We start from the raw sequence: 72,089 nt of genomic DNA on the forward strand, positions 1-72,089 counted from the left end.
AATAAGTCTGTGAATTACCCAGCTGTGCCTGTTTGCAGAGTACCTGGTCTGCGTTCGCCCTTGGCTGTTCACCCTGGCTGCTGTCCTCATTATTTTCTACCGGCTGTACGCATCTCGGGGTCCCTGCCTCTGTCCTCGGGGAGGTTAAGACAGATTTCCTTTGTTCCAGTCGTTCTGGCAGTTTTTTTTGTTCTGGCTCTGTTTTATGCCAGTGTTTTGTGTTCTATCTGATAACCCTGTGAGGACCATTTACGTTTTTCATTAAAGACTGTTTATTTCATCCACCCCTGGTCTTCCATCATTTCCATCTAACATGTACAGACATTGTCACAGTGGATAAATACATCCGGGTCTATCCCAATCGGAAACCCTGGATGACCAGGGAGGTCCAGCGGCTGCTGAAGGAGAGAAACAACGCCTTCAGGTCTGGCGACAGGGCTCTTTACAGCACAGCCTGAGCCAATTTGAAGAGAGGCATCAGAAGAGCCAAGGCGGACTATAGGAAGAGGATTGATGACCATCTGGATAGTAACAACAGCAGGCAGGTGTGGCAGGCAGTTCAGTATCTCACCAACTTCAGGTCCGGCCATGGAGCTGCTGAGGGTGACGCCTCGCTGGCAGAGGAGCTGAACCTCTTCTTTGCCCGCTTTGAGGTGGAATTAAACAATACAGCCACACAGCACCCGATGGCCCACAACAACTTCAAATCCACCCTCTCTGTGGAGGAGTATGAGGTGAAGCGCACGTTGAGAGCCATCAACCCCAGAAAAGCGGCGGGTCCTGACGGTATCCCCGGACGTGTTCTGAAGGACTGTGCAGACCAGTTGGCTGGGATCTTCACTACAATCTTTAACAAATCCTTATCCCTGTCTGTTGTACCACCCTGCTTGAAATCCTCCATTATAGTCCCTCTGCCCAAAAGATCATCCATTACCAGCTTCAATGATTACCGGCCAGTAGCACTTACCCCTGTGGTAATGAAGTGCTTCGAAAAGTTGGTGAGGAGACACATTTTATCATTTTTACCCTCCAACTTTGATCCACATCAGTATGCCTATAGGGCAAATAGGTGCACAGAGGATGCAGTAGCTGTAGCTCTTCACACTGTGTTGACACACCTGGAGCAGCGGGGGAACTACGCTCGGCTCCTCTTTGTGGACTACAGCTCTGCGTTCAACACCATCCTCCCCCACAGATTAGTGGGTAAACTGTTGGACCTGGGTCTGCCTAACTCCATATGTCTTTGGATTAAGGACTTGGATGCACACAGAGGGTCAGAGCAGGCCCCCACATCTCTACAGCTCTTAGTCTCAGCACTGGCTCCCCTCAGGGCTGTGTGTTGAGCACCCTGCTCTATACCCTCTATACATATGACTGCACACCTTTCCATTCCAGCAACATCTTCGTCAAATTTGCTGACGACACTACAGCAGTGGGGCTGATCTCAGGGGGTGATGAGTCAGCCTACCGGGATGATGTGAAGCGGCTGTCAGTGTGGTGCAGAGACAACAACCTGCTCCTGAACACGTCAAAGACAAAGGAGTTAGTTATTGATTTTAGGAGGAAAAAAACGGACATACATCCCATATTCATTGGCGGGGACAGTGTTGAGAGGGTAACAGACTTTCGTTTCCTGGGAGTTCATATTGAAAAGGACTTAACATGGGGCATGAACACCACAGAATTAGTGAAGAAAGCACAGCAGAGACTCTACTTTCTGAGGGTTCTTAGGAAGAACAACATCATTCAGAGTCGGCTGGTATCCTTCTACCGCTCCACCATAGAGAGCATTCTCACTTACTGCCTCTGTGTGTGGTTTTCCAGCTGCACTGTGGCATGCAAAAAACAGCTTCAAAGGGTCACCAGGACTGCTGAGAAAATCATTGGGTGCCGCCTCCCAACCTTGGAGGATCTACACAGTTCTCGTTGCCTCAAGAGAGCTTACAGCATTATAAAGGATACATCTCACCCAGGTCACTCTCTTTTCAGTCTGCTTCCTTCAGGCAGGCGGTATAGATCCATCAGAACAAGGACAAACCGACTCAAAAACAGTTTTTTTCCAATTGCTGTACAAGCTCTAAATGCCACCTAGCATAATTGCATTTTTTTTTTTTTCTTCCTTGTAATAAGAGCTTTGTATTATTTCTGATGTGCAATATATTCTTTATTCAACATAAAGAATACATATTATTTATTACTTATTTACGTTTATTAATTGTATGTGGGTGCACTTGAATAACTAAATTTCGTTGTACAGCTGTACAGTGACAATAAAGATTTCTATTCTATTCTATTCTATTCTATTCTATTCTATTCTATTCTATCAATGCAAGCAAGTGTCATTTGGTGATTACTTGTCTTTCGAATACTTGGGTATTGTGTTAAAAGGTGCTCCTCGCATTCTACTTATAGTTATTTACAGGCCTCCAAAATGCTCTCCAGCCTTCGTGGAGGACTTTACAGAACTGTTATCAGCAATTTCCTCAGTGTTTGACTGTTTTGCTATTACTGGGGACTTTAACATCCACATAGAAAATGCAGAATCCATTATGGCAAAAGAAATCCTAACAGTTTTGAATACTTTTGATCTGACTCAGCATGTACATGGACCCACACACAATCATGGACACTAGATTTAATTATTAGTAAGGGTCTAAAAATTTCATTCATTGTCATTAAGGATGTAGCACTATCTTATCATTTCTGTATTTTCTTTGATATATTGATCTCTCTGACTGTTGAAGCTAGATCTATCTCGGTCAAAAAGCGATGCTTAAATGAGAATACTAGTGCACTGTTTATGAAGGCTATATCTTTAACACCAAGCATATCTGCAGACTCTGTTGATTTTCTCCTTGATTCTTTTAACTCAAAAGTACAGAATGTTATTGATAACATTGCTACTGTGAAAGTCAGGAAGAAGAGTGGCAGACAAAAAGCACAGTGGAGGAACTCAACAGCAGTGCAAAATATGAAAAGACAATGCAGAAAAGCTGAGCGCATGTGGTGAAAGACAAAACTTGAAATCCACTATAACATCTATAAAGATATCCTTCATGCTTTCAATGTGGAACTAAGCAAAGCTAGACAGACCTTCTTCTCAAATATTATAAACAGAAACTTAAACAACACCCGCACTCTTTTTGCTACTGTAGAGAGAGAGACTAACAAACCCCCCAAGTCAGATTCCCAGTGAAATGCTCTCAGACAGCAAATGCTGTGAGTTTGCTTCCTTCTTCTCTGAGAAAATTAATAATATCAGAAAGGCGATCAGCACATCCTTGAGCTGCACTGGGGTCAAACAGATCAGATCACAACATCAGAAAGTAGCTATTATTTCTGTTTCTGAAGCAATTGATGGTAAGATTTTGGAAGAAACAGTACAGCACCTTAAAACATCAACCTGCACCCTTGACATACTTCCCACATCTTTTTTCAAAAGCGTTTTTAACTGTTTAGAAGTAGATCTCCTTGAAGTGGTAAATGCCTCACTTCTCTCTGGGACTTTTCCAAAATCCCTGAAAACTGCAGTTGTTAAGCCCCTCCAGAAAAAGAGCAATCTGGATAACACCATATTAAACAACTACAGACCAATCTCAAATCTTCCTTTCATAGGCAAGATCATTGAAGATCATTGTTTCAGTAGCCATGTAAAGACAATAACTAAATCAGCATATTATCATCTCAAAAATATTGCAAGAATTAGATGCTTTGTCTCCAGTCAAGACTTAGAGAAACTTGTTCATGCTTTCATCACCAGCAGGGTGGATTATTGTAATGGGCTCCTCACTGGTCTTCCCAAAAAGACCATAAGACCGCTGCAGCTCGTACAAAACGCTGCTGCCAGGATTCTGAGCAGAACCAGAAAACAGGAACACATCACACCAGTCCTCAGGTCCTTGCACTGGCTTCCAGTTGCATTTAGAATTGATTTGAAAGTACTGTTACTTGTTTATAAATCACTCAATGGCCTAGGACCGCAATACATTGCAGATATGCTCATAGAATATAAATCTAACAGATCACTCAGATCATCAGGATCAAGTCACTTAGAAATACCAAGGGTTCACTCAAAGCAAGGAGAGTCTGCTTTTAGCTGTTACGCCAGCTAAAACCAGCTTCCAGAAGAGATCAGGTGTGCTTCAACAGTAGCCACATTCAAATCCAGACTCAAAACATATTTTTTTTATCTATGCATTTGCTGATTGAGCACTGTGCTATGTCCGAACTGTTTGCATTTTATTTTATACGTATTATCTTTTTATTCTTTTAATTCCTTTTCCTGTTTTTATTTCATTTGTAATGTATTTTATATCTTTTATGTATCATCTTGTTATTTCTGACTTTTAATACATTTTAAATATTGCTGTCTGGTTGAAAGAGCTGGGAGAATTAGGAAGAAAGCATTTGTGAATAGGTTAAAATTTGGTAAATTTGGATAAGGGGACAAACCATGGGGAAATTTGAGCTGTGGTGCATGGTTAAGATATCTCTGGATTACAGTCAGGACACTTTCCAAAGGGGGAAATTTCCAAAGGGGAAATTTTAACTGCGTTGCATAGATAAGATATCTCCGGAAGGGGGATTGGGGCAGTGTGGCGCAGTTTGAGGTGTCTTGGCAAAAGGGAAGATTGAAACTTTGTTTATCAGTTTGAAGTGCCTTAACAGGTAGCTAGACAGCAGTCCTGTCGTGTGAGGAAGATCCATTTAGATCGCTCTAATGGATAGATCCATTTAGATCAGGGGCGGAGCCAGGGGGTGGCCAGGGGTGGCCGTGGCCACCCTTGGCCTAAGCGTGGCCACCCCTTTGGCCACCCCGCTCACAACCGCTGTTTCTGTATCCTTTTTTTGTTGACAAGAATTGCGTTTATTTAAATGCAGAACCGTCTCTTTAAGACCAAAAAAAAAAAAAAAAAACGGGAGATTATTCAGACGCGCACTTCAGCTTCGCCTCAGCGCCAGGCGCAAGTCAAACACGCGCGGAAATGATACAGGTGCCGAATGAGCTTCAGCAGAACAAGTGAACGGCGCACATTGTATATAGCTTACGTTAATGTTTCTCAACTGGTGGGTTGCAAGACGCGCACTTTTCAATCACGCGCAAATATGGCGCGCTGTAGGTATATTAGGCTACTCACTATAAATAAAGCGCAAAAGAAACTACGAGCATGCAATGTAGTTCTGTCGTCTATAAGCTAAGTCATGAAATAACCAAAAAGGCAATTAAAGCTGCATTAGAACTGTGCATGCATGTATGTAGGCCTATTTGAGATATATGCGTCACATGTCTCTGGACTAAAATATTCTGCTATGCCAGATCACAATATAAGGCACAAACTGATATGTAAGTTTTTAATGCATAAATAAATGTGAGAACTGTGCATTTGTTTTAGAAGATGATAATTTTGCAATCATTTATAAAGTACAAACAAAAGTTATCACTTTTAAATGCATAAAATAATTAATTTTACATTCTGGCATTTATGTGCTGTAGACTTCCGCATCAGCAAATAGGAATTCAAAAGAGAACACATTTTTTGTCTTTGTACTGAGTTTAATTTAGGTATGATAGAACTGTTGCAATTATTTATTTTGACAATATGGAAAGTTTGAAATTTAGTGTTTACTTTTTGGTTAATTTTTGAAACAGAATAATCTTTGAAGTACAGTATGTAGTTATCTGCATGTCTCATCCATGGATATGCAACAATGGAGAACAAGTTATTAGGGGTTTTGAGAACCAGAACAAGCTGACTGAACAAGTTGAAATATACCTATAGCTTGAGCCACTTTATTAATATGCCTGCAAGTGAGGAACGCAAAAAAAAGAAAAGAAAAATTCTTAATTAATTAAGTGCAAATTAACTGTACTCAGTTGTGTTGTAGGCACAATTCAGTACTTTATAGTCAGACTCATTTTTATGTTGAAATTATGAAGATTTCTGTGCCACCCCAGACTGGTTGCCGGCCCCTGCCTGGCCACCCCTATGAAAAAATCCTGATTTAGCCACTGATTTAGATCCACTCTGACGAACAACAACAACAACAACAAAAAACTCCCTAAGACTTCCTAGCTCTTCCATCCAGATAGCAAATTTCTCTGTTTTTACTGTTATTTCTATTCCTTATGTTCTATTTTTATTCTTCTTTATGTAAAGCACTTTGAATTATCATTTTGTATGAAATGTGCTATACAAATAAAATTGCCTTGCCTTTCCTTGCCTTTGGTGGCACGGCTGCTTTTCTGTCAGGGTATGAATCTAGGAGCAAAGCAGATATGCTATCTCAGAGCCGTTGAAATTCTGCAGCAGAGTGACGACATCTCAGATCATTATCTAGTCTTGTGTATACTACATTGTCAAAGCGGCTAAACTGCCTCCCTGCCATAAATATGGTAGAACCATCACTTCTACCACTAAAGATCTCTTTATAAATAATCTTCCTGATCAGTTTCATCGCCTTAGCATACCAGACAGCTTAGAAGACCTTGATGTTGCAACAGAAACTATTGCCTCTGTCTTTTCCAGCACATTAGACTCAGTTGCTCCTTTGCGTTTAAAAAAGATGAAGAGAGAGAATGATTGAGTACAGAAAGGCCATAAAAACTGCTAGATCTGCCTGTTTTTCAAAACTTTTAGAAGAAAATAAACACAACCCTAGGTATTTATTTGATACAGTGGCTAAATTAACAAGAAATAAAGCTTCAACTTCTGATGTTTCCAAAGAGCACATCAGTAATGACTTTATGAACTTCTTTACTTGCAAGATTGATAATATTAGAGAAAAAATTATAACCATGCAACCGTCTACTACAGTATTGTGTCAGACAGTGCATTGTAGTGTCCCTGAAGAAAAATTTTATTCATTTACTGCTTAAGGAGAGGAAGAATTGTCTAAACTTGTTAAATCATCAAAATCAACAACATGTATGTTAGACGCTATACCATCTAAGCTATTGAAAGAGATGCTTCCAGAGGTCATAGATCCTCTTCTTAATATCGTTAATTCATCTTTATCACTAGGATACGTACCAAAAACTTACCAAAAACGTACCAAAAGCTGGCTGTTATTAAACCTCTTATTAAAAAAACACAACTTGATTCTAGAGAATTAGTCAATTACAGGCCGATTTCAAATCTCACTTTTCTTTCAAAAATACTAGAAAAGGCAGTTTCATCACAACTATGTTCCTTTTTAGAAATAAATAGTATCTGTGAGGATTTCCAGTCAGGATTTAGACCGTACCATAGTACTGAGACTGCTCTCATTAGAGTTACTAATGATTTGCTCTTATCATCAGATTGTGGTTGTATCTCTCTATTAGTGTTACAGGTTTTTAGTGCTGTATTTGACACTATTGATCACAATAAATAGAAATAGACTCGAAAATCTAAATAGACTCGAAAACTATGTTGGCATTAGTGGAATTACATTGGCATGGTTCAAATCATACTTATCTGACCGTTATCAGTTTGTAGTAGTAAACAAAGAAATGTCATATCAATCACAGGTTAAATATGGAGTACCGCAAGGCTTAGTACTAGGACCGTTTCTTTTCACTCTGTACATGCTACCCTTGGGAGATATCATTAGGAAGCATGGCGTTAGTTTTCATTGTTACGCTGATGATACTCAGCTCTATATTTCTTCGCGCCCTGACGAAACTTACCAATTCGCTAAATTAACAGAATGTATAGCTGATATAAAAAACTGGATGACCAGTAATTTCCTACTACTAAATTCAGAAAAAACAGAGATTCTAATTTTTGGACCAAAAACTTCTTCACGCAATAATCTAGAATACTGTCTAACACTTGATGGCTGCTCTGTTAAGTCTTTGTTGTCAGCTAGGAACCTGGGTGTGCTCTTTGATACCAGTCTTTCATTTGAAGGCCATGTTACTAGCATCTTTAAAACTGCATTCTTCCATCTTAAAAATATATCTAAACTACGACATATGCTCTCAATGAAAAATGCAGAACAGTTAGTTCATGCGTTCATGACCTCGAGGCTTGATTACTGTAACGCTATACTGGGTGGTTGTTCATCCCGCTTGATAAATAAACTACAGCTCGTACAAAATGCAGCAGCTAGAGTTCTTACTAGAACTAGGAAGTATGACCATATTAGCCCAGTTCTGTCATCACTGCATTGGCTTCCTGTTAAACATCGTATAGATTTTAAAATCTTGCTAATTACTTACAAAGCACTAAATGGTTTAGCTCCCCAGTACCTAAGCGAGCTCTTAATGCATTATAGTCCTTCACGTTTATTGCGATCTCAGAATTCAGGCCAGCTGATAATACCTAGAATATCAAAATCAACTGCAGGTGGTAGATCCTTCTCCTATTTGGCACCTAAACTTCCTAGCATAGTTCGGGATGCAGACACACTCTGTCAGTTTAAATCTAGACTAAAAACGCATCTCTTTAACCTGGCATACACATAACACATTATCAATTTATATTTTCAAATCCGTTAAAGGAACCGGGAACACTTCCTATAACACCAGATGTACTTGTTACATCAGAAAAAAGAATGGTATCTACGCTAATATTAGTCTTTCTGTTTATCCCGAGGTTTACCATAGTCAACCGGATCCGGGCCGTATCCAGCTGAGACCAAGGACCGGCGCCATGACACGACCACAACGCAGCCCTGAAGTATCAGCAGAGATCGAGTCGACTAGATCATCCATTGTGAAGACATCATCAACACGACAGCCAGTGCCACAGTTCCTCAACAAACCGTCCATACCGGTGTGATGAATACGATCCTCAACTAGAAGGAACTGAAATAAATACTTTGATTGTTGCGATCTTATCAGACTTATGATAGCAACCTGAATCGTAACAAAGCTAGAACTGGCCCCCCGACTAAGCCTGGTTTCTCCCAAGGTTTTTTTCTCCATTTTAACACCTATTTGCCACTTGTTTGCCACCTGATGGAGTTTGGGTTCCTTGCCGCTGTTGCCTTTGGCTTGCTTAGTTGGGGACACTTGACATTTGACTTGACATTTGATATTCAACAGTATTCTTGACATTTATTCAACAGTGCTTCTGATCTGCCTGCATTAACACTATTCTTTAAGAGCTGCTGTGCAGCCAAAATTTATGTACCAGTTATCAATGTAAAGCTGCTTTGACACAATCTGCATTGTAAAAAAGCGCTTTATAAATAAAGATGTCTTGACTTGATTTGACTTGAGAGCAATGTCCCCTCAGATGAGTGGATGCTCCACCCCTAGATGATTCTCGAAATCTGGGAGATCTTCGGGAGGGCAGAGGTCGACCTCTTCGCCTCAGAAGACAACTCTCATTGCCCAATCGTCTTTTCGAAGGACACTCCTTCTTTATGCTTTTCCCCGATCACTCTGATCCCTCAGGTCATCAGACAAATCAGGGAAGACAAACACTCCTCCTGGTGGCCCCACTCTGGAGGAGCCAATTTTGGTCCTCTGAGCTGTTCAGGCTTTCAACGAAAGCCCCATGGCCAATCCCCCTGAGACAGGACCTCCTCTCTCAGGCGAACAGGTCAATCTGGCACTCCCGCCCAGAGATCTGGGCTCTGCACCTGTGGTCCCTCGATGGGAACCTGTAAATCTCCCAGGGGACGTGCTGAATACCATTAAATACCCCGTCTACTAGACGCCTCTACACCCAGAAATGGTCAGCCTTCGTCGACTGGTGTGCAGCTCGAAACAAAGACCCTGTTGAGTGTGACATATCTCCGATATTGTAATTTCTCCAGGAGCGTCTGGATAAGGGCCTCACCCCTTCCACGCTCAAGGTGTACGTAGCAGCCATAGCAGCGTTCCACGCACCTGTTGCTGGCCAGTGAGTGGGTTGAAACAGAGTCGTTGTGCATTTCTTAAGAGGTTCTAGGCAGTTGAATCCCCCCGTCCTCTCACTGTTCCAACTTGGGACCTTTCCACGGTCCTCAGAGCTCTCAAAAGGGCCCCCTTTGAGCCGCTGCAGTCAGCTGACCTTCGGCCCCTGTAGCTTAAAACCACTCTGCTACTTGCACTACCACTCCACTAGAGGTATGGCCTCCTTGTGGACCTGGTCTAGTGGTGTCTCTATCAAGGACATCTGTGAGGCGGCCGGCTGGTCCTTGTAGTCCACTTTTGTCAGATTTTATAACCTGGACATACCGGCGTTACACGCTCGGGTCCTCTCAGTATGATCCGACGGCCTCTGATGAGCCCCGTCATCATACCATGTATTGGAGGGAGCTAGATCGATTGACCTGAAATCCTATGGCAAAATGCCTGCTTATATAGCCAGACGCCCCGCCCATTTTGGCAGGCTTTGGCACGCTGCATTGCCATAGGCGCCGCGCCGTCATTGGTTCAAAAGGTTTCCCAGTTTGAATCAATGGCCGTGCAGTTACACTGCATTATTGAAAAAAGCTTCAATACTGAGGAAAAAATAAGTTTTTCCCCACACGCAGTACTCGTTCCGTAATCTCAGGGAACCGTACGATTCCTGTTGGGTGCAAACGTTTTTCTGCATGTTTTTCATTTCTCACATTACTATGTGAAACACTTGACTTTATTGAAATCTTGTTGATGACTTCAATTGATATGGGCCCACTTATAGGTGAATCATCATAAACCCTATCAAAATAAGAGCAGGGATGCAAACAGGTAAAGGGGAAAAAGTTAAGAACATTGCGTGGGGCAGGGCATGCTTTTTTTTTTTTTTTTAAGATATTTGCTTTACATGCTCATTTGTAGTTACTTTAAGTTTTTTTTTTTTTTTTTTTTTTTTACTTAAAGGAACTTAAATATTTTTAAGTTTTAAGTTTTTTTAAAATATTTTTATTACCTTTTATGTCCAAAACTGTAATTTTTCACGAAAAAAACAACAACATATTGTTGCAACATTTTACCAAAATCAAAATTGAATACATTTTGTCAAAATCTCATGTTATTTAAGACAATACTGGCTGATTAGACGGCAATACTGAGCTGAACTTCAAACTGTTTGCCCTCTCTCTCTTCACTGTTCCCACATCTCAGACCTCAAATACATAAAATATTACCCTTTATAGACATGGCTTTTAAAGTAAAGAGTAAAGGAAGCACTGTACAGTATTTATTGAAACAAATCCCTCCATAAAGACACTTTCTCATTGGATCTATGCAAATCGCATAGGTGACCTATTTTGATCTCAAAAAGGTGAGCTGTCACTGAAAGGTGAGGAGTTTGCATCTATGTAAAAGGCACAACATCCAGCGTGGCAGGTCATGTCAGTCAAGCTCACATCAGCTAACTCCCAGGTGACTCACGTCTACCTATAGGAATATGACGCCTATCACAGCATCTACAAACCCGATTCCAAAAAAGTTGGGACACTGTACAAATTGTGAATAAAAAAGGAATGCAATAATTTACAAATCTCATAAACTTATATTTTATTCACAATAGAATATAGATAACATATCAAATGTTGAAAGTGAGACATTTTGAAATGTCATGCCAAATATTGGCTCATTTTGGATTTCATGAGAGCTACACATTCCAAAAAAGTTGGGACAGGTAGCAATAAGAGGCCGGAAAAGTTAAATGTACATATAAGAAACAGCTGGAGGACCAATTTGCAACTTATTAGGTCAACTGGCAACATGATTGGGTATAAAAAGAGCCTCTCAGAGTGGCAGTGTCTCTCAGAAGTCAAGATGGGCAGAGGATCACCAATTCCCCCTTATGCTGCGGCGAAAAATAGTGGAGCAGTAGTTTTCCTTTTTGGAAATCTGGGACGCCATGTCATCCGGACTAAAGAGGACACGGACAACCCAAGTTGTTATCAGCGCTCAGTTCAGAATCCTGCATCTCTGATGGTATGGGGTTGCATGAGTGCGTGTAGCATGGGCAGCTTACACATCTGGAAAGGCACCATCAATGCTGAAAGGTATATCCAAGTTCTAGAACAACATATGCTCCCATCCAGATGTCGTCTCTTTCAGGGAAGACCTTGCATTTTCCAACATGACAATGCCAGACCACATACTGCATCAACTACAACATCATGGCTGCATAGAAGAAGGATCCGGCTACTGAAATGGCCAGCCTGCAGTCCAGATCTTTCACCCATAGAAAACATTTGGCACATCATGTAGAGGAAGATGCGACAAAGAAGACCTAAGACAGTTGAACAACTAGAAGCCTGTATTAGACAAGAATGGGACAACATTCCTATTCCTAAACTTGAGCAACTTGTCTCCTCAGTCCCCAGACGTTTGTAGACTGTTAAAAAAAGAAGAGGGGATGCCACACAGTGGTAAACATGGCCTTGTCCCAACTTTTTTGAGATGTGTTGATGCCATGAAATTTAAAATCAACTTATTTTTCCCTTAAAATGATACATTTTCTCAGTTTAAACATTTGATATGTCATCTATGTTGTATTCTGAATAAAATATTGAAATTTGAAACTTCCACATCATTGCATTCTGTTTTTATTCACAATTTGTACTGTGTCCCAAGTTTTTTGGAACCGGGTTTGTATATATAAGCTCCTCAGTATTATCAGCAGCTATTGCATTTCTCAGGAGCAAATTACCCTCCTCCATCCCCAGCTCCTCCTCTCTTCAGTCAGGATTGGCCTTATGATTCCCCTGAATAAGACTAATTCTTGATATGTGTACATGTTAAATTATGATATTTAATGATATCTGCATATGTTGGTCCTGTTCTGTTACCCTAAGGGGGTTCATTGCTGCTCTCCCTGCTCTTATCCATGCTAGGCTGCATGGATGCGCAGGGAGTTCTTGCCCAGAACAGAACTATACTGCCAATACAAACTCTATGCATTATCAATTATATTTGATGATAGTGGTCATGACAGAAATTGAATTTTTTTTATTAACACTGGTCTCCTCTATTATGTTACATGCATAAACAAAAATATTTTAATGAATGTGAAAACCTTGTGTGGTTGTCCCTCATGCTTCAGTTAGTAAAACATTTACAGTATATTGCATACACTATACCAGTGGTATTCAAATGGCACACTGTTTGGTTCCATCTGGACCGTGGGATATAACAGCACCATTTGAATGTTCCTGTGGTTTAAATTGAGCAGAACAAAGCAAAACAACAGAGTGGTTCACACCACAAGTGCACAGGGTTGTTTATGCGGTAATGATCTTTCAGTGCTCTGTTGTTTAGCACTGCTTCTCTCTGCCACTAAAGACATACCTCACCACATTAAGAGCTGCAGATGTTTATTATATCAACCTAGACATTTAAACATTTTTGTAAAGATATATCTGGTAATCCCAGATTACATGCTGCAATACAAAATATTGTATCAAGTAAATATCATATGAAATAAATATCAAATGAAATAAAGTCTTTGTTAATACTAACACTTGTACATACTGTCACAATAGATTATATGATTATTTGCACTCCTTTTGAAACTGCACAGATAAAAAAAAATCTGGTCAGAGGTTGTAAATAACCAGTAGGGATCCTAGATTTTAATATTTCTCTATCCCCCTCAGAAATTCTGTTGGGAAATCTTTCTCATATTGACGCTACAAAAGAAACCAAAACATTCATCTTTACTTCAGCCATTTTAGCTAAAAAAAGTAATACTTTTAAACTGTAAGGACAGAACAAAAATATCCATCACTCACTGGCTTCATTTACTAATACACACTTTAACACTTGAGAAATTATCTGCTTCACTCAGAAACAAAATGATCACTTAAAAAAAAAAAAAACAGTCATCTTCTAAATAGATGAATCTGGTATAAAATGTAACTATATAAAATTATACAGATAAGAAGGATGTTCAGTGATATTTAGGTGCTAAATATTATATGACACATGTGTAGGTGTTTATGTTCATATCTACATGTAGTTCTGTTTGTCTCTCTCTAGTGTCTTGTATACTTCAATCTACCCGCAGTAATGTATGTTATGGTCATGTACATAGGTGTCTATCATATGCAAACAGATCAGCTTTAATATCTGTCTGTCTGTTTGTATGTATTGCATTTTTCAGCCGTTCTGCAATACAAAAAAAAAGAGCTGCAGATGCTGTGGTTATTTTATCAACAGTAGCAGAAGCACGGCATATTCAGATATTAAAGTTCCTTGCACTTAGACAAATTATGTGAACTCAATAAAATGAGAGTAAATACTGAAATGAAGTGTTATTTTATGTGTTTTTGCACATTCTGTAGTGTTTAAAGTTGGGATTTAAAGGGTTTCTGTAGTCTCAGTTTTGTGGGTCACCACTGTGCTGAAGAGCCTGTGCTTCAGTCCTGGAGAAGACCAAGAAGCATTGATAATATGCTGCATGTTGCTATATTTAACAGGAGGTGACTGTAGTTGCTGTTGCAGTGAAAATCTCTTAGCTAATTCAATTGCGCATGCATGTGTGCTGTTGTTATCTAGCGGTAATATGTGAGAGATTTGAGTTTACTTAATGTTTTAATGATTTTCTTTAGTTCAGTCATTTTTAGTTTTAGTGGACTCAACTGAAATAAATTCACAGTAATAATATGCTCACATTATAAATAATACATTATAAATGGCCAATTTAAGGCAGTCGGTTTCTGCAAACGAAATGAGTTAACTCGAGTTTTAATGTAGTGCATGGTATCTTTACTGTGTCATACTGTAAAGTAGATTAGAGTTAATAACTGTACAATTAACAGTAAATTACTGGCAACGCCAATATATGTGACCTGTGCTGGCAAAATGAGTCGCAATGAGTTATTGTTATTTTAATCTCTATTACAATACCTTCAAAATGATGTATGATTTGTTGGAATCTGACGAATGAACCTGTTTCAAGTCGATTTCTTTGGTTCAGACTCGTGTTATCAAAAAAGTGTGAGTGGTGGAGTGAACAGAGAAATTGGCAATTTTCATGGACAAAGGAAAAGTAAAGGTAAAACTCTAAGAAAACATACAAATAAAGATACTTTTATGTTTTAATTTCTATTTGAGTGATCTGGATCACTAGACTAGATTTTTGTGAAAACCTCAAATTTGACCAAAGCTGACATTTTTGAGTTGTTTTGTCTGTAGCTCATAATTAGCCCGTGCACATTCCAACTCATTTTGACAGCACAGGTCACATATTTAGTTTAAATTATAGTCTCTCATCCCCAGGGGCATCGCTGAGTTTTCTGGGCCCCTGTAAAGTTTATTGCTTTGCCCCACCCCCCGGTTGAAATCATGTTCCAGGCCCCCCAGTGCTTCTGGGCCTTCAACAAACACAATGGGTGCTTCTCAATATCCCTCCTCGTCTCCTCGCTCCTCCGTCCTCCATCCTATGACCTGGAAACCGATCGAGCTCAGCCATCTTGAAGAACATCTCAATTCTCTAATTGCACCGCAAGGAAGGCGAGGAACGAGGAGTGAGGAGGCTTCCTGAGGAGTCATGAGCGAGGATACACAGGTGCATCCTTTGCGGAAGTCTTTCTCGTCGAGAAACCTGACGCATGTATAAATTCTCCTCCCCCTTCTTATCTGTCACAATAATTTAAATGTATGCTTTACTTTTTTTTTGCTTTACTGTTTCTGGAAGCAGGAATGCTAAATGATAAGTCTGTTCTAATATGATTATACAACATTTATTAGATTAACTGCAATCTAGTTAATTGACTTACTGGTCACAATAGTTCAGTTTGGTTTGAAGCATCACTGTCAGATATATATATATATATATATATATATATATATATATATAATATATATTTATATTATATATATAGGGCTGTCAATCGATTAAAAATTTTAATCTAATTAATTACATGCTCTGTGATTAATTAATCTAAATTAATCGCATACATAATTTTTGCTGTGAAAGTATTAAATATTTCAATTCAAATGAATCAATGCAGGGTTTTTCCTGGGTCAAAAATGGTCTTCGGTGGTGACAGACATGGTCATCCACACAAACAGTAAAAAGTGCCCTACCCACGTGATCTGCGAGCCAATACTGACAATAAAGTACCCGTCACTCTCACTGTAATTGTTTCTTGCCCTCTTTGCAAAAAAATAAACAAAAAAAATTATATTTTTTTTATTAATTATATATTAACTAATAATATAATTTTCTACCATATACAATTGAATGCACCTAGCTAACAACAACTTGCTTTGTTCTGGTTTCACCTCACTCCAGTCTAAACTAACTGATTTTATAGGTAGGCCTAATTTACTACACATTGTCATTTAAATAACCTGAAAATATTGTGGATTATTAAGGCTAATTTTACTAACCACTCTTGCTAAAGGGGGTAAGCACACTTATGTTCTCATTTCAGAGTTGTTCGAGTAAAGGATTCATTATAGACCGTGTGGACAGATCAGTTGTTGTCATGATTCATTCAAATGAATCTGTTCAAATGAGTCATTAGGTCGCGAATCGGACATTAGCGGACGTTGACGCGTAGCGTGCGAATCGCGACTGTTATTAGGACATCGCAAAAGATTTGTCAACACAGAAAACACTTCACCACTGGATAGGATTTTCTTTTTGTTTACTGAAAGTGTGGTTTATGTCAGCTGCATGTGCAGGGTGCCTGTCAGAGAAGATGGGGTGACGTATTGACACCCAGCGGTTATTCAGGAAAAACATTCTCCGAATGCGCCTCATGAAACATGGATTCAGTCTTACGAACTTTTAGCATTGTGTCAGTTGATTTAGATTATTATGTGTGAGGTAGAGAGAGTGCAAAGACGGTGCTTACTTTGAGAGAGCTCGCGTGCACGAGGGAGGAACTCTCTGCTCGTTCTGTTCGTCAGCGCAGCAGTCGTCTCCCTCCTTCATTTTACAGTCGAATGGTGGCTAGAACGGCTCCAGGTTCAAAGGTCAATACGGAATGGATTAATCTGCGTTATTTTTTAACGCGTTATTTTTTTCTCAGATTAATTAATCGAAATGAACGAAATGAACGAAATGAATTTCCTATATATATAGAAAACCTTCATCAGAAGGAGGGCACAACATCTTCAGATGTCTGTTTACTTCCTACAGTTCAGGATGAAAAAATCTGTATGAAACAACAGAAACATATTAAAGATCACAGATCACAGAAGCTGCATTTACACTTTAGGGTTTAATGCACAGATACAAACTTTTGACACCTTTTTTTCTATGTTGATTTTTAGAACAAACAAACATAAAACATGAAATGATTCTCAGAACAAACAAAACAAATGCAACAGAAGGATTTACAAGATATACACATGAGCAAGTTTAAACTATAAAAGATTTATACTTTCTCCTGGTACTCTACTTCACACATTGGTTCACAATCTGAAAAGTCGTTGCTGAACTGATTTCTGCCTCTGCAGCTTCTCTCATAGTCAAGATCAGGTGTCTACAACCTTTTGTTCATCTGAGAGCTACTTTTTAAAAATGAAAGTGGCCGAGATGGCAATATACTCATGTTATACAATTCTTAAAGTATCATAACTCTCATATTAACAACTATCCAAACTGTTTTACACCTGAAAGAGATTTTGTAGGCCTATACACATCACCCTTTAATGAAGAAAGAACAGAATTAGAGAATACAGTTCTTTATGGAAAATGGTACTTTGCATAGTATACTGTAAAACACATAACTATAGATGATTTTATAGTGCATCATAATGAAACTCTATGAAAATTTTATTTCATGATTATATTTACCAAAATGATCGCAGTTATCACTACCATGTCCCAAAAACCAGATAAAGCTGATATGACAGGTTTTTCTTAGCAGCAACATGATTGACCTAATTCTAGACAATCCCAACTGTTGTAAGTTTTTAATTGAAAGTTGCTCTAAAGTCAATTTTGAGTATCATTTTTTTTTTTTTTTTTGAATGTTAAAAAGCACATGTATTTACCCATTTTAATTTGAGCAAACAAGAACAGGAATAAACCTGAGAAAAACAAAAAATGCATTCCTGTTTGAACCTGCATTCAGATGTTCTTGTAAAAGAATGAATTATACAAAAATGAGCTTTGTGTCAAGCCACAACCCTCTTAAATGTAATGCATTGCTATAATGTATATGATTTATAGATTAGATTTAAAAAAAAAAATATAGTGATTTAAACTTGTTTTTATTGTCACATGCTCTGGTTGCAACAGACTTGAGGCAAGATCTGTTCACAGCAGTCTAGTTTATTAACAATTCAGATCACAACAAAACACTCAGGAGCAGAAAAAGTGCAGGAGAATAACAACCAACATAGACAAGAACTGAGAAATGACAACTCATACTGAGGGCTATAAATACAGAGAAACCAAACTGCTAAACCACGGCTGCCAACTCAGGCATTCAGCGTGAGACTCATGCAATTGACTGTTCTCACGCTCTCACACCACACAATCTGTACATTTTCTCAATCTCAAAGCAAGAGGACACTGACACCGAAAGACAAGACAGAGCAGGTTACTTTTGATGTAAAAGTCTCAGCTTTCAAACTCGGTCAATTTTATTACGAAATTCAAAACCATAAACGGAGTGTCTAATTACACATACAAGTGCAAACTTGTATGTGTAGCATTTGCTTTGTTGGCAGATGCTATTTAAACTAGCCCGACCCACCAATATCTGGTTGGGTCACTCAAGTTTTAAAAAAGACAGGCAGAGTTCAACGTCTTAAGTGGCACAGTAGGAGTGAGTAAGGCTCGCTGACCTACAGAAGCCCTAAGAGGCCATGGATTATAATTATTTCCTTTCCTGTTTTCTCGTGATTGCGACTTAATTTTCTTGTGATCTCGAGATAACAAAAGTTGTTTTCTCATGATCATGACTTAATTTTCTCTAAGTTACACAAATATGCCAACAGGTGGCAGTATAGAAGCAAATATAACTGATGGGGTGCAGTATATATCCACCTTACTGTCTTATTTGTGATTGCTTTAATTTGTGCAGTATTGTGTGCATTAAGGAATAAACTTAACTAATGTTAAATGTTTGAATATATTAATTTGCTTGAAAGTGTATCTGTTATCATACGTTCTGACTGCCAGATGCATGACTCATCACAGCTTCACTAAGTACTGCAATATTTGATGTGATTCTAAACTTATTGCTTATTAAAACTAATTTTGATGTCACTGTATAGTATTCGGTTTGCACCTTATTGTGCATCTTTAAGACACCATTTTAATAATCACAGTTTCAATGTTAGTTTATCTCACTCAACATATATTGATAAGAAAAATGATTTATAGTAGATGTAAAGATGAGTAGCGGCCTATCATTTAATTCAGTGATAGTGTGTAACCTATTGTATTTTCTATATTTCTATGTAGGAAACCACACACATACACATAAACACTCTTCTCAAACAGCATCCCAAGTCTGTACTTAGCCTCTATCAACTGGATTAAAGGTTTTTTTTTTTGGAAATCTGAAATATTGCACCTCTTTTTAATGGAAGAACAAGGAGGAGGAAGACACATACATGATTTCACAGCCTACATGAATAATAATAATAATAATAATAATAATAATAATAATAAAAAACACATTATGTAATATAATTTTATTTCAAACAAATTAGGAAAATAAAGTGGGTTTAAATATCCAAGCAGCTCTAAAAGTTTAGAATAGTTATAATCTGTCATCCTTCTGAAGGTGCCTGCGTTTGAGCTGTTGAATGCTGTGTTGATTACTAAACATGTTAATTACACAAATAAAATGTTTAGCATACATTGATTGAACAGTGATTGATTAGCCTATATTTATTTATTTATTGTAGACTTTATTATTAAGTGAAGTAAACATTTTGCTGAAATATCCACAAGATATAAGAGCGCATGATTTATCCGTCAATCAGATGCGCTTGAAAGTTGTGTTTGTTACTATAGCAACCGTTGAATCAAGGTACAGTGTGTTTCAGAATCAAACAATCCATTCAGCCTTGTGTGCTTCATGTTAAATAACTGAACTAACTGAAGTACTCCAACATAACAGCTAAGAAAATATTATTTTGCTAAATAAATGCAAAATAATATACAATTATAATTTTTCTGTGTCAGGACCATACAGCAAAAAGAGTGGCTACGGCTGGCCACACACTTGAAGATTTGAAGCACAATTTTGAGCCTGATTTGCACCTCCGAACTATTGTAAACAATTTTTTTTTACAAAATTCATCTATTGTGTGGTGTCGTTACGATTATTTAACTGCTCCCGATCAAGACGGAAGGTCCCCGATCTCAAACTCTTGATCGGGCTGCCTTTGATGTGATACCCGTGATAGCCAATGAGAGTGAGCAAGCTTCACCTACCGGATGTTGCGTGCTTCTATAACTAAAACTTGGCAGTCGCCACAAACATGATGGGCAAACTGCCAAAGTCACACAAACCATTGAACACTTACAATGTAACAAAGCCTCGTTTACTGAAATCACGTGACTTTGGCGCTCCAAGCCATTGATTCAAAACAAAAGATTCATAAAGCTTCAAAGCTTCATGAAGCAGTGTTTTGAAATCACCCATCTCTAGATATTGTTGAATAAAGTTATTTTGTTTTTTTGACGCACAAAAAGTATTCTCGTCGCTTTATAACATTAAGGTTGAACCACTGTATAGTCACATGAACTGTTTTACATATGTCTTTAGTAGCTTTCTGGGCATTGAAAAATGAAAATGAACTTGCTGGCAAAAGAGGCCTCACTGAGCCATTGGATTTCATCAAAAATATCTTAATTTGTGTTTAGAAGATGAACGAAGGTCTTACGGGTGTAGAATGACATGAGCGTGAGTAATTAATGACATAATTTTCATTTTTGGGTGAACTAACCCTTTTAAATCTATGGAAATGAGAGCACATGGTGACAAGTACACATCATATTTATTTTATAGAGAACGTTAAGGGCAATCTGAAAAAGATCCAGCGAAACTAATGCCTGTTGTCCCGTGTTTAACTCCACAATGCAAAATCAAAGTGTTTCATAATGTTGCTGGCTGCGTATCACACTTGGCATCACGAGTCACCAGTTATATGTACATCCATGTAAGTTCAGCTTAAATGTTTTGTCAGACACACCCTTTTTTACCACTTTATATATCAAAACACATGACATGTTGTAACGGGGTTACATACTTTGTCATACTAAAGTTAAATTGAGTATATACATTTTTTATTTTGATCCAAAATCAAGTGATGCATGGCTGATTTTGCATCAAGACTGGACTGGAATTCGGAAGTTCTTTTGTGCACATAAAACAAAATCATTAAATTCAATTCATTTCACATTTATTTGTATAGCGCTTTTCACGATAAATATCATTTCAAAGCAGCTTTACAGAGAATGCATGTCAACATCACAATTTAAAGAATGCAGTTAGCAAATAATGTAATAATTTAGGCAATTAATTTACAATCACTGTTAGCAGTTTAACTGAACGTAGAAGCAATGAGCTCCTGAAAAATGAATTACATTAACAATAATTAGGATATAGAAATTGTGTAATGTGAATGTTGATCCAGATGATTGTGTCTTCTGAAGTCCTCACAGGAGTTGGCGCCGTCTCTTCATAGGTGATGGTCGTCTGAGGTCTTCTTAAGAGGCTGGATCCAAACTGAAGCTGATGTCCTCACTAGTCACCTCAGGGCGGGTGTCCCGAGGTAAAACAGAAAAGCAAATGGAGAATAATTAGCGTAGCTGCTGTTCATAACATTAAGCAAAGATAGTCATGTGCAATTGATCTGGTATGAGATGCATTATGTGAATGCTTGGCTAAAGAGATGCGTCTTTAATCTAGATTTAAACTGGGTGAGCGAGTCTGAGCTCCTAACATTATCAGGAAGGCTATTCCAGAGTTTCGGAGCCAAATGTGCAAACGCTCTCCCTCCTTTAGTGGACTTAGCTATCCTAGGTGTGCAGGACTGTGTTGATTTAGATTTTGATGGGACTTATTTTATGTATATCTACTCTCAGGACTTTAATTTTGAAAAGATGTCACAATTAGCCTCTTAGTTCAGGAAGCAGGAAGTACTAGTTGTACTACAAAAGTTTAGAAAAATTGTGGTAGCTGTGACATCCCCAAACATCATCTTTCTTTGCATCTGTTAAATGCAATGTCTGTAAGTACACAGTGTTCATTTCTTGTGTGATATGTTTGAGATGGTTATTTTGGTATTTTGATGTACATTTTTTTAGTTTATTTAACTTTACTTTATCATCAATCTGTAATCTTTCAGTTTCATACTTGGTAATAGTGTCTTTTGTATATTTTTACAGTTTCACAGTTGAATCATAAACTTCATAAACGACTTGATGTCTCCAGCGAGGTTTTTTGAGTCACTGTTTAACTTACTGGATAGTTAGATGCTAGAGAATTCTAACAAGGCCAGTACAGTGAAAAGACATTAATACAACAGACTGAGAAGGACGCTCAAGAATTGTGTGGAATCAAGATTTAGACATTCCAAAGACTCTGTCACATCAATCTAATTTTTCTGCATATCAAGTCCTATATAAGCATGGCAGAAGGTCAGACAGACTCAGCAGATCTTAAAGGCACAGCCGAAGAGGTGCACTCTGTCAGCGTACATTCCTCAAAAGCATCCAGTCGTTCCTCAAGAGCATCCAGTCGTCACTCAAGTGCCAGCATAGCGGTCTTTAAAGCAAGAGCAAAAGCAGAAGCCGCGCAAGCCAGAGCAGCGTACGCTAAAAGAGAAATAGAATTGAAAGTTGAACAGGCACGTCTTCAAGCAACACAGGAGGCTTTGCAAGAGGAAAAAGAAAAAGATGCTGCTTTAGCAGAAGCTCATGTACTGGAGGAAGCATTGTTAGAAACGGAGCGTAGCGCAGCCAGTAGAGTATCAGTTCCTGTTCCCATCGAGGACAGTCGAAGTCGAACAGCAGATTATGTGAAAACACAATCTAAGGTCAGTAGTGGTACACTGCCATCTAGTGGACGGAAAGAAATGCAACCAGCAGTTCAAGCTTCTCACATTGTAAGTCCAATTAAAAGTGAATCAGATTTCAAGGACTTACCAATTAGTTCACAAATCATGGATTTTGGTGCAGACATGTCTCAGAATGTCACCAGAATGCAGTCTCCTTATCACTACCAAATGCAGAGTAGACCTCCTGATAAAGAAGATTCCTTGTCCATTACCTATGACCTCGCAAAGTATTTAGCTCGTACGCAGCTTGTGTCAGCAGGGCTTACTTACTTTGATGACAAGCCCATTAACTACTGGGCATGGAAATCATCTTTCCAAGGTGCTATTTCTGGTCTTGGTCTTTCTCCTGCAGAAGAGCTTGATCTCTTAATTAAATACCTGGGTAGAGAATCTTCTGAGCATGCACGGAGACTGAAAGCTGTTCATATCAGAAATCCATCAGCTGCGCTAATAATGACATGGCAGAGACTTGAGGAAATATACGGTTCTCCAGAAGCAATTGAGCATGCTCTTTTTGCTAAACTTGAAAACTTTCCCAGAGTGACAAACAAAGACCCACAAAAGCTTCGAGATTTAGGAGACATCCTCTCAGAACTAGAAGCTGCTAAGCTTGAAGGATACTTACCAGGTCTGGCATACTTGGACACTTCTAAGGGAGTGAATCCTATTGTGGAGAAACTTCCATATAACATTCAAGAGAAGTGGATGTCATTTGGATCCAAATATAAGCAAGAATATCATGTTGCTTTTCCACCTTTCTCAGTGTTTGCAAATTTTGTTCGTTCAGAAGCAAAAGCACGTACAGATCCGAGTTTCAGTACATTTCCTCACACGAAATATGAGAAAGGAGAAAGATTTGAGAGACAAACACAAATGCCAATATCTGTTCACAAGACTCAAGTTAATCCTTCAACTAAAGTCAGATCTGAACAGGGAAAGAGATCAGTTAGCCCGAACAAAAGCTGCCCAATACATGGAAAACCTCATCCATTGAGAAGATGCAGAGGGTTTAGAGAAAAGTCTCTACAAGATAGAATGCAATTCTTGAAAGAGCAGTCTGTGTGTTACCGTTGCTGTTCTTCTACAGACCACTTTGCCAAAAACTGCACCGTAGAAGTTCAGTGCAAAGAGTGTGGTAGTGACCGTCACCCCTCGGCACTTCATCCAGGTCCTGCACCCTGGAAATCTCAGGCATCTACCCCTTCCTCAGACTATGGCGGGGAGAATGACAAATTATCTAGTCATGAGGTTACATCTGAATGCACAGAAGTCTGCGGAGAAGGTCTGAGTGCACGGTCTTGTTCAAAAATTTGTCTCGTTTCTGTCTATCCAGCCGGACAAAAAGAGAAATCAAAGAGGATGTATGCTATCCTGGATGAGCAAAGCAATCGCTCTTTGGTGAGAAAAGATTTTTTTGACATCTTCAACATCAAAACAAGTCCATTGCCCTACACACTGAAAACATGTGCAGGCCTTTTAGAGACAGCAGGTAGAAGAATTTCTGATTTTGTTGTGGAGTCCATTGATGGAAAGATAAGTCTACCTCTCCCTACTCTTCTAGAATGTAATCAGATTCCAAACAATCGTGCAGAGATTCCAACTCCTGGTGTAGCATTCCATCACAGCCACCTGAGACATATTGCACAGGAAATACCACCTCTCGACTGCGATGCTGAGATTCTTCTTTTACTGGGCAGAGACATCCTGCAAGTACACAAAGTACGCAAACAAATTAATGGCCCAAATAGCGCCCCCTTTGCTCAAAAACTGGATTTGGGCTGGGTTGTCGTCGGGGATGTGTGTCTCAAAGGAGCTCATAGGCCCACTTCAGCTCATACTTTCAAGACTTTCGTCTTAGAAAATGGCCGTCACAGCTTTCTGAGTCCATGCTACAGTCAAATCAAGGTAAAAGAGAAGTTGGGTGTTAATTCACAGCAGCAACAACCTCTAGAATCCACATCTGAGGATTCCGTTCTGTTGGTGCCTGATGGTGAAAGCATTGGTCATTCGGTTTTCTCTTACACTGCAAATGATCATAAGATGGCTCCATCTGTGGAAGACACTAGGTTTCTCCAGATTATGGACAAAGAATTTTTTCAGGACAGCGGCAACAGTTGGGTTGCTCCACTACCTTTTCGTGAGCCCAGACAAAGTCTACCCAACAACAAAGACTACGCGTTGAAACGTCTTCTTGTGCTGCGACACACTCTGAGCAAGCGACCGCAAATGAAAGCACACTTCCTGGATTTTATGAAGAACTTGCTAAAAAATGAACATGCTGAGATTGCACCGTCTCTTCAGCAAGGTCAAGAAGTGTGGTACCTGCCGCTGTTTGGGGTGTATCATCCTAAAAAACCTGACAAAATTCGAGTTGTCTTCGATTCAAGTGCACCATATGAGGGAGTTTCACTGAACAGTGTACTTCTCACAGGCCCTGATTTGAATAACAGCCTGATAGGGGTCCTGATGAGATTCCGTAAAGGGTCTGTGGCTATTACTGCTGACATACAGCATATGTTCCATTGTTTTCTGGTTAGGGAGGACCATAGGAATTATCTTAGGTTCCTGTGGTACAGAAACAATGACCTTGACAGTGAAATCGTGGACCACAGAATGCGTGTGCATGTTTTCGGGAATAGCCCATCACCAGCTGTGGCTATTTATGGTCTAAGGAGAGCGGCTAAAGAACATGAAGAGAGTTTCGGCAGTGACACCAGAAAGTTGGTGGAAAAGGAGTTCTATGTTGATGACATGCTGAAATCATGTGCTACACAGGCAGAGGCGATCGACCTTCTCAAGCGTACACAAGAGATGCTTGCAGTGTCTAACCTTAGACTGCACAAGATTATCTCTAACTGTCCAAACGTGATTGAAGCCTTTCCTTTAGAAGATCGTGCCGAGGGCATTAAAGATCTACAACTTTTCTCTAATGGCCTTCCCATCCTACGTAGCCTTGGTGTGTCCTGGAATGTTGCAACAGACTCTTTCATGTTTCATGTTTCGGATGATGACAAGCCTTTCACTCGGAGAGGGGTCCTATCTACTGTAAATGGCTTGTATGACCCTCTTGGATTCCTTGCGCCTGTTACCATACAAGGGAGATTACTGTTGAGGGAACTTACCAAACAAGGTGAGGGCTGGGATTCCCCTTTGCCAGAGGACATGGAGGCTGAATGGAGAAAATGGAAAAATTCTCTTCAAGATTTGAAAAAGCTTCAAATACCACGTGTTTGCACATCCATTCCTCTGACTGATGTCCAAAGTAAAGAACTTTGTGTTTTTGCGGACGCATCAGTTAAAGCCATTGCTGCTGTAGGATACCTGAAGGTAACAGATCAACAAGGTCACACGGATGTTAACTTCTTATTTGGAAAATCCAAATTGGCACCACAGCCAGACATTACTGTCCCAAGACTGGAGTTGTGTGCTGCTGTATTAGCAGTGGAGATTGCAGAGATGATTGTAGAAGAGATGGACATGACCTTTGATCACATCTGGTATTATACTGACAGTAAAGTAGTACTAGGCTACATCCATAATCAAACACGGAGGTTCTATGTCTATGTGAACAACAGAATTCAACGAATCCATAAATCCAGTTCACCTGCACAATGGCGATATGTTCCCACAGGACTTAACCCAGCAGACCATGGATCCAGATCTGTGCCTGCAGCACTCTTGGGTACCAGTTCATGGCTCACGGGCCCACACTTCTTGCATAATTCTCAGCTTCGACCTGAATCACAAGAATCATTTGAGCTTGTGGATCCTACCTCAGATTCTGAAATACGCCCACAAGTGTGTTCGAACCTTACTGAAGTTCCAAAGTTTACATGGAACTCCGTGAGATTCAGTAGATTCTCTAACTTTAACACTCTCATAAGAGCAATAGCACGTCTGATTCACATTGCCAATTCTTTCTCCAAACGTTCACAAGATGATAGTTGCAGAGGATGGCATATCTGCAGCAAAGGTCCATCTAAAGAAGAGCTGGAGAAAGCAAAAATTCTTGTTTTGAAGGGTGCGCAATACGAGAGTTATCCAACGGAGATTAAGAGCATCACTGCAAGCTCACAACCTTCCTCGTAAGAGTGTGTTGAGGAAACTATCTCCTGTACTTGACAGCAACGGCTTACTTCGAGTAGGGGGTCGTATTAAAAGGTCTGATCTGGAAACTTGTGAAGTTAACCCTATCATTATCCCGGGTACACATCATGTGGCAACAATGATTGTGCGACATTATCATGAGGCTGTGAAGCATCAAGGCAGACACTTTACAGAAGGTGCTGTCAGAGCTGCTGGATTTTGGCTAGTAGGAGGTAAGAAGTGCATACGTGGTCTGCTTTTTAAGTGTGTAACATGCAAGAAGCTGCGAGGGAAGACTGAACATCAGCAGATGTCAGATTTGCCAGTGGAACGGTTGACAGTAGCTCCACCCTTCACCTATGTGGGTGTTGATGTCTTCGGGCCATGGGAAGTGACGGCCCGTAAGACCAGAGGAGGTCAAGCTAATTCCAAGAGGTGGGGAGTTATGTTTGCATGTATGTGCACGAGAGCCATCCACATTGAAGTAATCGAAGCAATGAGCTCTAATTGTTTCATCAATGCCTTAAGGAGATTTTTCGCGATCAGAGGGCCAGTTAAACAACTACACTCGGATCGTGGCACAAATTTCGTTGGAGCTTCTCGAGAACTCAAAATGGATGAAACTTGTGTCAGTTCGGAGGATGTGCAGAAATATCTGAAAGAACAGCATTGCACCTGGATATTCAATCCACCTCACGCCTCTCATATGGGTGGTCACTGGGAGCGAATGATCGGGATTGCTCGTCGCATTCTTGATTGCATGTTACTTAATGAGAAATCTTCCCGTCTCACACATGAGGTCTTGACCACGTTCATGGCGGCAAGTTACTGCAGTGATGAATTCACGACCTTTAATCCCAGTGTCCTCCGACCCAGAATTTCCCTTTATTCTCACCCCTGCTACTCTTTTGACACAAAAGACAGGTGCAACACCTCCCCCACCTGGAAACTTTGAGAATAATGAGTTGCTTAAAGAACAATGGAAACAAGTACAAAGATTAGCTGACATCTTCTGGACAAGATGGAAAAAGGAATACCTCAGTACTTTGCAATCCCGACGAAAGTGGCAAGACAGAAAAACTAATTTGAAAGAAGGGGATATTGTCTTGGTAAAGAACATTCAAGTTAACAGAAATGAGTGGCCAATGGCAATCGTTGTGAAAACGTCACCAAGCAAAGATGGATTGGTAAGGAAAGTGGATGTTAAAGTGACTAAGGATGGCATTCAAAAAATCCTGTCACGTCCTATCTCCGAACTTATCCTCCTACTGTCGCCTGATAAGTTATAAATCGATTTGGGATTCTTAAAATCCCAGAACGGGGAGTGTGCACGACTGTGTTGATTTAGATTTTGATGGGACTTATTTTATGTATATCTACTCTCAGGACTTTAATTTTGAAAAGATGTCACAATTAGCCTCTTAGTTCAGGAAGCAGGAAGTACTAGTTGTACTACAAAAGTTTAGAAAAATTGTGGTAGCTGTGACATCCCCAAACATCATCTTTCTTTGCATCTGTTAAATGCAATGTCTGTAAGTACACAGTGTTCATTTCTTGTGTGATATGTTTGAGATGGTTATTTTGGTATTTTGATGTACATTTTTTTAGTTTATTTAACCTTACTTTATCATCAATCTGTAATCTTTCAGTTTCATACTTGGTAATAGTGTCTTTTGTATATTTTTACAGTTTCACAGTTGAATCATAAACTTCATAAACGACTTGATGTCTCCAGCGAGGTTTTTTGAGTCACTGTTTAACTTACTGGATAGTTAGATGCTAGAGAATTCTAACAAGGCCAGTACACTAGGTACAACCAGAAGTCCAGAGTTTTGTGATCTTAAAGAGCGTGAAGGATTGTAGGGCGATAGAAGATCAGTTAAGTACGCAGGAGCTAAACCATTTAGAGCCTTATAGGTCATTAGCAATACTTTATAATCGATACAGAACTTAATAGGTAACCAGTGTAGAGATGATAAAATTGGTGTTATATGATCATATTTTCTTGACCTGGTAAGAACTCTAGCAGCTGCATTTTGTACTAATTGTAGCTTGTTTATTGAGGAAGCAGGACAACCAGCTAATAATGCATTATCTAGTCGAGACGTCATGAAAGCATGAACTAACTTTTCTGCATCAGAAATAGATAACATATTCCATATCTTAGCAATGTTTCTGAGGTGGAAGAAGGCTGTTTTTGTAACATATGAAATATGATTTTCAAAGGACAAGTTGCTGTCTAATATAACACCCAGGTCTTTAACTGTCGAGGATGGAGTAACAGTACATCCTTCTAAATGCAGATTGTAGTCTGAGAGATTCTGTGTACAGGTTTTTGGCCCAATAAGTAATACTTCAGTCTTATCTGAATTTAATAGAAGAAAATTACTAGTCATCCAATGTTTTACTTCTTTAATACATCCTGTCAGATTGGATAATTTAGAGATTTCATCTGGTTGTGTTGAAATATATAACTGAGTATCATCGGCATAGCAGTGGAAACTAATTCCATGTTTTCTTATAATATTGCCGAGTGGCAGCATGTATATTGAAAATAGCAGAGGGCCTAACACCGATCCTTGCGGCACTCCATAGTTTACTATCGTCATCTTAGATTTTTCCCCGTTTATACAAAATTGTGTCGGTCTGATAGGTACGATCTAAACCACCGCAATGCCTGGCCCTGAATACCAGTGTAATTTTGTAGTCGATCTAGGAGTATTTTATGATCTATAGTGTTGAACGCAGCACTGAGATCAAGTAACACTAGTATTGAGACACAGCCCTGGTCAGAAGCTAGAAGTAAGTCGTTTGTAATTTTAACGAGCGCAGTTTCTGTGCTATGATGAGATCTGAATCCTGACTGAAATTTTTCATAGATAGCATTTTTTTGCAAGAAGGAGCATAATTGGACAGACACTACTTTTTCTAGTATTTTAGACATAAATGGAAGATTTGAGATGGGTCTGTAATTTGCTAATACGTTTGGATCTAATTGTGGTTTCTTAATGAGAGGCTTAATAACTGCTAGCTTGAACGGTTGTGGGACGTGACCTAGAGATAATGACGAGTTGATAATATTGAGAAGAGGCTCTTCTGCTACAGGTAACAACTCTTTCAGTAGTTTAGTGGGTATTGGATCTAATAAACATGTTGTTGGTTTAGACGCAGTGATAAGTTTATTTAGCTCTTCCTGTCCTATAGTTGTAAAGCACTGCAACTGTTCTTGAGGGGCGATAATTGAGGCTGAATCATAAAAATCTGTTAAAGGTTGTACATTTACAATTGTATTTCTGATACTTTCGATTTTCTCAGTAAAGAAATTCATAAAGTCATCACTACTAAACTGTAATGAAATGTTTTGTTCTGGTGATGTCTGTTTATTTGTTAATCTAGCCACTGTACTAAACAAGAACCGTGGATTGTTTTGGTTGTTTTCTATGAGTTTGCGGAGATGCTCGGCCCTGGCTGCTTTTAGAGTCTTTCTATAACGAGACGAACTTTCTTTCCACGTGATTCTGAAGACCTCTAAACGAGTTTGTCTCCATTTGCGTTCTAGATTGCGAGTTTCTTTTTTGATAGCGTGAGTAATACTGTTGTACCAAGGTACAGTATTTTTCTCTCTAACCTTTTTTAATCTCATCGGTGCAACAGTATCTAATGTACTAGTGAAAATGGTGCACATGCTGCTAGTCATTTTCCCGAGATCATTTGTGTGTTTAGGTACGATGAGCAGCTGAGACAGATCAGGCAGGTTATTTGTGAATTTATCTATAGTTGTCGGGAGCCCCTAACGTATCATTTGTATTGTCAACATGAATGTTAAAATCTCCAACAATCAGCGCTTTATCGACGTTGACCAATAGGTCTGAGAGAAAGTCTGAAAACTCTTTTAGGAAATCAGCATAAGGCCCTGGAGGTCTATAAACGGTAGCTAAAGCAAGAGATAGTAGCGACTTTTTACTTATATCTGAGAGTGTAATATTTACCATAAGAATTTCAAATGAATTAAACCTATAGTTTGTTCTCTGAGTAACATTAAGATTACCTCTATAGATTGTTGCTACACCACCGCCACGGCCAATCAGACGGCATTTATTTTTATAACAGTAGCCAGGTGGACAAGACTCATTAAGACCGAAATTTACTGTAATGCAGTTCTGTGGTTTTGCCTAGGCAGGGTTATTATAGTTAATTAATAACAAAAACTATTAAAACATTTATGCTAATCGAAATAAACCTGAAATATAAGAAAATATAAATATTAGTTGAAAAACTTTAACTGAAAGAAAATGATTGTTGCCTTGTCAGTATCATTTCTGTGTTTTTTCCCCCTGACTTTCAACTGACGCGATCATCTTTTCATTAACCGACAAGATTAAATAAAATTAATTAATTAAACAAAATTAGAATTGATAAGTGTCTGTGAATAAAAAGTCCCAGGCGTTTAGTTTTAGCCTACATGAACAAATAGCAAAATAAACAACAAAACATGAGGATTCATTATAATCACGCATCTGCAGCGCTTCTGTGAACGAAAAAAAGGATTGAATTATATAAAAGGAATAAATAGCCTATGTCTATGCGCATAACATAGCCTATTAACAAAATGAAAGGGGGAAAATGTGACAATTAGACTAGAGTAGGCTTGATTGATTGATTGAGATATACGAGTCTCGGTTCATTTGAGAAGTTCACAGAAAGGAAACCGAGACGGCAGAAAAATCTTTGTTTATTTTACGAGCAAAGTTTTTTTATTGTGAGTGTACAAAACTAATAGGCATATTTAACCCTTCACAGATTCGAATGGTGTTGCATCTATATGACCATAAATGTCTGATTATTTTAAGTTGTTTCCGCTTTTATAAGAAAATTCAAGTGAACGCGTCGGCGCCTCATCACGCGGACACAAAACATATCAGTTTTAGTAACTTGACATCGCAGTTGTTAATTGTCAAAATAACATACATTCAACCAAACATATAAAAGGTTATGTGTGTAAAAGCGTTTAAATAGTTTAGGGTCCAAATCGACAATTGGGTTTGTGCCAAATTAGAGAGGTAGGTTATAACGCAGGTTTCTGTTTCAGTTTAGATTTAAATTAATTCGTTTTGGCTTAGGGCCTAACGTTTATATAATATTTTTTTTTTTTCATAACTAAAATAGCTATGTAGTGGTTAATAAAATAATACAAGGACCGTAAATGGTTCTGCCAAAATAAAAATAAATAAAACTTTACTAAATTAATAATAAATAATTATAAATAATAAAAAAAAACAAAATATGGAAAAATGCAGGTAAGTTAACACATCTCATCATGTATATGATTTAAAATTAATCATATTAAAATATATATTTTTCCACCATCAAATAGGCTATTACTGTTTCACATTTCACAAACTTACATGTAAATGAAATATACTGTCAATACACAAGTTACACAAATTAATTAGATAAATAAATGCATTTATTTCTATTCAAAGGGATAGAAAACAAATTAATAATATAAGTCTAAAATGATTCCTTATCTTATAGCTCCATCTAGTGGACAAGGTTAATATCCAAGCCTTCAGGTTGCAGTTAGCCTGGGTGCCAGCCCGAACCCCGCCCACAACATTTTTTGGACGGGAAGTTCGGTCTGGACTCGATCCATTGTGGAGTAATTATGCTCGGCTCCCAGAAGGCCGAGCCAATCAAATTGCCAGGGCGGGCTTTAATCGATGATGGACAGGCTATCTGCGGTTACGTAACCACCCGCGTCATCAAAGAGCGCTTGGGGAGTTTGATTTACAAGCGATCTAACCAATCAGAACGCCGCATCCGCCTTGTTGTCCGACAAAGCAGTCAGGAGTTAGAAGATTAACATCGGTGGAGTTAAACTTGGAAAAATTGTGCATATTGACGTCTTTCCGCGTTTGAAACAACATTCATTCTCATGTTCATTCATGTTTATTTGATGCTATAAATGGACTAGTAGGAAGAGATGATCGGTTAACGAGCCTCTTGAGCCGAGGCGCTACAGCAATCTGTCACGATCATGGTCACAACACATTAAAGAGCCACAAAACGGATTTTATTGTTTGAATTTTTTTAATAACTACACAGTTTGAAAGCTGGGACTTTGTTTAATATCATAAGTAACCTGCTCTGTCTCGTCTGTCGATGTGTTGTCAGTTTCCTCTTTGCTCCGCGATGTATTTTCCATTCTGTGTGGCGTGACAGCGCCACGGCTTGTCGGACAAAGCAACAGTAACTAAGGGGGGCGGGTCTTTGCGAAAGGTCAATTAGTTTACAACAATGATGGCTGTTGAAGAACTGAGATGTGTAGATTCCGCCATCGCGTCCGTTATAGAAGATATCGACAGCGCATTCATTTTAAAAGAGGAACAGAGGACCGCGATCAAGGCATTTGTCGATGGGAAAGATGTCTTTGCCGTCCTTCCAACGGGATTCGGCAAAAGTTTGATTTATCAGCTGGCCCCGATGGTCGCTAAGAAGAGTTCTGTTGACAACTATGCGTCGCTCAACATACGTCACTTACTCTGTAGCTCTGATTGGTTGTAGGTCTATCCAATTGAGGTCTTTCCTGGATCGGTTGAAATACGCCCCCATAATCAAAGCCCAATGGAGCAGTATCAGACTCATATTCTGACTAGAATTGAGTATGACCACGTCAGGCTAGGTAAACACTGTGTTGTGAACCAAATGTCCCAACAAGGATAGTAATTTTACATCTTATTTGGACATATATTTATTTAAAATCATACAGATTTATCTTTTTGAAAATCTAAAACAACCAGTGCATGTGTGTGTGTGTGTGTGTGTGTGTGTGTGAGAGAGAGAGAGAGAGAGAGAGAGAGAGAGAGAGAGAGAGAGAGATACAGATACAGATACAGAGGGTTTTGAAATTTGTGAACAGAGCAGGACAGAGTAAGGGAAAAGAAACAGTCATTGACTGTATAACTTCAAACTGATAAGAGATGAATCAGAAGAAGGTAGACGTATGGCATCATTTTACATTATAGTATGCCATGTGATAGTGTAAACTGTAAAAGGCATTACCATGGTAGAGACTGCCACATTATTGTAACTCATTCTTCATCTGTAAAGATCAGTTATAGATTCAGTCATATGGTACAGTGAGAACATTTATTGTATTGGCAGCACACACTGTTCAAAACCTCATGACTGTGTCATACTTCACACCTTTTGATAACACACTGAATAGATACTATTACAAACATTATGGATTTTATGTCACTTATGTAATTTAGGTAATTTAATGCATTTTCTGAGGTGGCATCTGTAGTCTGTGTAACTGTAATTATTTCAGCAACAAGGGTGATTTGAAACATGTATCTTGCATTGTTTGCTATTGAATGAACTGAATGTTAAAAGTACTAAACTGAAAGAAGAACATACTGTTGTGTTTTGGTGATTAAACCAAATGTTCTCATTACATATCACAAATAATCTGTGTTTTGAAACAGTGATTATGTAGAATGAAAATATGTACAGCTAGAACGAAAACATGAGATCAGGTTCTGAAAGAATGACTAGCTGTGATACAAGTGTGATCACTCTGGAGTTTTGTACTAAGAGTTTTGAAAATGTACACTTTACTTGTGAAAATGTATTAAGTGAATAAAAAACCCCCTAAACAACTGAACAGAATGGTATATTTACAAGAACAATATAATGCATGAGCTCTGAGAGCTTCAGTAGTTCTGACTACATTCAGATGATTACCTGATATTGTATTTTCAGTTAATGTTGTTTTTATAATATTACAGTGTGTCTACATTACAAAACTTCAGTAAACAGAGTGATATGGTAACTCAAAATGGAGAATATCAACTGATAAAAAAGAATGTGTGTGCATTTTGAATCATGTAATTCATTGTAATTCATTGTTCTTTCTAGAAATGGATCTCAATCGCAGACACTCTGACTCCAGTGATGACAGCAGAGCTTCTGTTCACAGTATTGAACCTCCTCCTGCATTCAACAGTGAGTCAGTAAACAGCATTATGAGTTTGTGAAACACATTAGTTTTGTTATTATATTTAGTTTAGTTATTTATATTTCTCGAATTAGTAGAATAATACCTTTAATGAAAACCTTTAATGAAGTGTGTACTATCCTCAACATGTTTTTAGTGTTTTGACAGTCAGATAAACTCCCTTCCCTCACATGACTCTGAAGACAAGAAGTTTGTTTTCCCACAGGTTTAATGGTCTTGGGTATGGAGTGAAACTACAAATAAACAAATAAACATATTTCAATAATAATAATAATATCCAGGAATTACCAACAACTTCAGCATCATATCAACATCCAGAATAATGTAATATTTTGTGATGCTTGCAAATAAACATAATATTTTGTAATGTAAATAATGAATATAGCGATATGACACTAAAGCACAATGTGTCTAATGCAATAGCCGGATGTAAAATTATTAATAATTAATCTTAAAGGGTTAGTTCACCCAAAAATGAAAATTCTGTCATTTATTACTCACTCTCATGCCGTTCCACACCCGTAAGACCTTTGTTAATCTTCTGAACACAAATTAAGATATTTTAGTTGAAATCAGTGTATCGAATCAGCTGTTCGGAGCGCCAAAGTCACGTGATTTCAGCCGTTGGCAGTTTGACACGCGATCTGAATCATGATTCGATACACTGATTCATAACACCCCGAAGCTTCCTGAAGCAGTGTTTTGAAATCCGCCATCACTATATAAGTTATTTTGTTTTTTTGGCACACCAAAAATATTCTCGTCGCTTTATAATATTAATATTGAACCACTGTACTCACATGAACTGATTTAGATGTGTTTTTAGTACATTAAAGGATTTTGATAGAGGAAATGTCATTGCTGGCTATGCAGGCCTCACTGAGACAATCGTTACTGCCACATGGAGCACTCACTACTTCCTGATTCACGTGAATACTGGAAAATCACAGAATTAAAGCAACGTCAAACTTGCCACTAGATGGAGCCCTAAACCATAAATAAAGTGAGCAGGAGAATTAGTGACATGGATAACATTAAGGAATTGCAGACATTAAACAATTAAATGTGTTATCAAATTAAACAAAATATGAAATCTGTAACATCAAACTTGTTCCAGCACACTCCCCGCCTGGTGTGGACAACACGCCACTACTCTCAAGTCATTTAGATTGATCTAATCAAGTTTCTCAGGAGTAAGGAGATAGGCCGTATGAAGACCATTGGGCCTTCCTTTTTAAAGACCTCGACTTTCACCTTACGAACTTTGTTGTCCTTGCTTGGGAAGACTTGAGTAACAACTCCCATTCATTCCTTTTTTGTTGTTCATCCTTCAAGAACACAATGCTTCCTAGTTCAATGTCAAGCTTACTATAGAGCCACTTTCTTTTTGGTTGCAAAAGAGTCAGGTACTGCTTTTTCCATTTATCCCAGAAAGTTTGTGCCAAGTGTTGTACCCGGCGCCGGGCTCCTACTAACTGTCAATTAAAGACATGTTAAGTGTTTAAAAAATCTAACATAGCAGAAAGACAGTCGACAACTCCATATCACAGCTAAGCTAACTATCCTAGCATAACAAGCTAGCTGAAAAGTTTGTAAGTAAGTTTGCTTACCTTCCACATCATGGATATATCCTTCGATCCAGTTCCTGTATCCCTTTAGTAACACAGCCCGGGGATGTTGCAGTTCATATTAGCCCACTGCTCCACATATTACATTGTTAATTCAGGCAGACCGGTAAGATTCGTATTCCACAAAGTTTCCATTGCTGCTGCTGATTGATAGTACCGTATCGGAGTCCAACTTCCGGGTTTGTGTACCCCTCAACGGTGTTCGAGTTTTCAAAATGTCTGCCAGGTGAATAAGGCGAATGGTGTGAGAGAAAGAAAGGATTCCAAGGCCCTGCGTGTGTGTGAAAGTGACAGTTGAGATTCAGATTTCGGAACATTCCGCCATTGAAAGTCAATGGGAATTTTTTGGTCATTTTTTTCCGCTGTGCGAACATCATTTGTCCGATCGCTTAGAGAAGTCATAGCACACCTCTCTTCAATGAGCTGGTAAGTTTGACAGCTCATTCATGGATCTAGGACAAACGGTGCAGGACGAGTTGCATGCTGAAGTTTTGTCCAGAAGAAGAAGCAGCAGCAGCAGAATAATAAGTATTGTTGTATTTGTTATTCCCCTCAATCTTCAATTAATCAAATACATGTCTCTACAATCCTTAACTGCATCAAAAGATTTGGTCTTACCTTGGATTTAGAGCATTAGAGATTTCAAGGTGGAGTCCACACCAGCTCAGTCAGGGTCCAATGCTCTAATTAAATTATAATAGTTTATGTATGAGTAATTTCACTCTGAGACTTGTTTGGAGAGGTTTACGAATCACCAAATACAATGGTTTCGGTTTAATATCAAGATACAGAATAAAAATACAAAACATAAAAGCGAGCAAATCTTCACCCGAGGTATGGAAATCTTCTGTTATACAATTTCCAATATATATAGTCTTCAAAGATCACATCCTTTTCCCAACATAAACATTTCCTTATTTGTAAACATGAATACAGTCCCTAATACCCCACAGTCTCATGTTGTATGCAAAAAATATGGTACAAAGGTCAACTGCAGCCTGTCTGCCCACACCCTTTGCAGGCTGCGTCACATTCTGCATACTTTTAATCACTTGAACTTAAGACCTTACGTTAGTTCCCCTTAACACCTCTGGATGAAATAAAAACATACATCTCCAGATAAAATAAAACACATCATATCAGTTCCCTTTAACTCTGCTTGGTTAAAATAAAAACACAAATCTCGGTTGATTAACACCTCTGGATAAAATAAAACATGCATCGTCCTTTAACACTGCATGTTTAAAATAAAAACACACATCTCAGCTGGTTTCCATGAACACTTCTAGATATAAAAAAAATAAAAACATACATCTCGGTTAGTTTCAATCTACACTTCTGGGTATAATAAAGACATACATCTCAGTTAGTTTCCATTAACACTTCTAGATATGAAAAATAGAAAATAGAAAATTCAGCAGGAAAAATATCACATCTATTCAGGCATCATTTTAACCTTTTAGCCCTTAAACACAATTTTCAGATTCAACCGGCGCTGAAGCTTTTGTAGTTAAAGCTTCAACCTCGTTTGTAATCTGTTCCAGGTCACACATAAAAAGTATTCGACGTATATGATTGTTTAATAAGCGTAATCAATTTCAAATTCTCAGTAATTTAAGCATCTCTTTGGCCTTTGGATTCATCTTCATTCCTCCCACTCTAGTGGTTCTTCTTCTTCTCTTTCTCGTCCTGTTTCTTCGAGATTTTGCCTTGTTCTTTTTCCAAACCTTGAGTGATCAAATCAACTATATCAACCTTAAGTTCTCTCTGATTAATTGGTTCTTTTGGCAGAAATCAGTACAGTTCATCACATTTGTCGGACCCATCTCCACGACAGTATTCAAGAGAACAATAATGATGCTTCGCCTTTGGCAAGCACCATTACAGTTTTTTTTCAACTGCTTACACACAAAATCTTTGTCACACAATTTCTGAAACCTGACACTCAAACAGCAGAACCATGTACCAAATCTGCAAAACCACACACAAATTCTCTGCCTTTGACTCATTTTTCAATTTCATAAAACACTTTTTGCAAAACACAACACACAATTCTCTGTGTAACACACAAATCTAACAGGAAGTATCTTGATTTCCTCTTTCAAACACAACCAATCAAAATGCCACACTAATTCATCAGTGCCTCACACTAACTCCTCACATGCACACACACTTATTGCTTTACTTAACACCAACCAATCATGGCTTTAGAATAGACCTATAGGCCAAAGGTCAAGTTATAGGTTTTGAACAACTTTTCTGTTGTCTACTTGCTTCCATATTCATCCTTTCTAAACCCTATTGAGGATTTTTTTTTCTCCACATGGTGCTGGAAAGTGCATGATCGTTGCCCTATGTCAACATAACACTTCTCCAGGAAATGGAGGAGGCATGTGGAGACACTGACCCTGCTTCCATGTGATTGAATTTCTATGTTTTATGGGAACATTCCATTGCCATAATGGTTTTTATTCTGTACAAACTGTATATTCTATCCCCCTACACTAACCTTACCACTAGACCTACCCATGACAGAAAACATTCTGCTATTTTAGATGTTCAGAAAATATAATTCTGTATGATTTATGTATAAGCTTGTTTCCTCATGGGGTCTTTAAAAGTGTCCCCACAAAGTCAAAATGCACTGGTCTTACTTTACCTGTGGGGACATTTGGTCCCTTACAAGGACACACCTACACACCATTCCTTTGGAATATTCACCTTTTTCAAAATTATGCTAGTTTTTTTGGTTGCTAGTTTTGTTGTTGTTTTTTTTTTTTTGGCCCAACTACAAATGGTTGATGTATTTATTTCATTTTCTACTGTGCAATACTGTATTCACAACCACGAAAGTTTCAATCTTGCTTTCATGCTTACCATGAATTTTCTCAACATCTCTCTGCCATTACTTTCAATCTTGTACAGAAATGTAAATAGCAGCTTATGAAAGAAGAGCTTTTGGCTTTGAATAAATATGTATATTATATATCCAAAAATAAAATATTATGGCAAATGTGTTTGCAAAATGAGACAAATGTTTGCTTTAGAGATGTGTTTGGGATATTTTGAATGCAGTTTTTCATTTTGCAAGAGATGTGAGGCATTTTGCATTTTGTGTGTGCAATTCTTGGATTTGTGTGTAAAGTTTTGAAAAAAAGAGACAAAGTTTTGAAAACGTGTGTAAGCAGTTGGAAAAAACTGTAACTAAAATGTAGATTTGAGAATGCCAACCTAAAATGAATGCCATCTTCATTTTCAAAGCAATGCATTATTTATATTTTTAGTTTTTGGTATGTTTTGTTAGAAATGTTTCTAATATTCAATAATTTTATCATCAAACTCAAACCCTCTTTTTATTTTCTGTAATACAGTTTTTGCCTATTGCTTGGCCTGTTTTTCTGTATTTACAGTAGTGTATTTTGTTTTATTTTTGTATCATTTTTGTGTTACTGCATTTACTGTATACTGTACTGTAAAGTGTAGTACTGTGATGTGCAGTATTGAGTTGATGTCATTTGTACCTTTCAGTACTTTCATATTTGGTTGTTGCGAAAACCTTTGTTGGAAAAAAAGAACAAAAACTGTAAGTGTTGCATTGAGCTTCACAGAATGCTAACAGATGAACTGAATAAAAACAGTGAAAATTAAAGACTGCAGTGTTTTATATAAAGTAGACTAGTGTGTTCCCCCTGATCTGAAAGTGTATTCATATGATGCAAGTGTGTGTCATTTTGTCATCACAGTGACATTTGACAAAGGAATGTTAGGTTTTGATAGCAGAGTTTCAATTCAACATAGATGTGAAAGTGTTCAAGCAATAGGTAAAATATCATCTGTTCTGCTTTTTCTTCTTGTACTTTCATATTTGTTGCATTATTTTTTTTTTTTCCAAGCCCCTGACAAAAATGACAACTGATCTACAGCCCCCTTATTTTTCTTCTCTTCTCCAGCTTTCCTCAGACCCTCCAGGTTCTTTATCCATTCATCTTTGTTCTCATCTTTCAGTCTGTTAATCAAGAAATCCAGATGGCGAAGAGTCATAGCGCTGTCTGATTTTAATGCGATCTTTGACAGACCAATAATGGTGTTATAAGCTTCATGCAGCAGTTTGGACTGTTCATTTGTAATCTTCTCCAGTTCACTGCTCAGTTTTTCTTTTATTGTAGTTTTTTCCTCAGACACTTTTTTGTTGCTTTCAAGCTCCATCTTAGTTTTTTCAAATTCATATTTATTAAATGTGGTATCCTTCTGGTCACCAGTACGTTCATACTGTTTTTGGAGGTCATCAAATGTCATTGTGACACTCTTTGATATCATCATATATTTACTATTTTCTCTGACGTGTTTCGTGTAATGACACCTTCTTGTACACACAGTGCAGTGGTTCTTTTTCATGACCCAACACCACCAGGCATTTAGTGCCCATGAGCATTCCCACTCATGACAGTTTTCCTCACAGACGGAGCAGCAGGTTGCGTTTTTGTTCCACCACGGTTCTTTTGCAATGGTGACTTTTTCTTTGTAGGATTTTGTGACTTTAAACTGAAACTTTTCACCTCTCTCAATCTTGTCTCTGTTCTCTTTGAGGGCTTCCTGAATCTCATCCAGTTCTTTTATTTTTAGATCCTTCTCATTGATTCGGTCCATCAGATTAGAGACACGGGCCTCAAGTTGTTTTCGCTCTTTCAGAACATCTAATGTCATCTGAACATCTTTTCTGTTCCTTTCTTCCACAAGTTTCAAGAACTTATCCATGCTTTCATCTCCCATTTCCCATGATGCCTTCAAAACTCGCTCATACCGTTTGTCTCTTTTCTCTTTATGTCGATTGTTGAATAAGAAGTGAACAGGTTCATTGTCTTCATCTTTTCTGCAGGGTATTTCTGCCTTATTAATTGCACTGAGAGCATCTGTTGGAGGTCCTCCATCTGAATGTGTGAGAAGAAACACTATGTTGTTCTCTATATCTCTACCAAACAGAGACAGAACTGAGTGAAATATGTAAAGCTCTTTTCCAGAGAGACGATTCTGAGAAGCCTTCATCACAAAACACACTGCATCAATATAATGAATCCCATCCTTATCTGAAAATAATTTGGTCAGATATTCAGAAATCTCTCTGTCTTTCCCGTATCCTTCAGTGTCTCCATACCCTGGAGTGTCAATGATGGTCAGAGATGTTGGATTCTTTTCAGCAAACACCTCGTAAACAGTGACTACAGATGTCTGGGATTGCGATTGATCTTTATTTTCTTCTTCTTCATCTGTGATTTGATAAAACTCTTGATCGTCAAACTTCACTCCCAGAAAGTAGTTGATCATGGTGTTGATGAGGGTGGTTTTCCCAGCACCGGTTTCTCCCACAATCAGTATGACTTTGTTCTGCTTGTTTCCGTCTCTTCGTCCATATGTCCATCGTCTGACCTTTCTATCAGTCCCATCAATATATTTTCTTTCAGTGTTCAGACGGTAAATCGCTGGAGGACCTGGATTCAATAGTTTGGCATCATGACTTGATCTACAAATGAGATTTAGTATAAACATTATGATTTCAGTCAGCTTTTTATTAGTCTACAGTGCCTGTAATTATATGTATTCTGACATGTTGTTGCAAATTTTGTCAACAAGGTTGTTATTTAGCTGACTAACAGATTAAGGAAGAAAAGCTTACCGCGGATTCTCTGGTCGATTCCTGTTACCTGTATTTTTTTAGTAAACATTTTCAATGATTATAACAATGAATAACAGGCAATATAAATAACTTATGAATTAGTGTAATATTATTTATGACATTAGATCACTGCTTTCTGTGAACAAAAATAATGTGGCTGAAAAATTCATAATGTTATTTACAGACTCACAGTTAAAAGGAGGAAGATCACTACGCTTATCTGAAGCGCCGCTGTTATCACTGGAGTCAGGCTGTCTGCAATGGTGATCCATCTTTAGGAAAAAAACATTTTGCTGTCTCTTAATAAGGTATCATCACCTTCATGTATTAGTAAAAATTGTTGATTAAGCTTGCAATGCTCAACAACTAACTATATTAAAGCTGCAGTCCATAACTTTTTTAGGTTAAAAATGATCCAAAATCAATTTGAACAAGTACATAACCAGCCAGTGTTCAAAACTATCTCCTTATCTAAGCCTGATTCACAATGGTAAACTTAATAATGTGTTCTAATCCTGGTAGGTTTCCACAGAAAATTCTACAGGTAACGCTAATACACAAGAAATACACAGTCACGCAATGCTGATGTTGTTAACATTAACAATTTGAGAACAAAGTATAACAATAATAATAATAATAATTTGCATGCTTTGCACACTGTAACGAAGCGGGACTCAGGCAGGGATCCAATTGCAAGCTTTTATTATAAAAGAGCGTGGTCATACAGGCAGGGTCAAAGAGGAGCAGACAGGTATAACAAGGGACAGGCAGAATCGTAGTCAGGATACAGGCAGTAGATAAGGGCAGGCAGATATCACAGGTCCAGGTAACAATAAACAGTCCAAAGGCAGGTGGCAGAGAATTGTAAACGGGTAACAAACAGGATCGGTAACAGACAGGCAGACAGGATTATAACTAGTGATGGGACGGTTGATACCGGGGCTTCAATGCTCCGACAGTTTTCAAAGCACTATTGTATCACACACTGTACCGACGCTTGTATCGAAATGACAATACCACGTGATTGATGACGTTTGAAGCTTCAAACATCATGCATTATCGGAAAGTCGAGACAGCTGGTTTGAAAAGAATTGGTGCTTCAGCTGCATAAACTGATGCATTTAATCATGTTTTATTGCTGGGGTCTCAAACAAAAACCCCGAACAGAACACAAGTGTTAAACAGCTCACCCGAAATATTTTTTTAACTACTTATGTCAGTTATGATCACACCATTGTATATTTCATATTATTGACTAATATGTGAATCCGTTGACCAGGTTACACATGACGCGAGTGGTGGTCTCATTGTCACAAATTAATTTAGATGATATTACATCAGAATAGACAGAACTGATTCAAGACAAGAGTGGTTCAGTATGCAACGGACTTCTGAAGTTTTGGTCACATGCTTTTTCAAGCCATAGATCTGCTCCGTGACGATTTAGATATGGTGGAGAAAACAAGTCTGACCACCAGATGTCGCTAATGTGCACTGTGTTAAAAGCTTTGAGTAATGAACCGTTTTTCGGCACAAATTGATGAAAGCCTCAAATGCTTCAGAAAGCCTCAGTTTCCCATCACTAATAATAATGCTCAGAATTGCAATACAGGTCAACAAGACTTCGCCATGAGGTGGTGTGTGTGTGAGTCTTAAATAGTCCAGATAATGAGCTTCAGCTCTATGTGGCAATAGATGATTGGTGTGGAATGTGTGCATGTGACTGGCAGGGAGGATTATGGGAATTGAAGTCCAGGAACTGACAGGAATTGCGGTATTTTTGAGTGGCTCAATAGCGCAATATGCGGTTTTACCACCATATGCATGTATGTATGTATGTATATATATTATATACATAGCTGTTACAGAAACATTTTTTGCAAAAAAAAAAAAAAAAATCTGATTTGAAGTATTAGATAGCTTACATATTTGCAACACTATCTACAATGACACTAATAATTCTTCATTTCTGATAGAAATGCTAAATCAATCTGTAGTTGTTAATAGAATAACGAGACACAAACCTTTACATTCAGTCACGTTTGGTCCCATTTATTTTTGATCCCAGTGCATATGTGGTGTGAAAAATATATCGATTTAATCTGTTTTGTTTATTTTCCTTCTGTATTTTTATTATTTTTATCTTTCTTCTTCTCTTAAATTGGTTTATAAATGCTTATATTTTTCTACATTTGTAAAAATTGGTATAGTGAACTTCACAAAATTTTGTTCCTATATTATTGTTCACAAGTTATGTGAAAATAATGCTAAAATAACTTTTCTTTGAGGAGTTGTTGGGAGATCAGTGGAACACACCTGCGGGGTTTCCTCTTGCGCGACCATGTGCGTGACATGCGATTGCCTCACGGTGCATTCCAAATGGGATATGTTGCCCTCCGAAGGGCACTTCGGAGTGAAAACAATCATGGCCGCCATGTTGAAGGGTCATTCCAAACCAAAGTGCTCAAAACTGGCAACTTCAAAGGGCCCTTCGGAATGAAGGATTTTGAAGGGTACAACTGATGGACACTTCGGGCCCCCATGATCCTTTGCACAGGGAAGTTCTTTGATGTCACAGAATCGGTACAGGAGGCTCTGAGTTCGATTTTACCTATAAATGTATGTATAGTATTTTTCTATACTACTGTAATATTTATACAAGTAAGATTTGGTACAATAATATGGTCAAAACGACATTGTACTTCAACAAAAATACTTTACAGCTCCCTTTATCAGTCCATTCAAATGTTTCTAATACATAGACACAATATACAATATGGTGCGATAAACCAAAAATAAAAAAATAAATAAACTAACGTTAAACAAAGGGCGCAGCTTGCACAATCTACTCCTCTTTGACTGTCTCCTTAAGATGACGCAGAAATGCGTTACAAAAAAATAGTTTTTTTTTTACCCCACACCCTTCATCCCTTCGAAGCTCTCACTCCGGAGGGTAAACCCTTTGAAGGGATTAGGACATAGGGATGAGCCCTTCCGAATGGAACGCAGGGTCAGTCTACTTGTGTTTGGCCGATGGCGCATGTGATTTTCGCTTCTCCCCACAAATTATCCTGTGTGTACCAGAGAGGGAGAAGCTGTCACCCCGTTGCTCCACTGATTATTTCTCTTAATTACAGTTACAGTGCTGAATCTCAACAAGTGGTCGTGTGGTCCTTGTGTGAGAGTGACCGGTCCAGACACGCTACACATACAAACGTTTAGTCCAAAAGTGCGCACATTTGTAGAAATACACGTTTACCTCAGATTTTATTAGATATATAATATATATAGATATATAGAATATAAACGGGCCGTACACAGAGTTTCATCATTACCGAGGACAGAAAATATAGTTTGCTAGGGGGGTACGGGGGCAAATTTAGATTTCCTTAGTGTATATATGTGCATTTTTAAGACGTTTTAATGCCAACAAATTGGATAACAATAGCTTTAAAACCATGTCAACAAATACATACATGCAGAGTGTTGAGGCAGCTTTAATCGCATGTTTGGTAATTTCATGACTTAACTTACAACAGAACAACGACGGACATTGCTCGTAGATTCTTTTGGGCTTTATTTAAGCTAATAAAGTAATGCAGCTCGCGTCTGCGCTTTTGCGCATGCAATTCTTGAGTGTGCGCCACGAGCACAGTATAATGGCTGTTATCATGTTTTCATGGTCTCATGTTTTCCATTACCATCCACCCCACTGTAACAGTAAAAACACATACAATACACAATCAAAATAAGCATTTCATGAGTTCACACTTACAATACAAATAAGTCAGATAAATTAATTGGTAAACGTATTTGGTGTGCTGTCCGGGGAGAGGGCTCCGAGCTCGGTAATTGGCCCGAACACACACAGAGGTTTTGATTAAACCTTTTAAAAATTATTTAAAAATTAATAAGCATGAATCAAAACTTTAAATATTTAAAATCATATTACCCAAAACTGAAACATTAATGTGAAATTATCTGACTTGCACACAAAATCATGTTTTACTTTATATATTATATTTAAAGTTATATATAAGGTTATATATTTTTTGCTCTCAGACATTTTTGCTCAGATTTTCATTTTTTGTACGCTTATGCTGTTTTTCTCTTCGCTTGTTCTCACGTTCGGCGCTTGCTTTCCCAAATGTTGTGGTTAGAGTATAATGTAAATTAGGACAGGCTTAAGGCCGTGTGTCCACCAGAGTGTTTTTTCCAGCTGCTAGCGTACTTTTTCAATTGTTTTCAATGGGAGCGCCGCGTTTTTTTAAACGCCAGGAGCGTAACGAGGCGCTGAGCGTCTTTTTAACGCTCAAGCGCTGCGAGCTCTGCGTTTTTTACTGGTCGCCTCGAGTTGAAGAATGCTCAACTTTGAGTAAAACGCAGCGCTCATCACTGTCACTTTTTAGCCAGCCATCCAATCAGAGTGAAGGAGGGGCGGGACAAATACAATTCCGTCCAACTGTCACATTCTTGCTGTACAGCGACATCAATAAACAGAAACAAAATGGATGAGAATTTAATATTACCTCTCTTCGAAAATACATAGCAAAGTAATTTCACATTGTGTGAACATTTTAAGTCTGAAACAAATTACCTGCAAAATCAGTTATAAGTAACAGTGCCATGATATTCCGTATCATAGCAACAAAGCGTCTCAACGAAAAAAACGCTGCGCAGCTGAAGCGCTCTCAAGCGCTCACAGGCGTTTTAAGCAGAGCGCCTAGCGTTTTCAGCTGGCTAAAAACGCTCTGGTGGACACACGGCCTAAGGCATGCAAAGAACGAACATGCAACACTAACGAACTAAGCAGAGCGCCTAGCGTTTTCAGCTGGATAAAAACGCTCTGGTGGACACACGGCCTAAGTGTCATCATTGGTCTAACTAGGAGAACTCTAGCCAATCAATCAAAGAGAGGAACCGACATCACCCCAATGCACCTAATTGGCTGCTGATGCTCACTCATACAGTGGCACGTTCAAGCTCAAACCGGTGCGCAACGTTTTGCTACGTTTTCCGGGTTGAACGACATGTTTCCTGGAAACGGTGTGCAACAGGTTTGAGATACGTTAGGCGTGTTCGACATCGGCTGCGGCTGGATGTAACCGATCGGCGAGATTAGCCGTGTGCAGGCGGGGAGGAGCTGAAAACGGAGACGTGAAGTCGGACACTTTCTGCTTCCTGTAGTGACGCTCGCGCAGCGTTTGCATACTTTATCACAGCTGAAGTGAAATAAATGCAATATTTGACTAATACGCTGATGTTTCAGAGACCTTTTCATTCAAAACTTTATGTACTGCTCACAGTGTCTGTTTTTTCAAGAATAAAGTTCAACATAAGCATATGTTATTTAAATGCCAATGTAGTGGGGTCTTTGTTTTTTATCCGTTTTATTTTGATAAACATAACACAATACAACATCGCGACTACATGAAAAGAGCTTTAACTGTTATAAAACTGTTTAAAAAACGTTTTGCAACGTTTTGTCGGGGCTGAACGCAGCTGTCACGATCACCGTCTGCTCCTGTCACTTCCCGGACTACATTCCCCATAATCCTCTCTGCCAATCACCTGCACTCACTCCACCAATCACTACGCTAATCACCACACCCAGCTGCAGCTCATTACCAGGACTATAAAGGACTGTCACACACACCACCTCACCGCGAAGTCTTGATTACCCAGTGTGTCATTTCTGAGCGTTTCCTTGTTTCCTGTCTGCCTGTGTTTGATCTTGCCTGTTCCTGTTTATTGACCCGTTGCTGCCTGTCCTGACTCTTGCCTTGTATACTGTTCTGTGAATGATATCCGCCTGCCTCGATCTACTGCCTGTACCCTGACTATGTTTCTGCCTGGTCCTTACTGTTCCTGTTTGCCCCTGATCGACCCAGCCTGTACAACTATGCTCACTGTAAATAAAAGCTTGCATATGGATCTCTGCCTCAGTCCCGCTACGTTACAGAAGACTTCGCCACAACAACGATCCAGCAGCTTTCCCGGAAAACGTTTACACGGTATGGACATTACACAATTATTATTTTGGAGTACACAGGGTACACGATCTTTGGAGGAATATGTGCAGGAATACTTGGACATTGCTTACCTCTCTGATCTACCGGACTGTGCTCTGATTGACTTCTTTTGTGATGGCGTCAACCAACCTCTCCAGAGTAGATTAAGACGAGAGGGACCGCGTTCATCACTCTGCTGTTTTATGGACTATGCTCTCTTGTCAGTTGGTTCTCCATTTACTGTGGGAGTCGCGGAGGAATGCGACACCCTGGTAGATCACGTAATGGCCGCCGCGCCGAGGAACACGCACCAGATGGCGGCGACAGCAACAACAACAACACCAGTTCATGTCTCCGCTGATCACCCACAGCAACGTCACGTCTCCGCTGATCGCCCAGAGCAACGTCACGTCTCCGCTGATCGCCCAGAGTCACGTCACGTCTCTGCTGATCGCCCAGAGTCACGTCACGTCTCCGCTGATCGCCCAGAGTCACGTCACGTCCCCGCTGATCGCCCAGAGTCACGTCACGTCCCCGCTGTTGTTCCAGAGCAGCCCTCTCTCCTTGTCAGTTCTGTCATGGCCAAGAGGGCTGTTTTCACTTTTTATGTCTTGGCTGTCATGCGTGCGTGGAGGATGTACTCGAGCTCTATGGACTTGGGAGCAGTCTGCCAGCCCGAGCCCGCTGTGGTCCCAGAGCAGTCCACTGTTGTCCCAGAACGGCAGCCGGTTATCCCAGAACGGCAGCCGTTTGCCCCGCCGGCCGCTTCGCTCTCAAGCCCGCCGGCCGCAACGCACTCAAGCCCGCCGGCCGCTTCGCTCTCAAGCCCGCCGGTCGCAACGCACTCAAGTTCGCCGGTCGCAACGCACCTCAGCTCTCTGGATGCGATGGACAAGATGGCTGTTTCGCTAGTGCCCACGGGCAAGATGGCCGCCCCTTCGGTGTCAAGGAACATAGGGGGTGTTCCAGCCATCGAGTCCGCTCCAGAACCTGTGCTACTTGCCCTGCCGGCGCCCCACGAGCTCCTTGTCCACGAATCGACCATGGCCACCATTGATTTCCCCAAGAACTTTTTTGGGGGGGGCCATATACCAGAGGGTGGGGAGCTTGTGGGTGGGGACCCTGCACGGCCGCAACCATCAGCGGGCTCCGAACTGCTAGGGCCGCCCATGGACTATAAACCCCTATGGCCATTAATGGACTTTGACCCGCCATGGTCATCTTCGGACTCTGTCCTGCCGTGGCTGCCCGAGCCACCTGACCCGCCGTGGTTGCCCGAGCCACCTGACCCGCCGTGGCTGCTCGAGCCACCTGACCCGCCGTGGCTGCCCGAGCCACCTGAGCTGCCGTGGCTGCCCGTGGCACCTGACCCTCCGTGGCTGCCCGTGGCTCCTGACCCTCCGTGGCTGCCCGTGGCTCCTGACCCTCCGTGGCTGCCCGTGGCTCCTGACCCTCCGTGGCTGCCCGTGGCTCCTGACCCGCCGTGGCTGCCCGTGGCTCCTGACCCGCCGTGGCTGCCCGTGGCTCCTGACCCGCCGTGGCTGCCCGTGGCTGCCCGTGGCTCCTGACCCGCCGTGGCTGCCCGTGGCTCCTGACCCGCCGTGGCTACCCGTGGCACCTGACCCTCCGTGGCTGCCCGAGTTCCTGGACCTGCATTGGGGACCCTGTTCCTGTGTGCATGCAGGTCCCCAATGCACCCACCCCCCCTCCCTAGCTGTTCCTTTTACGCCGCGAGGACGCGCCTTCCGGGAGGGGGGCGTTAAGTCACGATCGCCGTCTGCTCCGGTCACTTCCCGGACTACATTCCCCATAATCCTCTCTGCCAATCACCTGCACTCACTCCACCAATCACTACACTAATCACCACACCCAGCTGCAGCTCATTACCAGGACTATAAAGGACTGTCACACACACCACCTCACCGCGAAGTCTTGATTACCCAGTGTGTCATTTCTGAGCGTTTCCTTGTTTCCTGTCTGCCTGTGTTTGATCTTGCCTGTTCCTGTTTATTGACCCGTTGCTGCCTGTCCTGACTCTTGCCTTGTATACTGTTCTGTGAATGATATCCGCCTGCCTCGATCTACTGCCTGTACCCTGACTACGTTTCTGCCTGGTCCTTACTGTTCCTGTTTGCCCCTGATCGACCCAGCCTGTACGACTATGCTCACTGTAAATAAAAGCTTGCATATGGATCTCTGCCTCAGTCCCGCTATGTTACAGCAGCCCAGGTGAAGATTGATAACCATCATCTGGGGTAACATTTTTCTGTACTTGACACATATATATATATATATATATATATATATATATATATATATATATATATATATATATATAATCTGCTGCGTGACCTGTTTCCGCTATTTCCGCCTGGTGAATTGTTACTGTTAAAAGCACCATAGCAACCCGTCAACATTTATTTTCTTAAATGTTGTTGTTAACCCTCTGGGATCAACAGACACTCCGGTGTATTCTGCTGGATTTTTTTCCTCATAACCTCGGAAACAACTTAATATATAGGATATATAATTTTGTCATACAGAATTGAGTAATTCATCATTCTAAACTGTAAAGGGTTTTATTTGCGTACACTCACAATAACAGCAACTCTTTGTGCTTCTGTTAAATAAAGAAAACATATAAAGGGTGCAATCTTAGTCTCTGAACTTCTTTCTGAAACAAGAATTAACTGGAACTCAGCAAATTGTCACACAGACGAGAGAGATATTTCTTTAAAAATCTTGAAGTGTCTACTTTTAAATGAAGACATGGGCCTATTGAAAGCAAATATTTTCTGTTTATGTAATCCTTCTGTAATATCCGGTCACGTTAATGTGTGGTGTGTATTACCCTTGCTTGATCGGATCACTACCTGTTGAATTATTCTTAGTATAGTTCGTGTTAGAATGTTTTTGCATCTTCATCAGGAGAGAGCAGTTGTCAACGCCGCTGAATTGGTGCATTTCTTTAGTAAAATGGTTTGTATACATTTTATTTAGTCTATAATGTCTATAAAGCAAATCTTTTATTTAATTCAACGCACCATACAGGGATGAGATGTCAGTCAAATGCATAAAGTCAGCATCTGTCTTCTCGCGTTGTCGAAACACCTTTTCCTTGAATAAATAAACTGATTTTTATTAGTCAATAGTCATAACACTGAATCTAATTGATTTTTATCTTAAAATATGTACTCCGGACTCTGTACTGTTTGATTATATACAGGTTATAAGGAGCCTGTCGCGATATCTTTCGGCTATGACAGCGGTCGGGAATATGGCTTGCGAGCCACACCTGGCTCTTTGACAAAAAAAAAAGGCGAGAAACAGGTTTATTTATTAAATTAATTCGTTTATTTAACGAATTAATTTAAAGTGAATCTGTAGCCTACCTTTCTCATTTGGCACGAATCCAACTGTTTTCATTTTCGAGACAAATGCTAAACTATTATTTATTATATGAGCTTTGTACTTCACTCACATTATCGACATCATCCTTCACATATAACGCCACAGTGAGGTTGTGGTCACGGGTGGTAAACGGCAGTATTACAGAATTGAATTTAGCAGTGTAACGTTTGGTTGATTGTATTTTATTTTAATATTTAACAGACTGTGATGTCAAGCAAGCAATGCAAGAATTTGTGCGCGGGCGCGACCACTGATGTTTATCTTCTGGCCGTGTGTCCACCAAAGCGATTTTTCCAGCTGCTAACGTACTTTTTCAATTGTTTTCAATGGGAACGCCGCGTTTTTTAAACGCCAGGAGCGTAACGAGGCACTGAGCGTCTTTTTCACGCTCAAGCGCTGAGAGCTCTGCGTTTTTTACTGGTCGCCTCGAGTTGAAGAATGTTCAACTTTGAGTAAAACGCTGCGCTCATCACTGTCACTTTTTAGCCAGCCGTCCAATCAGAGTGGAGGAGGGGCGGGACAAATACAACTCCGACCAACTGTCACATTCTTCTTGCTGTACAGCGAAATCAAAAAACAGAAACAAAATGGATGAGAAATTAATATTGCTGGTCTCCGAAAATACATAGCAAGTAATTCCACATTGTGTGAACATTTTTAGCCTGAAACAAATTACCTGCAAAATCAGTTAAAAGTAACAGTGCCGCGGATATTCCGTATCATAGCAACAAAGCGTCTCAACGGAAAAAAACGCTGCGCTGCAGAAGCGCTCTCAAGCGCTCACAGACGGGCGTTTTAAGCAGAGCGCCTAGCGTTTTCAGCTGGCTAAAAGGCTTCTTTCAGCTGGCTTCTGCAGCGCAGCATTTTTTTCCGTTGAGACGCTTTGTTGCTATGATACAGAATATCCGCGGCACTGTTACTTTTAATTGATTTTGCAGGTAATTTGTTTCAGGCTAAAAAATGTTCACACAATGTGGAATTACTTGCTATGTATGTTCGGAGACCAGCAATATTAATTTCTCATCCATTTTGTTTCTGTTTGTTGATGTCGCTGTACAGCAAGAATGTGACAGTTGGTCGGAGTTGTATTTGTCCTGCCCCTCCTCCACTCTGATTGGACGGCTGGCTAAGAAGTGACAGTGATGAGAGCAGCGTTTTACTCAAAGTTGAACATTCTCCAACTCGAGGCGACCAGTAAAAACGCTGAGCTCGCAGCGCTTGAGCGTGAAAAAGACGCTCAGCGCCTCCTTACGCTCTCGGCGTTTAAAAAACGCGGCGTTCCCATTGAAGACAATTGAAAAAGTACGCTAGCAGCTGGAAAAAACGCTCTGGTGGACACACGGCCTAACTGTCTCTGTAATTAATGGTCATACAGGTAAAAGCAAGACATAATTCATACATTTACAAAAGACACTCAAATAACGAGAACAAACAGAATGTCTGTTTCCATGTCTAGAGCTGTGTCCGAAACCGCTCACTCGTTCACTCATTCACTAATCCCTATAGGTATGGCATTTGAGTGCACTATATCTGTATGGAGTGAACGAAATGAAGTAAGTGAATTCGGACGCTGACGTATACACTGTGCGTCGGAGATATCTATCTCAGAAACGGCTCGACGCGCGATAAAACTATTTTATCCTACATGTTATTTACATTATAAAACAATGTTAATAACGATAACAATCATAATGACTTCATTTTGTAATCATACATGCCTCTGTGCCAGCTTTGTTGTTTAATCGATTGTATAATTTCTGTCATGCTTAATGTGTTCATAATCATTTAATAGTATAAAATACTGCAAACAAAAATAAACACATTAACAAGTGTACACAATTTCATGTATTTATACTTTTTAATAAAGTTGTTAGAAACGCTCACGCTCACAGATTACGTGGTCTTTGAGCGCCCTCAGGCGACCGTTATGATTTGAATACGCTTCCTATGATTAACAAATTTTTTTAAATCATCCACTAAATTATCATCTTTTAAAGTTTAATGAGTTAACAGTGCCACACATTATTAAAACACATTGCTGTTAGTAAAACACATTAAATTGATTTAATGCCTACATAATATTTTAATAATAAAAATAATATTTTTATTAATATAATTTCATTTTTTTAATTCATCTATATAATAATGTCCCCCTACATTTTAGTAGGTTTTATTCAAGTAGTGATTAAAAAAAAAAAAAAAAAAAAAAGGTTAAAAAAATTGGATTTTAGGAAATAGTGCTTCAGCAAGTGTACATGGAATGTACACTCGAAATCAGAGATAATTGTGGGTATAAAGTAGTGAACGAATGTAGGGAATGAAGTTGTTCACTCAGAATTCGGACACCACTACAAAATGGCCGACACCCGATATAGTGGACTATATAGTGGATAGGGAGCGGTTTCAGACACAGCTTAGATCTTTGGAGTGCGCCACAAATAACCGCTTTCATTTTGTTAATCTGTAGACCTAATTATTTAAGTAAAATATGTTGCGTAGCCTATGGGCCTAAATATTCCCTTTTATTTTCTATGTGTTATGTAGGTAGGACTAGTTTTCTCCATTCACAGAAGCTGCAGATGCGTGACGTGACGTTGAAATTTGTAGCCTACTATCCTGTAATTTTCGCTGGTTTCAAAATGCACAACAAGCTGCATATTACTTGGCGGTTGGTGACATATATCATCGGAAAAACTAATGCTAGAGCATTGCCATTGTGACTTACCTAACCTATGATGACTTGACAGCTGGGCTGAGCGTGTCAGCGCAGGCATTTCACTCACGTTGGATGCGTCATGGTTACATTTGCATAGGCTGTACTGTTTGAATTTCTGATTGGTTGACTGCCAAATCAAAATATTAAACGGAACGACAAAATAACGTTATTAACCGGTTAATGGCCATCAAATTAGCGGTTCTGTTCAGAACGATTACATTTGATTTTGTTTCCGTTTCTGGTTATGTTCCAGTCAAAATTTCCCTCGTTTTGTTTCGTACTTTTCGTTTTCGTTCCTTGAACCAATTCAGAGCCCTGGTTTGAATCCCTCAGTTGTCCTTAGTGTGAAAAGACGGATCTCAAAATCATACAGTCACTGCTGGAAAGGGTTCAAATATGCAAAAAATGCTGGAAAACTGAAGAATCTGCTGGAGGATTTTTCTGAAGAACAGAGTTCAGTTTAACTGCTCAGAACAAACAAGAGACTCATGAACAACCATCACAAAACATAAAAACAAACAGTTGTGGATCATCCTGGTAACCACACAGTATTGAGAATCAAGGGTTCACAAACTTAAAAAATAAATAACATGCTATTTTCCTGGTCCTTATTTTGTTAAAGGTGCTAAAGAGGATGTTTTGTTTTATACATTTTTGCAATATTACTTGAAACTGTCTTTACTAACTGATAAAAGACTATTTATTAGGTGCACTGAAAGTAATAATATTAATATACATCATCTGTGCATGAGGTAGGGCCTTAAAAACATCAGCCAATCGTTTACGTGATCATCGTGTAAACGATTGGCCCTCTGGCTTGTCAATCACTGCCGTGATGTTCCTTGTGAGAGACGAGCGCGGCTGCGCGCTCCAGTAACTTTCTACACTCCACAGGCGCTGCATGCAATGTTTTTGTCAGGAGACAGGAGTAACAACTGCAGATTATGAGTTACCTGCGGTGAGTCCGACATAATGAATCCACTAACACGACACAGCGAATGCCGGTGGTAAACACTCGCATTCCAATACTCGTGCACGAGTTTTGGGAGGCGTTCCTTTAAAATGAGCTGTGAAGGAGGGGGGTTGTTCTTACACATGCGCTCATTTCAAAAACTCAGTAACAGTCTTTGGATTCTCAGTCGACGAAAAGATCCTCTCTATCACCTTTAAAATGATTTACACTTTTGCATATTCTGGAAGGGGTATGTAAACATTTGAGCTCAACTATACATAGCTTGTTTGTGGTAATGGTGTCAAAAACAGCAGCAAAAATGTGAATATATATATATATAAAAGTGACTAGACTGAAACATATCCTTTTATTGAAACTGGTGCTCTGCTGTGCCAAGAGACATTTGCCGCAGAGACCTGATATGTCCTGTGTCATGTTATGATAATCATGCAGCTTTCATTTGATGATAACGAAACACGAATGAATGAGAAATTAAAGGCCGGGGTGTGCTTGATATTAAAGGCAAAATTAGCCATGAAAGAGAACTGAATCCGCTACTGACAGGATGGCTTATGTGCGCGCTCAGCGCGGAACACAGACAAGCATAGTAGCCTTTGTCTGTTTATTTGTTTGTTTTTATTTGTCTTTGGACCTAATAAAGTTATTGAAATGTTTATGCTTTTTTTTCCCTTTTTTTTTTAAACTGTAGATCTTTTGGAAAAATGCATTAACCAAAAAATGAAAAAATGGCTCTTTGGTCAAAAATATTGATTCAAAGCAGCTTCACAGTGACAATAGGAAAAGTCTTATTGAGCTAAAGTGTTTTTTTTTTTTTTTTTTTTTTTTTTTTTCCCTTCATCTAATCTGGATACAGCCTGGATCTGACAGGCTGTGGCAAACCTTGGTATAAACAGAGAGAGACTAATATTACCATAGATGCCATTCTTCTTATGATGTAACGAGTACATCAGGTGTTATGGGAAGTGTTCCCAGTTCCAGCTGACCTAATCTATGTAGCATAACAATTTACATGATTTGAATTATAGAAGTAGACAATGTGTTATGTGTATGCAAGTTTAAACAGATGTGTCTGCTTCCCGAACAATGCTAGGAAGATTGTTCCAGAGTTTAGGTGCCAAATAGGAGAAGGACCTGCGGTTGATTTTGATATTCTAGGTATTAGAACTGTCCAGAATTCTGAGATCGCAATAAACGTGAAGGACTATAATGCATTAAGAGCTCGCTCACTAAACCATTTAGTGCTTTGTAAGTAATTGGCAAGATTTTAAAATCTATACGATGTTTAACAGGAAGCCAATGCAGTGATGACAGAACTGGGCTAATATGGTCATACTTCCTAGTTCTAGTAAGAACTCTAGCTGCTGCATTTTGTACGAGCTGTAGTTTATTTATCAAGCAGGAGGAACAACCACCCAGTAGAGCGTTACAGTAATCTAGCCTTGAGGTCATGAACGCATGAACTAACTGTTCTGCATTTTTCATTGAGAGCATATGTCGTAGTTTAGATATATTTTTAAGATGGAAGAATGTGGTTTTACAGATGCTAGTAACATGGCCTTCAAATGAAAGATTGGTATCAAAGAGCACACCCAGGTTCCTAACTGACGACGAAGACTTAACAGAGCAGCCATCAAGTGTTAGACAGTATTCTAGGTTATTGCGTGAAGAAGTTTTTGGTCCAAAAATTAGAATCTCTGTTTTTTCTGAATTTAGTAGTAGGAAATTACTGGTCATCCAGTTTTTTATATCAGCTATACATTCTGTTAATTTAGTGAATTGGTAAGTTTCGTCAGGGCGCAAAGAAATATAGAGCCGAGTATCATCAGCGTAACAATGAAAACTAACGCCATGCTTCCTAACGATATCTCCCAAGGGTAGCATGTACAGAGTGAAAAGCAACGGTCCTAGTACTGAGCCTTGCGGTACTCCATATTTAACTTAATTATGACATTTCTTCGTTTACTATTACAAACTGATAACGGTCAGATAAGTATGATTTGAACCATGACAATGCATTTCCACTTCAAGTCTATTTAGAAGAATATTGTGATCGATAGTGTCAAATGCAGCACTAAGTTCCAGTAACACTAATAGAGAGATGCATATCTGATGATATGAGCAAATCATTAGTAACTCTAATGAGAGCAGTCTTAGTACTATGGTACGGTCTAAATCCTAGAAAGACACTAGACACTAAAACACTATTAAGATAAATCTACATAGTTAAACACAGAAAAATGTACAAATAATACATAATGTTAACACTTACCTCCTTTTTTTCTCACTCTGAATCCTTGAAGTTTCTTTTTGCATGGAAAAACTGTCTTATATACTTTACTTCTGAAAAGACACACCCTCAAACATCCATGAATCTTAAAACAACAAGCTATAGACACACCCACAAGAGGAAAATTGACATCTTAATTGGACTAATTCTCTAGAAGATGGTCTGACCTTCAGTCCTCATTGTGTATTAGTTCAGCTATTTGTCTTCTGTTATAGAGCAAATTCTTTTTGGAAATGCTATAGTCACCTGGCAGAACTGAGCCTGATCAAATCATTAGCAGTTAGAAAATTTGGGTTCTCAAACTCATTCAGCATGTGCACTCATTGTTGTTAGTTTTTAAATAAGTGATGTTTCATTAAATGTGCTGTTATTTAGAATGTCTTCTTTAGTCACACTTGAGGCAGTTAGCTTTTCATCTGTTTTCTAATGAAGAACATCTCCCATCCCCCCATCTTCATTTTATATAGCGCTTTTCTCAATGCATATCATTAAAAGCAGCTTCACAGTGACAATAGAAAATTAGGGGCTGCTTAAGTGACACCTTTCCTACTGAAAAAAAAACAAATACCTTTAATGCATTCTTGCCGTTCATTCACGTTTAATCCATAGGTTTGCTTATTTCAGGTATTTCCGATTGACACGCATTTCCTAGAGCTCACTCAAGAATGAAGGGCATCTGTACTGTCAGTTTACATTTTTAAAATGTTTCCTTAGAACGTCACAGTGCTGCTCTGCAGGTTATACTGCTCATAGAATGCTTTAACTGTTGCATATGTGAAAATAATCAGTTAAATGGGTGTGAGTGTGTGTCTTAAATAGTGTGTGTGTGATGCAGTGCAGGTGTAAGCGCAATCAGTCCCAGGAATGAGGGTCTATGGGAAATGGAGTCCGAAAGGTGGCGAGTCAATATTAAGGTGATGGCTCCCTCCGGTGGTCCGGAGGATGAACCGTGGGAGCCACATTCATGACACCAGCCTAACTCCTCCCATGGCGGCAGACTGTGCCTAGCCGTGCTCGATGGTACTGTGGATTCACCACAGTGGTGAAGGCTCTCTGAGAGCGCATTCCTCCTTCCTGCAGGTTTTGCACCAATGTAGTGAATTTAGGGAAGGAAGAGACAGGAACCAGTGATGTTTCATCACTTTAATCATATAAATAAAACAAAAGTAAAAGCAAACACACAGAAACATAACAAAAAAAAAATAGTCCAGGCCTGGTCCTCTCTCGTCCTTCATTGTCTCTTTTTGTGCTCCCGAAGCTCCTCAATGAGAAACTCGAGACCATATCAATCATGCCACTGGCCTCATCCCATGCTCACGGCCCTCGTCCTGCTTGCCACAGTGGTCTGTGGAGTTCAACTGATCATCATTCACAACTTCAAGGTTCTTGGCTGTCCTGGATGGAGTTATGGTTGATGAACATAGTTGAATGGAGAAGTTGTGATGAAGTGTTGGGTTGACCGAGACCACAAGCAGCTCCGTCTTCGCAAGGTTTAGTTAAAGGTGGTGGTCCTTCATCCATCAAAAAATGTCTGTCAGACAGGCTAAGATGCGAGCAGCAGCCATTGGATCATCTGTTTGGAATGAGACATAGAAATGCATGTAATCATCATAGCAGTGATAGGGAAATACAGTTGTGGCCAGAATTATTGGCACCCTTCATAAATATGATCAAAGATGACTGTAAAAATAAATCTGCAATGTTTATCCTTTTGATCTTTAACTCATAAAATTAGCAAAAATCTAACCTTTCATTGAAGGAAAAGAATTGAAAGTGGGGGAAAATAACATTAACAAATACATGTTTTTCTCCAAAACATGGCCACAATTATTGGCACCCTTAGAATTTTTTATGAGTAAAATATATAAGTATATAAAAAATATATAAGAATATAAGTATATTCCCAGTCATATTTACATTTTTTTAGCTCACCAGGGTGATCATGAACATGAAATTGTCCAGCCATGACTTCCTGTTCCACAGGAGTATAAACATGAGGAAATACAAAGGCCAAATTCCCTTAATCATTCATCACAATGAGTAAAACCAAAGAATATAGTTCTGATGTGCAGCAAAAGATTGTTGAGCTTCACAAAATAGAAAGTGTCTGAAAGAAAATACCTAAAGCATTGAAAATCCCAATTTCCAACATCAGGGCAATAATTGAGAAGTTCCAATCAACTAAAGATGTTACAAATCTGCCTGGAAGAAGATGTGTGCCTAAATCGTCCTAATGTGAAGTGAGGAGGAGAGTTTGAGTGGCCAAAGACTCTCCAAGGATCACAGCTGGAGAATTGCAGAGATTAGTTGAGTCTTGAATCTCAGAAAGCCTAAAAAAAATTATCAAAAGCACCTACATCCCCACAAGTTGTTCGGGAGGGTTTCAAGAAAAATCCTCTGCTCTCATCCAGAAACAATCTCCAGCATATTCAGTTGTCAGTCAAGACTGGAACTTCAAACGGGACCGGCTTCTATGGTTAGATGAAACTAAAAAAAGAGCTTTTTTGCAGCAAACCCACCAGATGGGTTTGGTGCACACATGGATAAAAAGTACCCCATGCCCACGGTTAAATATACTGCTATATCTTTAATGTTGTGGGCCTATTTTTGTGCTGGAGGTCCTGGACATCTTGTTCAGATACATGATATCATGGATTCTATCAAATACCAACAGATGAAAAATCAAAACCTGACAGCTTCTGCTAGAAATCTTATAATGGGCTGTGGTTGGATCATCCGTCGGGACAATGATCTAAAACAAACATCAAAACCAACACAAAAATGTGTCACTGAGCACAAAATGAAGCTTCTGCCATGGCCATCTCAGTCCCCTGACCTGAACCCTAAAGAAAATGAGTGGAGTGAACTGAAGAGAAGAAGCACCAGCATGGAGCTGGAATCTGAAGGATCTGGAGAGATTCTGCATGAAGGAATGATCGCTGATCTTTTGTCAGGTGTTCTCCAAACTCATCAGGCATCGTAGAAGAAGACTCAGAGCTGTTATCTTGCAAAATGAGGTTGCAAAAAGAATTGAATAACAGGGTGCCAATAATTGTGGTCAACGTGTTTTGGAGAAAAATATCTATTTCATAATGTGATTTTCCCCCACTTTCAATTCTTTTCCTTCAATGAAAGGTTAGATTTTTGCTAATTTTATAAATCAAAGATTAAAAAGATAAACAATGCAGATTTATTTTTAGAGTCATCTTTGATCATATTTATAAAGGGTGCCAATAATTATTTTAATAAATTATTTAACTTCAAGTTCTATTAAATGACCATTCTCAGGGTATACAGTAAATACTGGGTTTGGGTCGGTAATCCCAACAGCAGTCATCGGGACAGTCACAGTTGTCCAGAAGACGATCATCAAGACCCTCTACAATGAAGCCACAGAGGGTCATTGCTGAAAGAGCTGGCTGTTCGCAGAGTGCTGTGCCAAAACATATTCATGGAAAGTTGCCTGGAAGGAAGAAATGTGGTAGGAAAAGGTGTACAAGTGAAAGGAATGACCGCAGGCTTGAGAAGATTGTCAGGCAAAGCCGATTTAAGAACTTAGGAAAGCTTCAAAAGGAGTGGACTGAAGCTGGAGTCAGAGCATCAAGAGCCACCACACACAGATGTGTTCAGGAAATGGGTTACAACCGTCACATTCCACGTACCAAGCCACTTCTGAACCAAAGACAACGTCAGAAGCGTCTTACCTGGGCTAAGGAGAAAAAGAACTGGACTGTTGCTCAGTGGTCTGAAGTCTTCTTTTCAGATGAAAGTAAATTTTGCATTTCATTTGGAAATCAAGGTCCCAGAGTCTGGAGGAAGAGTGAAGAGGCACAGAAACCATGTTGCTTGAAGTCCAGAGTGAAGTTTCCACAGTCAGTGATGATTTGGGCTGCCATGTCATCTGCTGGTGTTGGTCCACTGTGTTTTCTGAAGTCCACAGTCAATGCAGCCATCGATCAGGACATTTTAGAGCACTTCATGCTTCCTTCTGCTGTCAAGCTTTATGGAGATGCTGATATCATTCTCCAGCAGGATTTGGCACCTGCCCACACTGCCAAAGATACCAAAAGCTGGTTCAATGACCATGGTGTTACTGTGCTTGATTGGCCAGCAAACTCGCCTGACCTGAACCCCATAGAGAATCTATGGGGTATTGTCAAGAGAAAGATGAGAGACACCCGACCCAACAATACAGATGACCTGAAGGCCGCTATCAAAGCAACCTGGACTTCAATAACACCTCAGCAGTGCCACAGACTGATTCTCCCCCCAGATCATGATGTGCCAAAGGACATTGTGATCTGGAGAGAGAGAGCAACAAGGAGAGACCTGTCTCTCACTCCTCAGCCAGATCAGCAAGCGAGCCCCACAAACATAGTGGGTGCTACACTTCTGATATAAGCAAAGCAAACATGCACTGTAACTGTGAACATTCACAGTGCTTGTAATCACCATGCTCATACACAAGGGCAGCATGCTCTTCCCCCAAACACACAAAGCAAAAATGGTTTGTTTTGTTGATCACTCATTTGCTTTTTGTCTTTCTTTTTCTCACTTGTATGACAGAAATGGAAAAAGAAAGTTTCTGCACACTGTCTGACAAATCCAACTCCTAACAGAGAAAGAGAGAGCTTGAGAAGCGCACACACATCACAGCAAGGTCTGAAGACAAAAAGACCTGACGATGCACCTGTGGCACATCTAATTATAACTTCTGATGCGGGCGCATGCTGATGATGTCACTGCCAGACGCTATAAAAGTTCTAGCCCTGCGTCCCAATGTCCATACTATCCATCCTAAATACAGTAGTATGTGAGATTAAAATAAGTGTGTCCCAAAGCATAGTATGTTGAAAAGAGTATGCCAAAAGTCCCCGGATGGTCTACTATTTCTGGTAGATTTTCGAAGTGTGGATCCGTGCACACTATAAAGGCTAATATTGCCCACAACCCATTGCGCGTTGGATGAGGATTCAGTTCAGAACTACAAACACGAGTAAAAAGTGTTAAAAAACTACAAAACATGGCGGATATGCGCGATCGAAGCTGAGAGGTTTGAGTGACTAATAATCAGTTTAAACTGATTGAAAATATTTATTTAATGTTATCTGTGTTATTTTTCATCTGCAAATACCAATGTGGACTTTTATAAAGATCCGCTTGGCCATTAACTTTTAAATGCATCATTATGCATTAATATGAGGAGAGTTCTCCACATGAAAGACTCGCGACTGCAGATCAACGTGCTGCATTTCTCTCTGATACGGTAAGAAATTAGCTAAATGAAATGTGGAGGATGTAAGATGATTGACAGGCCAGTTTACGGTGACAGGATGAGACAGAGAGCAAAGATGCACTTGTATGATGTGTTAGTATGTCCAGCTTGTCTACTCTTTTGCTACACATTCAAAAGTAAGTACTTTTTGTTCACAGAAAGAGTACATACTTTCAGGGAGTATAGTAGAAGTAGGCGAATTGGGACGCAGCACAAATCAATTTCAGTGATGTGTTTCACACAGCTGGTCACTTCTTAAAGGTGCCCTAGATCAAAAATTTAATTTACCTCGGCATAGTTGAATAACAAGAGTTCAGTACATGGAAATGACATACAGTGAGTCTCAAACTCCATTGTTTCCTCCTTCTTATATAAATCTCATTTGTTTAAAAGACCTCTGAAGAACAGGCGAATCTCAACATAATACAGACTGTTGGAGCATGGAGCCATGGAGCACAATCAAACTCATGCAGAATCAAATGTAAACATACAATTAAATACTCTACTTATGCGATTAGACATGTTGCATGACAAACACTTATATGAGGGTTATATTAGCTGTGTGAACATTGTTTATAGCTGTTTAAGGCAAGCACGAGCTCCGTGGGCGGAGAGCACGAGATTTAAAGGGGCCGCGCTGTATAAATCGACGTCTTTATAATGATGCCCCTAAAATCGGCAGTTAAAAAAATTAATAATAATAAAAAAAACTATGGGGTATTTTAAGCTGAAACTTCACAGACACATTCAGGGGACACCTTAGACTTATATTACATTTTTTTAAAACGTGTTCTTGGGCACCTTTAAGATGTTCCCTGCTGTGTGAACACAACCACCCCACAATGATAAAAATCCAACCACTCCTTTTTTTTAAATCCCCAATAAACCAGAGCAGTCTCATTAGACATGCCGTTTTGATTTTCTGAGGAATGTGACTTCACATTCTTCAGGGCCCGCCCACGGCCACTGACTGACAGTCTTGCATTACCACAGTTTCCACCCTCAGCGAGTTGTACGCTGTCTGCCATTATCTCCGTGCTCGAGCAACTTTGCTGACAATGTCTCGTCTCTGTTGTTGGATGTAAGAATGAACAAAGGATTCTTCATTTTATCCAAGCATCTGAGCCAGTGAGGATGCAGTGGATTCATTTTTGAAGTTAATGCTCCCCCAAATATACTTAAATTTGTTTATGTGCAAATCATTTCACTCCAGACTGCTTTGTGAACAAGAGTCAATGAAAAGGGACAATACAAAACACAGGGTTTAGTATTGATTCGGAGAGGAGGGGGGCCTTGAACTGTTTTGATGTTTGTTTATGGAGCATACAGGACAGACCTCTTATAGGTTTTCTGCTAATCACTTCTACCTTTATTGAACTGCACCACCCTGTGACTTCCACATGAACTGCATCATAATCAAGATGAATTATTTACATATCCTGACATTTTTTTTTTTTAGTAACACATAACATCTTTCTCGTTTATGAACACTTTTTTTACATTTCCTTTTCAAAAAAAAACAAACAAAAAAAACTTTTATTTTCTTCTTTTTCTTTTTTCCCTTAACAGCTTCTTTATTGTCCTAAACTATTTCACCTCAACAGTCATCACAAAGTTCATAGCTACTCCTCAATAAGCCCTCTTGGCTTGGTGACAATACGTTCACTTGCTGTTTTGGTTGGGAGACTTGAAAGCTCTGTAGGACTAGCATTTCTTTGTGGTGTTTTGTTTTGAATGTCCACTTCACGTGGTTCATCGGCATTGTCACACAAATTCTGCTGTGTCACATTTTGATTGTCCCTGTCCTTGGTCATGTTATTTTTCACCGTTGACTGCATCAGAAACTTTCTGTTCCGTCTATACATCTGTCCATCAGGTGTCTGTACAACATAGGATCTGGGCTGATCAGAAAGTTCAATTACTTGAGCTAGTTTCCATATGCCATCTTGCCATATTCTGACACTGTCACCAATCTGAAGTTTCTGAAGCACCCTTGTTCCTTGATCAAAGTATTCTTTCTGTTTTTGTTGTCTTTTTTCTAACAACTGCCGCACTGTGTTAGAGACCATACAGGGTTTCAACATTTGTGACATTGTTGGAAGTCTTGTTCTCACGCGTCGACCCATCAAGAGTTGGGCTAGTGACGCTCCAATGTCTTCCAATGGTGTACTCCTACGGTTCCGCAAAAACAAATACGGATCTTTTCCATCTGCATTAGCTTTTTTTAGCATGAGTTTAATGGTTTGTACTCCTCTTTCAGCCATTCCATTCAACTGAGCATGGTGGGGGCTTGATGTTTTGTGAGAAAACTCCCACTCTTTTGCAAAAGCTTGGAATTCACGAGAGCTGAATTGAGGTCCATTATCTGAAATCACTGTCTCAGGAATTCCATGTCTAGCAAATTGTGACTTAAGATGGGTGATGACTGTTGCACTTCTTGTGTCTGACTTTAGCCATTCTACCTCAATGAACTTGGAGTAGTAATCCACTAAGAGTAGATTCTCCTGCTGGAATAGGTCAGCACCTATCTTTTGCCAGGGTCTTTCTGGAACACTGTGTGGATGTAACGGCTCTCTGGTTTGTCGTTTCTGATGAGTCCTACACACGTCACAGCTGTTTACCATTTCTGTGAAACTTTGTGACATTCCAGGCCAAAAGAGTACTTCTCTCGCTCTACGTCTGCAGCTTTCAATGCCCAAGTGACTTTCGTGAATTCGCTTAAGCATTTCAGCTCTCATTGCTGCAGGAACAATGAGTTGTTCTCCTTTGAATAAAACACCATCCACTGCTGAAATTTCCTCTCTGTAATTCCAATACATTTGTATTTCTTTTGCAGCTTGACTCTTTGTCTTCGGCCATCCATTCAGAACTGTCTCTGTGAGTTTAATCAGCATCTTATCATTCTTTGTTTATTTTTTGAATTCTTCTAATTTCTCACTTGACACAGGCAAATTGGAGATCACCATGTGCACCTGAGCTTCTACGTCTTTATCAAGTGAGCCGGTCACTGGTAGGTAAGCTCTGGACAATGCATCGGCAATATGCATCTCCTTTCCTGGCCTGTACTGTACGTTCACTTGATATTTCTGCAATCTCATTAACAGTCTCTGTATTCTAGCTGGAGCACTGTTCAGTGGCTTTTTCATTATCACTTCAAGTGGCTTGCGGATCTGACTCCACGTTAATTTTTCTTCCATACACATACTGATGGAAACGTTCTACCCCTAACACAATCGCTAACATTTCCTTTTCTATTTGCGCGTAGCACTGTTCTGTTTCAGTCAAGGCACGTGATGCATATGCAATCGGTTTGTCCACTTGCAGTAAGACAGCACCAAGTCCGTTGTTGGAAGCGTCCACCGATAGTGTCACAGGAAGGTTTACATCATAGTATCTAAGCAAAGGAGTTTCAGTGAGCATTGTTTTCAATTGGTCGAATGCATGCTGATGCTCATCTCTCCACTGCCATGCCACATCATCTCTAGTTAGTCCACGTAATGGCTCAGTGTGTTGTGAGATGTTTGGAATGAACTTTGCTAGGAATGTGACCATTCCCAGAAATAGCTCCATCTTTTTTTTGCATTCAGGTGTTGGCATTTTCAAGCTTGCTCTGATCAGATTTCAGTCCTTCTTTTGAAAAAAAACATGACCCAGGTATTTGATTTCCTCCAGGCACACTTTGCATTTTTCTTTATTCAACTTGAAGTTTTTGATTCTTGCTCTCTCTAGCACTTGTCTCAATATTTCATCATGCTGTTCTTTTGTCTCTCCCCAGATCAAAAGGTCACCAATGTACGTCTCAACACCTTCAATTCCTTCAAATGGTTGTCCCACTGTCCTGTGGAACATTTCTGGTGCCGAATTAATTCCAAAAGGAAGACGGAGGAATCTGTAATGGCCAAAAGGAGTGTTAAACATACAGAGGCGAGAACTGGCTTCATCTAATTTGAGTTGCCAAAAACCTGAACTTGCATCCAGCACTGTAAAGTATGTGGCTTTCGACAGTCTGCAGGTTATTTCCTCAACAGTTGGTAGCTGGTAGTGTTCCCTCATTACTGCCATATTTAGATCACGTGGATCTAAGCAGATTCTTGATTTTCCATTAGACTTACAATACAATATATTGTGTATATATACAATATATATATATACTTGCATACAATCACCCACTGGGTAGGCTCTTCGATTTTTTGCTATCACTTTCATTTTTTCCATCCTGTACAGTTCTGTTCTTAATTTTTCCCTTAAAGTGACAGGAATCTTACTTGGTGGGTGTACTTTTGGTGTCACACTCTCATCAATTCAAATGGTCTGTTCCCCTTCCAGACAGCCTATGCCCTCAAACACATCAGCATATTCTTTGAAAATATCTATTTTTTCACTTTTATTCAGTGCCGTCACTCTCTTGATGAGCCCCATTTGTTCACATGCTTTAATTCCTAGTATTGGTTTGGCATCTGATTTTACAATTATGAATTCCAGGAAATAACTTTTCTTCATGTATTTCACTGTCCAGTTGCACTTTCCTTTCACAGGTATTTTGTCTCCAGTGTATGTTGACAGCTTTACAGTATGTTCTGTTTGCCTGTTCTCTGTAGTAAACTGTAAGGAATTACATTGGCCTGTGCGCCAGTATCAAGTTTGAATTTGACAGTTTTGCGCTCCATTTTTATTTCGATAGTCCATTCCTCTGCGTGTGACTGTGTGTTTGCGTGCACAGCTCCCACGAAAAGACTTGCTTGCTGACTTCATCATCTACTGCATGCACTTTCCGCGATCTACACATCCTGGCAAAGTGGTTCATCTTCTTGCAATTTTTACATTGTTTGCCATATACAGGACATGTACGCGATGTATGCTCAGTTCCACATCGTTTGCAAACAAACGTGCTTGCTTTGTCTTTTCACTCACTTTCATTTTATTTTGTTGGTCTTTTTTCCGTGTCTGTTTATGTTTCACGGCATCTACCTGCTTGCTTTCATGTGCAGAGGCTTGTACATTGAGATCCTCCTCATGCATTTTTTAAATTTGTGCTTTAGTTGTTTTTGCAGCGACGCAAAGCTGGGTTGCTTTTTTTTCGAGAGTAATGTCAACCTCTCTTAACAATATTTCTCTCATTATATCCGACGTGATTCCACAGACAACTCGGTCTCTAATAAGGGATTCTTGTAATTGTCCGAATTCACATGATTTTGCCCTTATCTTTAATTCAGTGAGATACTGGCTAATGACATGTCCCCTTGCACACACGTGAAAAACTTGTACCTTTCATAAGTTATGTTCTTCTTGGGGTTACAGCAGTTTTCAAATTTTTTCCATAATTTTCGTCAGCTTTTCCTTGTCACCTTCTTCTTCAAAAGTGAAGGTATTGTGACCCATTACTTTTGCCGGTGCTTTACTGCAAGCTTTAATATTTCACTTGAATGTGGAACAGGCTATATATCATGCCTATATATAATAAAGGCTCATTATGGTTTAATATTCCCCCAATATATATTTAAGTACTTAGATTAATATGCGATTAGTCGACTAATGGTTTAAATGAATGACTTTGACTAGAAAAATCTTTAGTCTGGGACAACCCTACATACTAGTATATAGAAGGTGCTCAGAGTCACACAAACACAAAACACCACACAGTAAAACCTCCAGTGTTAAATGAACACTGTTAATGTTAAATTAACATTGCCAGTGTTTATATAAACTGGTGTGGATTATATAAACACCAGGGGACACTGGAAGTGTTAATTTAACACTGGATGTTTTTGGTCACACACATGACACTTAAATAATGCCATAAACATTTATTTATCAACATAAGAAAACACACAAAAAGGTTCATCACTTTAAATTATAAGATGACTTGTTCTTTTTATACTTCTAAAAACATTTAACAGTATTTTACTGTAAAATTATGGAATGTTCAGTGAGATCTTTAACAGTTTCCTCTGTATTCAGTAAGGGAAATTAACCGATTAATATTAATAGTTTTTACAATTATTTACAGAAAATTACAATATTTTTTTTTTTTCAGTTTAAACAAGCCTTTTATCAAAGGTTTAGCCTGTTAGTGAGTGTTTGGCTTATAGGTGATGTTACTAATAAGCCTGTGCAAAACAACTAAACATGTAATTCAGGTTATTCTTGATTCTTGAGCAAGGCCTCGGGTTATACTGCAAGTTGCAGGAAATACAAGCCTGTGCTAAATGACATCTCAATGTCACATTTTATTTCATTTGTTTTTTTTCTCCAGAGCATAGAAAGAGTGCAAAAAAAAACATATGAATGCTTTATGATTGACGTTGCATGTCAAGCAAATGAAGGAATTTTACTAGAGGCCTTTCAGTTTCCGTGTAGTGAATAGGTTATTTATTTACGTGCATTTCACAAAACATAGTTTTAACAATCGTTCTTTTGATTCGGATCATGAATCAGTTTATTGTTCACAAAACAAGTCACAAAAAATAAGTCCTCACTAAGTACATACAGTATATACAGTCAAACCAAACTTTATTCAGACACCTTGAACATTTCATTCATTAATACAGTTTATTCACTATAGTTTAAAAAAATGGTAATAAAATATCAGTTAAGCTTTGTGGTAAAAAATGAAACACATTATACCCAAACATTTTTTGGGGTATAATATGTCACAGTTTACTTTATTTTGCTATCCTCACATAAAAGAATTAACGTCCTGCACTACAAAATACAGCAGCCACAACATGTATCAAAATAAACTACTGTATTTTTGTATTTTAAAAAAATAAAAACCTGATTCCAAAAAAGTTGGGACACTATAAATTGTGAATAAAAAAGGAATGCAATAATTTACAAATCTCATAAACTTATATTTTATTCACAATAGAATATAGATAAAATATCAAATGTTGAAGGTGAGACATTTTGAAATGTCATGCCAAATATTGGCTCATTTTGGATTTCATAAGAGTCATGCAGTGTGAAAAGAACAGTGACCCGACTACTTTGAAAAATCGTGCAGTCTGAACTCGGCTTTACACATTCCAAAAAAGTTGGGGCAGGTAGCAATAAGAGGCCGGAAAAGTTAAATGTACATATAAGGAACACCTTGAGGACAAATTTGCAACTTATAAGGTCAATTGGCAACATGATTGGGTATAAAAAGAGCTTCTCAGAGTGGCAGTGTCTCTCAGAAGTCAAGATGGGCAGAGGATCACCAATTCCCCCAATGCTGCGGCGAAAAATAGTGGAGCAATATCAGAAAGGAGTTTCTCAGAGAAAAATTGCAAAAAGTTTGAAGTTATCATCATCTACAGTGCATAATATCATCCAAAGATTCAGAGAATCTGGAACAATCTCTGTGCGTAAGGGTCAAGGCCGGAAAACCATACTGGATGCCCGTGATCTTCTGGCCCTTAGACGGCACTGCATCACACACAGGAATGCTACTGTAATGGAAATCACAACATGTGCTCAGGAATACTTTCAGAAAACATTGTCGGTGAACACAATCCACCATGCCATTCGCCGTTGCCGGCTAAAACTCTATAGGTCAAAAAAGAAGCCGTATCTAAACATGATCCAGAAGCACAGGCGTTTTCTCTGGGCCAAGGCTCATTTAAAATGGACTGTGGCAAAGTGGAAAACTGTTCTGTGGTCAGACGAATCAAAATTTGAAGCTCTTTTTGGAAAACTGGAACACCATGTCATCCGGACTAAAGAGGACAAGGACAACCCAAGTTGTTATCAGCGCTCGGTTCAGAAGCCTGCATCTCTGATGGTATGGGGTTGCATGAGTGTACGTGGCATGGGCAGCTTACACATCTGGAAAGGCACCATCAATGCTGAAAGGTATATCCAAGTTCTAGAACAACATATGCTCCCATCCAGACGTCGTCTCTTTCAGGGAAGACCTTCCATTTTCCAACATTCAATTCAAGTCAATTCAAATTTATTTGTATAGCGCTTTTCACTAGGGCTGCACGATTAATCGCATGCTATTCTCACGCGCATTTCGTCAGTAAAGCCGGTTCCCTGATTACCGCTAAATCGCCATCACCTGCTTTCAAATGAAGCGGCATTTAATAGACAGAGCCGTAGGTCACTGAAAAGCCACGCAATATCGCGTTCATATCGCAGATGAATCGCCTGCGATAATGAACGCGATATTGCGTGGCTTGTCCGTGAACTACGGCTCCGTCTATTAAAAGGCGCTCCGTTTAAAAACAGGTGATGGCGATTTAGCGGTAATCAGGGAACCGGCTTTACTGACGAAATGCGCGTGAGAATAGCATGCGATTAATCGTGCAGCCCTACTTTTCACGATACATATTTCAAAGCAGCTTTACAGAGAATGGATGTCAACATTACAATTTAAAGAATGCAGTTAGCAAATAATATAATTTAGGTAATTAATTTACAATCAGATGTAACCCAGGTCATTAACCTAGGTCACTAGCATTTATTTGCAATTTTATATAACTATTATTGTTATAGAATATATAAATATATAAAAAAGAAAGAAGAAAAATGGGTAACACTTTATAATAACTGCACGCTATGAAGCATTAGTTAAGCATTAGTTAATAAGTAGTTCATCACTTATAAAGCATTAATAGACATTAGTAAGTAGTTTATAAATACAGCTATAATTGCTTTATTCTTGATTTATAAGCATATCTATAATGTGCTTAATAATTGTATTTTCATACTTTATTAATAATTTATCATTTCTAAATTAAGTATTACATTATTTACAAACCAGTTAATAAGGAGTTGTCAGTAGTTCATTTAGGAAGTGTAAGTAAATGATTAATAAACTATTAAAACATTAATTTATACATATTATTTAGACACATAGTATTAGTTACTTAGTGTGTTAATAAATGCTTTATTAACACATATTCCTACTGCAATTCATGAATAATTCAGGTAGTTATAAAACATTTAGAAGTGGTCAGTTAACTATTTTTGTGAGCTCATCTAAAGTGAGGACTATTTATGCTTTGTAAAGCTTTTATAAATGAGATTTAAAGGTTCAGTGATCTTCTGCTGTTCTCTAATGTTTTAAAGTTTGTACTGAGGTAGTTTTGACACTAGGAATATGTTAATAAAGCATTTATTAAC

The 72,089-nt window shown here is 39.2% G+C and overlaps 2 protein-coding genes across 2 annotated transcripts; one reads left to right on the forward strand and one right to left on the reverse strand.

Moving 5' to 3' along the window:
* The first annotated feature begins 21,815 nt into the window (after nucleotides 1–21,815).
* Nucleotides 21,816–26,989, forward strand: LOC125264025. The gene is made up of 2 exons (XM_048183274.1): nucleotides 21,816–22,072; nucleotides 22,230–26,989. The coding sequence occupies exon 2, from the start codon at nucleotides 22,472–22,474 to the stop codon at nucleotides 26,987–26,989; it is 4,518 nt and encodes a 1,505-aa protein (XP_048039231.1). The 5' UTR covers nucleotides 21,816–22,072; nucleotides 22,230–22,471.
* Nucleotides 26,990–38,906: 11,917 nt separating this feature from the next.
* On the reverse strand, nucleotides 38,907–57,756 carry LOC125264383. The gene is made up of 4 exons (XM_048183645.1): nucleotides 57,689–57,756; nucleotides 42,499–42,580; nucleotides 42,309–42,336; nucleotides 38,907–42,155 (listed from the first exon to the last, which is right to left on the reverse strand). Exons 2-4 carry the CDS (start codon nucleotides 42,578–42,580, stop codon nucleotides 40,511–40,513), a joined length of 1,755 nt encoding a protein of 584 aa, XP_048039602.1. The 5' UTR covers nucleotides 57,689–57,756; the 3' UTR covers nucleotides 38,907–40,510.
* Nucleotides 57,757–72,089: the final 14,333 nt, after the last annotated feature.

The sequence above is a fragment of the Megalobrama amblycephala genome, linkage group LG3, assembly GCF_018812025.1.
Source record: "Megalobrama amblycephala isolate DHTTF-2021 linkage group LG3, ASM1881202v1, whole genome shotgun sequence".
NCBI classification, from domain to species: domain Eukaryota; kingdom Metazoa; phylum Chordata; class Actinopteri; order Cypriniformes; family Xenocyprididae; genus Megalobrama; species Megalobrama amblycephala.

What these genes read in the sequence shown, in the direction of transcription:
- LOC125264025 (XM_048183274.1), top strand. Translation starts at nt 22,472, where the DNA reads ATGGCAGAAGGTCAGACAGACTCAGCAGATCTTAAAGGCACAGCCGAA.
- LOC125264383 (XM_048183645.1), bottom strand. Translation starts at nt 42,580, where the DNA reads ATGGATCACCATTGCAGACAGCCTGACTCCAGTGATAACAGCGGCGCT. An exon ending in TGATCTTCCTCCTTTTAACT is followed by an intron (nt 42,337 to 42,498) that starts GTGAGTCTGTAA and finishes AAAAAAATACAG; the next exon opens with GTAACAGGAATCGACCAGAG. An exon ending in AATCGACCAGAGAATCCGCG is followed by an intron (nt 42,156 to 42,308) that starts GTAAGCTTTTCT and finishes TCTCATTTGTAG; the next exon opens with ATCAAGTCATGATGCCAAAC.